This window comes from Microtus pennsylvanicus, chromosome 20 (genome assembly GCF_037038515.1).
Source record: "Microtus pennsylvanicus isolate mMicPen1 chromosome 20, mMicPen1.hap1, whole genome shotgun sequence".
NCBI classification, from domain to species: Eukaryota; Metazoa; Chordata; class Mammalia; order Rodentia; family Cricetidae; genus Microtus; species Microtus pennsylvanicus.
Genome location: NC_134598.1, coordinates 13,763,829 through 13,820,903, shown reverse-complemented (window position 1 = coordinate 13,820,903; position 57,075 = coordinate 13,763,829). Strand labels below are relative to the sequence as shown.

Genomic DNA, 57,075 nt, shown 5'->3' with positions numbered 1-57,075 from the left:
GATATCGTATTACATAGGAAAAAGTCCGAACACCCACTGTCCAGGAAGAACAAGGAGGACATCAAGATGTTCTGAGCAATTTCCTGAACAGCAGGAAATGAAAGGCTGGGATGCTGGTCTGTGAGCAGTTTCCTTTTTCTAGACAGGCTCACTCATTATTAACTGATGGGAGATAACATGATATTAAAAACTTATATCTAATGGTTCTAGTGCCATGACTGTCAGTAAATACTCAACTGGGGGAAAGTTCCTTTGGTACCCTTACTTTCTAGGGAAGGAAAAAACCAGTCTACCTACATGACCATTGCAGAGCAGCTGCTTCACTGACTCATGACTGTGTCCTTCAAGACACACGGTGACGTGTTTACACTGATGACAAAGGCTTTCAAGAGTGTCAAGTATAAAAGGAGTCGTTTATCACCTCTACAACTCACTGAACGATGATGAAAATAATGAAAATCTGCGGTATGTGGAGGGCCACCTTGTCATTCTGATGAAGAACCAGTATTGTCTAAGTATAATTTAACTGAAAACACTACTTCAGCTTTAAATTTATTTTAATGGTATGTACAAGAGTTTAACAAATTACAATTAAAACAGAATCAGTTATGTTAATTCCACATAACTTAAAATCATGCAATACTGCATGGTAAAAACAGCTTCATTCATATACAAAAAATATGACTTTGAGACTCATGACAGTGCCTGGAAATCTTTGACATAAGCTTTATGAAAAGAATATTTTATAAAAATTTAAAGATCTGATTAATTAATGCATTATTAGGAAAGATAATAAACATTATTAGTAAAGTGAGGTTACAGTGATTAATTTTAAAATTATACCAGGTATAGATAGGGTTGAATGTAGTCTCATTAAATAAATGTTCAGTTAAGAAAATAGCTTTGAAAAAGATCTTATATTGAAGCCATGTATTAATTTTGTTGAATCAGCTTATATAAACCAATAGTCAAGTTTATTCAGTTAAAGAAAATAGGACTATGCTTTCTTATACTCAATAAATAGTACTTATGTATAGTTTATGTACAAGTGAAGAAAAGTTCTTTGTAAAAAACAGACTGCCAATCCACTTGCTAAGGTTGATGTTCTTTATCCAGACAGTAACTACATCGGTGAAAATGTCTAATTTAAATCACATTCAACCAGCATAAATATTTAAGCTGAATATTGTTGTAAACAATAGAAAAACCGAATTTGTTTGCATTTTTAAATCTCATCACTGTGCAACATCTCATCTTAGAATGCTTTATAAAGGCTCAGCAATTAATTTTATCAAATCCAAAGCCCACTAAGAGTAAACGCAGTGAATGCTTTTCAGAGTGCGTAATTCCCAAGGCATCCACTTGTAGTATTCATCCCATCCCAGTTCATCAGCAACAAAATACAATGCACTTAGCTATAAAAATACTAAGGAATGTTATTGAGAAGGAAAGGCTATTTGGTAGAAGTAACTACAAAAATAATTAGTTTAAAACTTTGTAAAGCTTTAATGCAAGAACATCAGTACACTGTCTTTCCAGAAACCTTAAAGCATGATCAACACCAAGACTGTAAATGTCTACCTTTCACGTACTTAAAGAGAAATTGCAACAAAGTATCTCTAAAAATGTAAGACAGATGATCATGCAGGTGTTAATCTGCAGGCATTTGGGGATGCTAGTGTCTGTGCTGAGCTGTCGTCTTTGGCTTCACTGGCGGCAAGGACGGGGAAGGTGTTACTTGGAAACGCAGATGTGGGACAAGTAGTGCCAACATTGTCGTCTTCTCCGGTGTCTGAATCTGGTGTCGTAACTTCACTGTCCTGGAGCCCCAGGATCTCACAAACTGCTTGTGGCAATTCCTGAGTATGAACAAAAATCAAATATAATAACATTTATTCACTACGGAGGAAAAATTACACAAAGTAATTCTTTAACACTACTTGACTTTGGATTCTGAACATCTAACAGTGTTAAGTGCCACACAATCTTCTCACATATTTCTGTATTATAAGTGAAATTCTAGTCATCTATTTTGTCTCAGAAAAGTTTCCTAGTTAGCTTTAAATGCCAACATGACACAGCCTTGAGTCGTCTGGGAAGAGATTCTCAACTGAGGGACTGCCCAGATCAGAGAGGCCTGTAGGGGATTGTCCTGATTGCTAATTGATGTAGGAGGACCCAGTCCACTGTGGGCATCACCATTCCCTGAACAAGTACTCCTGGGATGGGCTGCAAAAGAAACCTGGGGAGGAGCTGGAGAGGACGTTCAGTTAACTCATAACTGCCTATAACCCAACTCTTAACATCTCTGACCTTCAAGGTCACCTGCACTCATATGCTCACAGAGAGACAGTCAGTCAGCCAGTCAGACAGACAGTCAGTCAGTCAGTCAGTCAGACAGACACACACACACACACACACCACAGAAATAAATCTGTTAAAAGTGTTAATAAGCCTGTGAGTGAGCCATGAAGCAGCACTCTTCCATGGTTTCTGCTTAAGTTCCTGCACTCTGACTTCCTCAATAAAGGAATGTGACCTGTAGGTGGGAAAAAACCCAGGCCTCTTCATTTTTGCTTTTAGTTGGTGTTTTGTCACACAACAGCATGAAACCAAAACAGGAGCAGTTCCTGGACCTCATCCAAGTTAATCCAAATTACTCTGTCCTAGGAATCTCCTGGAGCCGCTTGTTGTTGCTGCCTGCTTGCTTGCTATGGTCTTTACATTTCATTGAATTTTATAGGAGCTCGTGTAGTCCAGGCCTAGACTCAAACTCATTATATAGCTGAGACTGGCCTTAAACTCATGACCCTCATAGCTCTACCTCTCCAATGGTGGAACTGCAAGGATGCACCACCAAACCCCATCTAGTTTTCTAACATTCAGGATTAACCGCTTCTCTCCTCTTTATAGTTATTCTATCTCACTGGCAGGTTTTGAAACAGACTAGCTATCAAACACCCCTAGAGCTAAACTACACAACTGAAGGACCCATGTGGGGGATGATAAAACTGAAACAAAAAGTCTTTTAAAGGGGAAAATGCCATCAGTTCCTATGAATTGCAAGGTTTGGCTCGGTCTGCCTGTGTTTCTGAGCTTGAGAGAGAAAAGTGCAACTATTCCTCCCTACCCCCATCCTCTTCCTCTCTTTCCTGATGCAGGCCAGGACCCAAGTCTGTTTTTCTGATTCTCTGGGATTCCTTCTTTCCTTCTTCTCCAACCCTCCACACACCACCACCACCACCACCACCACCACCACCACCACCACCACCACCACCACCACCACCACCACCACGTGGCTGCTGGCTACCACACCGGCCTAAACAGAATGGCTTCTTCCTTTCCTCTTCCATCCTCTTTTCTGAACAGCTACTGAGCTTTGCAACTTTCTATTATCTTTAATATAATTTTAAAATAAAATTGTCTGAGTTTTAAAATAACAGGAAAGAAGAGGGAGGAAAGAGAGACAGAGAAGCCAAACTATAATGGTTTAAATTCAGATAAAACACTAAATTTGTCTTTGTTTTTTGAAACAAGAGCCTGATAACAATGCAGTAAGATACACTGCATCCACATGCTGCTGGTGAGAACCTCCCTTTGGTGCTGGATGCTGCATAATTAATAAGAGATCCTGTTCTGCATTCATTAAGTTGGATAATGTATTGCCACTTAAAGTCTACAGCCTCCAGTTGTAGAAATATTTTCATTACTTTTGCCATTTTGCCAATTAAGTGTTTCCAATCTGGCATAATTAGTCAACTGTTTTCAATTAAGTGAGGTAAACTTACAATGGTAAATAAGAAAAAAGCTTTGTGTCTGCCCTCAAATGCTGACTGTCATTTACTTGCTTTATATGAAAATCTTTCCTTGCTGATAAAAAGAGGGAGAAAAATATTGCAATTATTTGCAGCACTGTATACCTTGCACTGTGTCATCTGCAGGGAAATTGCTTCTGCTTTACATAGAATATCTTCCACATCAATTTTCATGGACAATTCATTGATGTGCTAAAAAAAATAAACAGAAGAAAATAATAATCAAAACAGAAAGCTCTATTATGCTCTAAAACATTAACAATTTATTACCAATTATATTACACTACAGATATTATGCTTTATATAAAAATATTTACAAATTACAAGTCCACAGAAAATCTAATACATCTTTCATTAGACTCTTTCAGGTTTTCAAGCCAATGAATAGCTAATAAGCTTACAGAACATTAAACCTGCAACCATCTCAAGTCTTCTATCTTAAAGTTACAAGCAAAAGGCAATTTGTTTTTTTCAAAAACTAATCTACATAAAAGAACATTTGTTGAATTTACTTTCCTTCCTAAATAGGGACCTGATAACAACTGAGCAATATGTCTTTGCTAAAGTATAAACTCTCAGAAAGCCAGGCCAGCTCCAGGTATTAAGGACAATGTGAGTTACTCATGAAATTCAACAATACTCTGGAGAAAGGACCACCAGAGAGAAGCTCCAGAACACCACCATCTACTGAGAGAACAGCCACCTTAAGTATTTCATTGAAGCCATAATGCTTTTCCATTATCTGCTGCTTTTCTGATTCCAGGATAGCACAACACAGAAGAAGATGAAAGTTCTTACAGGGTAGTTCCGTCCACATAACCTACAAAACATAAGTTACTTAGTAAACAAAATCAACTCTACATTATTTCCTCAAAGATACATGCCAATGCTGAAGCAATAAAACATGCCTAGTTGGGATAGCCCAATTTTTCTACCTAACAGATGAGACATGAAGGGGTTACAAAGAAATTAAAATCAAGTGTAATATTTGATATACTTCCAGTGACTCTTCAAATAACTTCAAATAATATCTACTTTAAATAATTAATAATAAAAAAGCACTACTGACTAATGGCACACTCATAAAGGTCAGCCTTAAAATATAAAGGTTAGATCTACTTTCATTATTTTTCCTGCACTTTGGCTTTCTCACAAATCTTCAGTACTTAGAAAAATTAAGGTGGACTAAATCCACCTTAATTTTTAAAACAGGCCTAATTATAGTACAGAAGAACAGAAAGAGCCAAAGATACTTCTACACCATGTGCAGGAAAAACTCTCAAGATCAAGAGTATCCTTGATTCCAACAAAAACTGGAGAGACTATATTGAGTAATAGCTAATTTTATCCTAAATATGGGTTGATGTCAACCAAGTCAAGACCTTTGTTTCCCCCTAGTAATGTATTTAATGACATCTTTTCTTGGCAGAAAAAAGAAACAAGCAAACAATCTAATGGAGCATAGCAGAAATTCTTTACTTTCATAAGGAATAAATCAACTTAATCTAGTTTCAGAAATTTAATTACAAGGCAATTAACCTCAAAGTTTCAAGCTATTTGGTAAACACAGATTGAGGAGTTAGTCCAGCAAGTGGTAACAATATTCATCTTTAAAGAGCTCAGGTTCTCATTCCAGGGCAGGCACCGTGCCCAGGAGTCACAGTACCATAAACAACTCCACAGTTCTTTTGTTTTGGTTTTCTGTGGGCTTTTTTGTTTGTTTGTTTGTTTCCTTCTGTTTTGTTTTTGGTGTGTGTGGGCGTTATTTTCTGTTTGTTTTTATTTGTGTGTGTGCTCTTGTGTGTTTTAAGAGAGAGAAAGAAAGAAGATTGGGTGGGTGGGGGGGTAGGAGCTGAGAGAAGTTGTGGGAGGGGAAACATGATTAAAGTATATTGTATAAAAACAAATTGTAATAAAAATGTTCAGGTTGTGATGACACATATCTGGCACACATTTAAGTATGAATCCATGCAGAACACACAGTGCACACAGCCTTCTCTAATGGTAGCACAGGACCAATCCCCAGTTGTAAAAGGTTTTCTGCTACAGATTATTCTTAACATATGTAGTACATTTCCTTCCTTGGCAGAAATTCTATCATTCCTTGGTTTTTATATAGATATGACAATAATAAGACACTATACCCATATTGCACTTTTTAAAAGCTGTTATTAACAGATACTCAAGAATAGCAATAAAGTAATTTCTATTTTTCAATGACAGTTATCCTAAGTAGAAAATGGAATAAAGGAATACACACCCCCCATACGGAATAATGAATCTCCTTTATAGAAAAAGAAAGAGAAATGGAACAGGGATAGGAATTAAAGAGAACTATACCTTTTCTGAAAATAAAGAGAAACTAGGGAGGGAGGGAGGGAGGGAGGGAGGGAGGGAGGGAGGGAGGGAGGGAGGGAGAATATACTTGCTACAAGCCATATCCTTTGTAATACCTCAGCCTATAAACCAAAACTTTCTGGCATGTTAAAAAAAAAATTATACCAAAATGTAACGGTCTCCCATAAAACCAAGTCTTATATTCAATCAGAAAGCAGTTGATTGTCCCATGATGTCTGAGCCCCTAGTGCACCAGAGGACATGTCTTACAAGACAGCATTCATGAGTTTGGCTGAAACACCCTTCACTCTCACTAGTTCATAGTCTGCTGCTAGGGCATTCTTTTATTGCTATCAGAATATACTTCTTCAGGATTCCAACAGAAAAATAACAGACTTCCAGCCTTATGAACTGAGTAACTACTGGATTCTTGGACTTTCCATTGTGGAACTGGTTGGACTACTGTAAACCACTCTAATAAATCCTTTTATATAAACAAATAACACCCACCCTTTTTTTCATTCTATCAGTTCTATTTGTATACAGAACCCTGACTAATACAACCCAAGAAAGGCATAGGAGGATCATATGGTAGTTCTGTTTGGCTTTTTGAGGAACCTCCACAAGATGAAACCCATACCTAGCACATTATTAGGCCAAGAAACTGCAGATAGATTGACCATAGGCCCTAAGAGAACCTACTACTATTATTCTACTAAAAGGACAAAGTATAAAACCAACTCCTAACAACTTACTGCTATACCTATAGATCAATATGTCTCTAAACCCTCATCAGACTAGATTGAAGTAAATGGTGCTTAACATAAAGACACACACAACTGACCAAGCTGTAGAGAATGAACCAGCAGAGTGCTCAGCCCTAAAGGGGCATATATTCTGTACCCCACCCATGGAGTGGATCACTATGGAAGAAAAGAGGACATATATACTGTACCCCACCCATGGAGTGGATCACTATGGAAGAAAAGAGGACATATATACTGTACCCCACCCATGGAGTGGATCACTATGGAAGAAAAGAGGACATATATACTGTACCCCACCCATGGAGCGGATCACTATGGAAGAGAAGGGGACATATATACCGTACCCCATCCACAGGGTGGATCAGTGTGGAAGAGAAGGGGACATATATATCATACCCCATCCACGGAGTGATCAGTATGGGAGAGAAGGGGGCATATATACTGTACCCTGTACATAGAGTAGATCAATGTGGAAGAGAAGGAGACATATATATACTACACCCCTTCCATGGGATGAATCAGTGTGGAAGAGAAGGGGGCACATATACTACACCCCTTCCACAGGGTGAATCAGTGTGGAAGAAAAGGGGGCACATATACTGCGCCTCTTCCACGGGGAGGATCAGAGTGGGAGAGAAGGGGGCATATATACTGTTCCCCTTCCACGGGGTAGATCAGTGTGGAAGAGAAGGGGGCACACATACTGCACCTCTTCCATGGGGTGAATCAGTATGGAAGGGGGGCGTTGGAAAGGGTGTAGAAGCCAGAGATGGCGGCTGACCACAAAGAAGCACTCTTATGGATACAGCAGGGAAAAAGCACATCTAAAGTCACAGTGGTTGTGATAGCACACATAAAAACCTGTGCAAGTGCAGGCCAGACCAAATCCCAGATCAAAAGGAGAGGGGAGCTGAGCACACAATCCTATCCCTAGCAATGTCAGCTGCTACAAAAGGGAAAGACAGTTTTCTCTAAGAGTGTAGTCCCTGGTGAGCTGACCACCCTCCAGTGAAAGCCCACATATCCAAGGATATTTAGGCAACACAAATTGATCTTGTAGTATTTTTTTAAATTTATTTATTATGTATACAATATTTTGTCTGTGTGTATGTCTGCAGGCCAGAAGAGGGCACCAGACCTCATTGTAGATGGTTGAACTCAGGACCTTTGGAAGAGCAGGCAATGCTCTTAACCTCTGAGCCATCTCTCCAGCCCGATCTTGTAGTATTTTAAAAGGGGGACAGGGAGGGCACAAAAGTGGGTGGGTTGGAAAGAGGGAGTGGACTTGGGAAAAATTGGGGAAGGGGTGATTACAATTAAAACATATTGTAGAAAAGAATAAAAATTTTAAAATAAAAAATAATGTCAACTCTACCAAATAAAGGATACAGGTAGCAAATGATCTAGAAAACTCTTTCTGGGACACTCAGCCTCAAATCTCAGTGCTATGCTTTCAAGAGACAGTCCAAGAACCAAAGTCAACTTGTTAGGGAAGGACTACAAATGCATTTTCAAACTCACCTGCCCTAGAAATTTCAGGGACTCGCTGAAAATGTACTTACAACTCCGCACAGAAACCAACAGTTTTTCCATTAAAAAAATGTAAGAACTTACCTCCCATAATCGAAGAATATCTAGAAAACTAAATTCCCTTTTAAATCTGATTAAAAGCCATCTGAAGCAAAAATAGAGATATCCAGAGTCCTGGGATTCTATGCAGAAGAAGAAAAAGAAAAAAAGAAAACAGGGTTTATTCTTATGCTAATATGTCAGAACCAAGGATCTTTCCTCAAACTCAGATTTATCTAAGCATTCTATGTAACAAGAGTCTTTTATGTCTGACTATATTCTGTCAATTCAAAAAAGCAATTGAAATGTACAGGGTAACTTACTTTTTAAAAACCACTACACAAACAAGTATGTGTGTGAAGACAAGATTATACCAAGTGTTTCTTTCTACTCTTTAAAAGAACCCAGGTGACAGCAGTGGGGCATTGTTGTCTATAATAGTTCCTTTATGCCGGGCTGTGGTGGCGCATGCCTTTAATCCCAGCACTCTGGGAGGCAGAGACAGGCGGATCTCTGGGTTCAAGGACAGCCTGGTTCACAGAGTGAACCAAGACAGCCAAAGATACACAGAGAAACCGTCTCAAAAAAGCAAAGAACAAAAAAAGTTCCTTTACAAGCCCTAGAGAGATGGCTCAGCAGTTAGAAGTTTTTGTTGCTCTTGCAGAGGACGTGGGTTCAGTTTCCGGCACCCACATGGTGGCTCATAACCATCCAAAACAAAACCCCAGTTCCAGGGAATCAGACAGGCACACACATGATATACATACATCCATGCAGGTAAAACATTCCTACACAAACATATTTTTTTTAAGTTGAAAAAGAAAGTTCCTTTACATTTTCACAGGCATTGCCCTACAACCTGCTGCATACATCTGCAGGCACTCAACTCACCCAAATAGCTACAAAACCCGCTGTCCAACAGTCGCAGCAAGGTGCTCAGCTGGACTAACTGGGTCTTCATGCCTTGCATTTGTTCTTCAAAGTTTTGATGCTTTAAAAGAAAATAATTATTACCACATACTATTTAGTATTTCTGAATACATTATCACTGATAATTACACATATAATTCCTAGTGATAAATGCTGGATTTCTACTGTACTGATTATAACAAACAACTAATTGAAAAGCTAAAACATTACTAAGAAGGGGAGGGGAAAAAAGAAAAAATACCCTTTCTCTCAAACAAGGTTTACTTTTTTTTTTTTTTTTCTTTTTGGTTTTTCAAGACAGAGTCTCTCTGTGGTTTTGGTTCCTGTCCTGGAACTAGCTCTTGCAGACCAGGCTGGTCTCGAACTCACAGAGATCGCCTGCCTCTGCCTCCCGAGTGCTGGGATTAAAGGCGTGTGCCACCACTGCCCGGCTAAGGTTTACTTTCTACCTCTATTGATTTGATTCAGATCAAGAAGAGCAGAGGGACGACATCAGCAGACATAGTGACATTCCTTTCTTATGCTGCAGAAATGTTTGGGAAAGGGAACACATGTTTGGGGACATACACAGTTATCAAACGGTTCCCATTATTAACCGTTCCTTCACATAAGCATATGAAACATAATTTCAGCTTTAACACAAACCTCATTCTAAAGAACTAACTACTTGCTTTTTAGATTTGCTGAGAGTAGGCATCCAGGAAGTCAAAGCCGTGATCATGACCATAGTAAAACAATACCTATCTTGCACGTGGTATTTTTTTTCCACAGGCACAAAGCTATATAACATGATAGACTGAACACAGTAGAAGATACTGTACTGTATTAAAAAGATATTTTGAAATGTCACTGGAAAAGGTGACTTCATGAAAATATATATACAAGGTGTACGTGAAGTTGTACGAGGCATATAGCTATTTAAGCATGTATAAATGTTGCAGTATTAACTGTTCATATGATAAATACGAACAGATGCAGTCCACAAAGAAACAATTCTTGAAGTGAAAGGCTTAAGAACTACTGTGGTTTACATGCTCAAACAGCTTCAGGGTTGACTAGGCTCCTTTCAACACGGAGACAAACAACCTCAAAGCCCTTCAGATACTCTGACCCTTTAACTCAGAAGCTTCTACTTCTCTATGCTGCACTACCTCCCTAGCCCTTGTGAAAAGTCTTAGACTAACTTTTTCACACCATCCCCTCACACTTTTTCAATAATACTATAATGTACTTTAGCAAAACTATCAGCTTAGAAGCCATTCTTGATTGTAAAACTCTCTCTTCAATAAATTAACGAATCAGCTTAATACACTCAAGCCTCCAGAACATAGTTCCGCAGTTACCAGAAGAACTATTGGGAAAGACAAAATAATTCACCAATCCACAGGATTTCTGCTTTAACAGTCAAAAGTTTCAGCTGGTTTGGAGTACCAACATGACTAAGCCATGCTATAAAAGGCGTCTAGAAATGACAGAAATCTACTCTGAAAGAATATTCATTTCAGAAGTCCTCTGAGAGAATGATAGGGAATAAAGGACTTTTGGCTGTATCTTGGGAACACAGGAATGAAAAAGCGAGAGTAAATCTATACAGTAAAACAGATGATGAACACAGCAAATCTCATTATGTTATTTGTAGTTTGCAAACATTTCCGAAATAAGACAAAGTCTCAGCCTTGAACTACATATAAAATAAAATGATCTACAGGCATTAGGTTCAGCAATCACAAAAACAGTAAACACTAACACAGAGTAAAGCCAAACAAAACAAGTTGAGAAGCAACATCAAGTTAAAGCATAGGAAGCAGTAGTAAGACAACAAAAGAGCAAGCAGGTCCTGACTGCCACACACTGCCTTCCAAAGGAAAGACACACTGTAAAAATACAGGAGATCATTTTAGAATATAGACTAGAACAATCATCAGACCTTCTATGGAAAAGAAAAGATAGAATACTTACTGTAAAAAAAAAAAAAGACAAAATGAAGAAACTGAAACTTCTTGGTACACAAGATGAGAAAGACTGTAAATTATAAATGAACAGAGTCGTCTTTATATACAAGACCTACATTCATGCACGTGCGCATACATGCTGGCATCTGAAATTTGTCAATTATGCCGATCAGTTGTTTTGTTGAAAAATTATAACAAGAAAATAAACACAGTATGTTCACAATTAATTGGAGATACATACTATAAATAGAAGTTTAAACTAAATACTGGGAAAGATTCATGTATTCACTCTTTTAAAAATCTGTTGAACCACCTCCCTGCTATCTACAAATATATAATCCTGTTACAAAGAATACAATAGTCCTAGTGGAAAAAGATAAAAACAAGGAGGACAGACAATTTTTATGAAATTATCATCAGTTGTACAGACCTTTATAACAAATGCCTCAGGTTTCTAGATCACTTGGGAGTAATTGGAACTAAGAAGGCAGGCAAATCAATCAATCAAAAAGACAAGACAAGGATATGGCTAGGTTCCTCCAAAACTACCTTTCCAAATGATCCAAAGGCAACTCACAGCAAAGGACTAAGTTAAGTAAGCACTGATTCAATAAAACATTTAAAAACTATAAATCTTATTGAACACATTTGGAAAAGAACTAAGAGAAATGAGAATAAATTCAAAATATAGGCAATGGATTTAAGGAAACAGACAAAAAATTGATGAAGAAAAAAATAGGTAAATGAGAAGAGTAGAGAATAAAAGACATATACTTTGCAATTTCACATCTGAAGCCTTAAATTAAACTATATTACAGTATGTACAATAAAGACTTAGCATCAAGTTTATCTGTTGTGTGGTCAGGGCTTTAAATTTCATATACGCCTCTATCTAGTCATATTCCCTCCACCCACTCACCTACTCCAAATCATTTGCTAACTGATTGCTTGAGAAGACTTTTCTCCTTATCTGTTAGTAGTGGCTCTACATGACTACCCTAGAACTCTGCCTCCAGGATATATCACCAAAGACAGATAGAATGTTGTTGTGCAATATGTACACTTAGACACTCTAGTGATCACAGCCTTCTTGGAAAATAACAAGGAATGAATTCTAAGAGAGTGTCTGAGACACTCACAATTAAGAGCACATGTGGAGATAAGTCAGGTTTTATAATGACAAACTCCAAGACACTCAGTAAAGGTCAGAAGACTACTTAGCCCGACACTAAGTTTTATTATATAAAACTAACATGAAGTTCACAAAACTCAGTCATCTATTCATCAATAGTCTATGATGACACATGGTTCTCCTACAGAACATTAAGCATTTACTGATATCAAACCCAATAATTACTGTACTACCAGCAGATATTATCAACCTTTTCATATGAAAAATAATTCTAATAGTTTGCCAGGCTCTTGAAAACCTGTTACAAAGAAGTAAAACAAAATATGCAGTAATGATTTCAAGCTCCATCATAGTAGCTAGATATTATAATCAATCTTATACTAATAAACTGAACTTTTAGATTCAGTCTGAACAGAGGAAGGAATCGCTCTGCTTACCATTTGGTCCATATAAGAGGCAAAGCACCAAAAGGCATCCACTTCATTCTCCATCACATATAAAAGAGGGGAAAGTAAGTCACTCATTCCTTGTATATATCCTGAAAAAAGGAGAAAAGGGGAAAGTCTCTGAAAACCTAAATTCTGTGAATCCCTTGTGCATATCACCAGCATACAGCTGAAAATACTTTCCTCTGAGTAAAAACTAACAAACGCTCACATTCAAAGAAAGGAAAACAAAAAGGTGGAAAGATCAGTTGTTTCTGACTGACATTTTTAATCAAGAACAGCTATCACGATCAAGAATGTGAAGCATCCTCACTCCCCAGACAGGTGCAGCTCTCAGCCCTCCCCATCAAAGAAGCCTCTCTCCGGAGCAGCTCGGGCAGAATGCAGAGGACCACTGCTGACTGACACATCCACGCACAATCCCTATACCTCTGAGGAGAGGACTGCAAGGTGCACAGAGTCAGAGGACCAGAAAGTCCTCTGCATGGATATGAAAGGAAAGTGCTACTCATGAAATCTCAACAACGTGGCTTCTTAAGCTCTCAACACCACCAGCTGCCATGCTGCCACTCAAGGACGAAGTATCAAGGGCTCCGTCCCCAGACGAGAACTACAGACAACAAATGCTGCTGTGAGAAGACATGTGAGGCTTGTGAGGGCTACCTCCCTTCACTGGTTATCCATGTCGTGTAGTCAGCCAAAACACATGTTCATTCATACAGCATTAAATAGACTCAACAAGTTGTATTTATACATCATTCACGTGACCACCAGCTCTGCGTGTACCGCACTGGCTAACTCAAAAACAGAACCACTTAACTGTCCCCACCTTTAATCAACACTGGGCTTTTCTCTTCCCTTGATAATCTTTGGCTGACCACAGCTAGCAACTGTGTTTCATCCTAAAGTATCCTTGCATCTAAAGCTGTAACTTTAACTACCTTTTCCTTGATTCTACAGTAATTTCTCAGTAATGACTTTGACTATGTGAAAAAATTGCAAGTTAAGAAATCACACCCACTGAACAATGGTGGCACACACCTTTAATCCCAGCACTTGGGAAGCACAGGCAGGAGAATCTCTGTGAGTTCAAGGCCAGCCTGGTCTACAGAGGGAGTTCCAGGACAGGTTCCAAAGCTACAGAGAAACCTGTCTTGAAACCTCCCCTCAAAAAAGGAGGGGAGGGGGAGGAGGGAGAAATCATATCTTTCACTTAAACTGTTCATTTTGCTTTTCACCTGGATGTCAAATTTCTTTATTTCTACTCTATAAAAACCTCAGTTTTCTTGTTTTACAAGTGGTTTTCAGACACCAGACTCTTTTGCATACTAATTTATGCTTTGGGTATTTTGCCTGTATGTACGTCTGTATACCACTGGTGGGCCTGGTATTCAGAGGCAGGGATTTGATCCCCTAGAACTGGAGTTATAGAAGGTTGTGAGCAGGTGCTGGAAACAGAATCCACGTCATCTGTGGGAGCAGGAAATGAAGTCTGGATCCCCTGGAAGAGCCAGCAGTGGTTTTTAGCTGCTAAACCCCTCTCTGTCAACAAAGGAACTGTTGTGTGAAAGTTCCTGTTCACTTGTACTTTGCGGTACCTTTTGTACAAGTGTTAAAAGTAGCAACATTTTTCTTTGCTTTATGCTATTTTAGTGACGGTGTTGAGGGGAAGACATGACAGGAAGCATTCTGCCACTGCATTACATCTTCATCTTTTTTCCATTTCTATTTTGAGACAAAAGTCTCACTTAGTGATCCAGGCTGACTTAGAACTTGCTTTGTAGGGCCAGCAGGCTTTGAACTTGCAATTGTGCTTTCTGCCTCTATCCCAAGAAGAGCTACAACTTTATAGCTCATGCCATTTAGGCTCAACACAAAAGCTTCCTGTGTTTTTCATTTGCAAATCCAGAACTTGCATTTTTACTCAGCAAAATCTTTCTTAGGGAGGCCATATGTCTTTAAAAGGAGAACCGAACAGTACTACTATAAGTTACAAACAAGTGTCCATCACTCATTCTTGTTTTATCTTTTTTTTTAACCAGGAATAAAGGTAAGCCAAAGTCTCTTCAGAAAATTCTGATCAAACACATAATACAAAAAGGCACTCATATCACCTCATATTTCCTTATAGTAAAAGTGAAGCTTTACTTGCCTTGAGTCTATTCTCTATCATCCAGTATAATTCCTTTCCACATTTACTACATTACCATCAGTCTGTGTTCTATCGCCCACTTCAATGCCCTTCCACACAATCTTATTACATCTCCATGAATGAGTCTGTGCTCTATTATCAACCTCAATGCCCCTCCACATAATCTTATTACATTACCACGAGCCTGAGCTGTCGTTCACTACGATACCCTTTCACACAATCTTATTACATCACCACGAGCCTGTGCTCTATCATAGGCTACAATGCCTTCCCATATAATCTTATTGTTGTTATGTCTAATCTCTACCTGTGGGAAAATAAGACACTACTCATATTAGCATAAGAGAACACCTAGTTCCCTACAAAAGACAACCAATTTTTAATAGTTTCAAGCAAGAAATTTAGAGAAGAGAATATCATATTTAAATGTAAATATGTCTCCAGGTTTATAGAGATGTTTGGAAAATAACACAGGGTTTCAGAAAAGATAAGAAGATTAAACTGTTATCATGAGGATTTTTCCAATCTGGCACTGACAATGAAATAAAGGAGAATATAAAACTAAGCCAATTAAAGTCTGAAGGAAATCTAATCTGACCTGAACAAAGTGCAAAGGAGTATGATCCTACTGTTCTAGGCAGTGCACAGTCTATGATAGAGAAATTCAAAGTGTGCTATTCAAAAGATTTATAACGTATCTTCCTCTGGTGGGAAGTGCTCTGTTATTAAGGTACGAATAATAAAGTTTTCTAAAAAGCTAATTTAATCCTTTAAGTCTTCAGCTCTCCTGTGAGAGCACTACTCACTCTATTTCTTCTCTAAGTCTCAGCTGAGGCAAGCTGTCAATTTTTCTTTATCTTCAGGTAGTCTTTAAACTATTTCGTTCTTTTAGATGATGTTCTTCAAGGTATGGGTTGTGGGGCAGAATTATTGTTTGAGGAAGGGTAATGGGGGGGTTACATTGTATTCGCCTGCCCTTGGATTCTGCACTACTGCTGACTACATCTTAATCAGCAGCACCTCAGTTTCTACTGTATGTCCCTAAAATTATAGCTGGAAGCATGGAGAAACAACATTCCTTATAACCCTGCTATACATTTTCTTATCCTGGAAAGAAAAGTTCAGTCTACTCGCTGGTCAACTGTTCAAGTAAGTAAGCTTATCTACTAGAGTATAAAATTTTAAAAATCTCAAAAGTTAAATTTTGTTTTTGTTTTTGTTTTTGAAGACAGGGTTTCTGTGTGTAACAGCTCTGGATGTCCTGGAACTCACTTTGTAGACCAGGCTAACCTTGAACTCACAGAGATCTGCCTGTCTCTGGCTCCTGAGTGCTGGGATTAAATAAAGGTATGCAGCACCGCTACCCAAAAAAATTATTCTTAAAAACACTAGATACTGTAGCTCCTTCTTGCACACAGTATTTTGAACAGAATTTAACTTGTTATTGAATATTCAGAGTCATCTTTGTGACATCCACAGTAACAAAACGTCACAAAACAAAAGGCCCACAGACACTTCCTGAAAAATAATACCTGTGTTCTCCAAGTAAAATTTACTCTTAAGTTTCTGTATGTTTTTCTCAATAACAACACTGAGTTCAGGAAGATGTATTTTACTCATCATTCATCTGTGAGTTAAGAAAACAAGTCAATATGAGGGAGCCATCAGAAGACTAGATTTACTACCTTGGTTATGGTACAAGTAAAGGATAAGAGATGTGGTCCACTATTTGCAAAGTCGGCCATCTCCGCTTCTAATAAGCCCAGTCATTCATGGGAACCTTAACTATGTTTCAGACACCTGAAGCGTCTGATTAGAAGGTCTGGTTAGTATGGACAGAGATGGCAAATGGATACAATTCTCAAACTATTTCTGGCAGAATGCACAGTCATATGTGAATTCTTATCTCAAAATTATCGCTGGAGAGAATGCATGGGTGCCACCCATTGTCAAAACAATGTTCCTATTCTCTACAATAGTAAAATGTGAAAATGGCAAGGGACTGGAGTGCTGAAGGGAGAGAGCAGTGGTTCGCAACCTTCGTGATGCTGTGACCCTAATGTCATGGTGACCCAAGCCATAAAATTATTTTCACTGTTTCTCCATAATTTAATTTGCTCCTGGTATAAATTATAGCTTAAACATCTGATATGCAGAATATCTGATATGCAACCCCAAAGGAGTCATGACCCATAGATTGAGAACCATAGAGATAAGAATGCTAGCCAGTAACGAAGATTAGAGTCTCCAAACCTGGATCAATTATCTTTTTAATGAACCTTGAGTCACTTTCTGAACCAATACACTGTATTGATAAAGTGAAACTAGTAGCCTCACTTCTTTAAATAGCTATTATAATTTAAAATTAAAATCAAATCAAGTATGACAGCATTGTATAACCTGAAAGTCATTTCATATGCTTTCAATGACTTAATATGAAGCTCACAATGGTATGGCAGACAGAACTGGCTACATTTTTTTACTTTAATAAGAGCTCTATAATTTTCAATATATTGTCATTAAAAAGGCTAATACCTTTAAAACCATAACTAAGAGAAAAAAACATAAGCAATGGAGAAAATGTTATTTATAATTTAAGGTTCACTTGAGTTTAAATGTGATGAATATCCAATCAGCTACTCCAAAAGATGCCCGAAGTTCAACCGAAATAATCTAGAAAACACTATTTCTGACAGTCTCTAGCTGGGAGCCATTCGAATGGTAGTTCAGAAACGTGCATTATTTATTATTTATAATGGGCTGATGCTTTGGGAAGGAAACAGCTCAAGGTCTCTTGCTACTTAAAAATGCTGGTTCCCTTGAGCCCCGTTCTCAGGAGGCAATAGCAGGTGGATGCTGTGAGTTCAAGGCTAAAGCTATTCTGATCTACTTATCAAGTTATAAGCCAGGCAGGGCTACAAAGTAAGACCAACCAAAACAGTACTATTTTGTTAAGTTTTCTCCCCTGTGGTGTCCCTTCCCTATATGATTTCCCATTTCCCATGCCAGTCCTAATAACTCATTTTGGTAGGACTCACAAACCAATCTACTCCACTCCACAACCCGAGAGATCCAATTAGGATTTTTCTGCCGAAAGAAGGAAGTGTAAAACAATGGTTCTCAGACTTTCCCACAGCATTTTTAATGTCTTCCTAATCTTCCTTCAAGAAACAACTAACAGCTCCGTTTACTACACACTTATCCCAAATAGTTCATCAAGGGGTGAGAGCTTTGGGTTTTGATGCATTTCGGATGTCCAGATTAGGAATGCCCAAAATGAACTCTATGTGCACACTCCAGTTCCAAAGTCTGATGTGAGGGAGACCTGGCTACTACATTTGTGACTCCATTGGTCTCCAGAGTTGATTCAGCTGCTCTGGCTGTTGCAAGAATGTCTGCTTCCTCATTACCACTCCGCAAAAGTCATTCCTGAAGTTTTACACTCAAAGGATGACCTCTTCCAAATAGAGGGAAATGGTATCCAGTCCAGGGGATCTGAGCGGCTTCCCTCCCCAGATAGAACCTCCAAATAAGCTCTCAAAATCCAAAAAGCTATAAAATCTGAAACATCTGGTTCAAACCATTCAGGTAAAAGATATTGTGACATTTTGTTTGTAATCTAACAAATAAAGCTTGCCTGAAGATCAGAGGGCTAAGCTAAGCCACTAGTTAGTCATAGAGGCCAGGCAGTGGTGGCACACAACTTTAATCCCAGCACTCAGAGGGATCTCTGTGAGTTCAAGGCCATCGTGGGCTACACGAGATTGAAGCTATATAAAAGAGAAATGGAGCTCACACAATGGTGATCCCAGCTCTTGGGATTCTACGCCTTTATTCCCAGCACTGGGGAGGTGGAGACTGGAGTGATCTGGCTGGGTGGAGAGAGGAATATAAGGAGGGAGAGAGAGGGCAGCAGCTCAGAAGCAGTCTGGAGATTCAGAGACAGGATTGCCCCTTTGGTCTGAGCATTGGTAGAGGTAGTGGTGGCTGCTCTGTTCCTCTCACCTTTCAGCATTCCTGACTTCAGGTATTTATTATTAAGAACAATTATAATTCAAGCTACAAAAAGATGTTCAGTCTGTGTTTCTGTCCACTGAACTAACGAGCACCTGTCCAACATTACACCAGTCCTCAAAGCTTCTCCGAGCTTGAAATCAATAGAGAGCTCACCCTTTCACCCTTATTCCTCGTTTGTTTTTACACAGCAAGGCCAAACATCCAGCCTTAGTTTCAACAAAAGAAACAGAGCAAGCTACTGCTAAATCCCTAAAGCTATTTCAGCTAACACAGTAACGTCCTGAAGGTATCACTAGAATTCTCTCAAAAAATTAAAATAATTCCACAGTGCCTCTCTGGCTTGCTGTGGCAACCTAGGGCTCTCCTGTGGAGTCATAGCTTTAGAGCTTTCACAGGCTTCTAAAGCAATTACCATTTCCAAACCAGCTAATAAATTTAAATTCTAAACTAAATACACAGAAGTTTTTATTTAAATCAAAACTTTATAGAACTCACCTAAATCAAAATCATACATACAGTAGGTCATCAAAATGTCATGAAGCAAAATCAGTCCTGGGTTATCTTGACCTTCATAAAACTTGTTTGTTCGATCCGTTCTGTTGACATCTTTTTCTAAAGAAGAAAAATCACATATTTCAAAAAACAAATTCTTATATAAAGTTTTTACTCAACAAGCATAGAATTTTTTAATTTCAATTCTTGACAAGCTTTAATTAATGAAAGGAGAATGCCCAGAGAACTGACTCCCATGAAGCTGTCCTCTGACAACATATGTGCACCAGCACGCACACGTATGCACACGGGCGCACACACGAATTAAAATTAAAAAAAAGATCACCAGCCTGCATGGGAATTCAGTCTCATCTCCCCTCTCTCCCATCACGATGAATGAGCTTCTCTGACAATGACTAAGGCCGTCTTCCTATGCATGAGCTCCATCACCAGCAGCCAACACAGAACTAGGGGGACTCTGTAGCTGCTCTATTAACTCCTGTCCTCCTCCTCAGTCTGGTCAACTTTTCTTTACTGAACTACACAGAGCTCCTTATCAGCACACTCCATCTGTTTAAGAAAAGCTTGCAAAAGCTACAAGTGCCACGTCCAAGTTCTTTCCTTTTCCTCCCTCTTGAACTCAGACTAACCATCTTGTCACACCCAACCACAGAGTATTCCCTGAAGCTATCAGCCTCTGCTGCTCTCAGCACTGCCCACATTGTCAACTCCTCGTCTCGACAGCGCGGCCTCTCTCCTGGCCATGTTCGTTAGGCTTTTAGGAAACTGTGGTCTTCTGTTGTCCTTTCCCCTCTCACCTGTTTCTTTTCCTGGTTTCTTCACGACACCCTCAGTTGTAAATGAAAGTGCCTTAAGTACTTTCACTTCTGGGGCCTCTTCCAATCATACCGCTTATCTGTCAAATCTTTACCTAGTTTCCTAAACCACTCTTCACACAATCTCTTAACCAGTATGTTAGTAACCCTAAGTTTCTCTCCAGCTACTAACTCACCCTAGAACCTGAGGCACCTCATCCTGACATATTAACTGGTGAAAACCCAAAATTATCATCCAAAACTGAATTCCAAATAGCCCTTTACAAACTTGTCTCTTCTGGCTTGTCCCATCTTAGTCAACAAAGCCCAGCAGCTTCATTTCTCCAATTGTTCACTCTAATTGTGACACTCATCCTTCCTTCCCGTGACTGCCATTGGGACACTAATTAAATCTTTAAAATACGTACAGAACCCAAAATTCTCACCTCCCACCAAACTCACTGCACTTCCCACCCAACTACCTCCATTCTAGCCACAGTGTTAACTTGGCTCTCCAAATAAACAAGTCTAGATGTTGCTGTCACCTCTGCTCCAATCCCCCTCCACCAGGGAGTTGCAGAGCGCACACTGCAGCTTCAAGTCTCCATACAAGCCTGTCTGTCTGCTGTTAGTCTCTGGGACATTCAGCAGCCATGGCCTCTCATGAGGACTTTAGCGATGACCTCAAATGGTCTCCCTCCCACTACTTCTGCTCCTCTAGAGCATTCCGCAGGCACCAGCTGGTGTACTGCTAAACCAGAACTCGGATCGTGTTCCTCTTCTGCTCAAAGTCTTATCTGAGTAACTGGCAATACTGAGCACCTGGCTCCTCAAATCAAGAAAATAAGTCTATTCCACTCAGTATTCAATACACTAAAATTCTTGTAAGTTTTATCAACAATGTGAGTCTTCTAGCCCTGTACTTCCACCATCTCTTGCTTAGACTTCTACCTCCTAACAAGTATTATTAAGACAGCTTTCTTATTCCTACTTACAACTTGATAGGACCCATTTTCACATAGCAGAAAAAACAAAATGTAAGTAACATACTTTTACAATGCTCCAATAGCTCTCCGTCATACTTAAATCCATCTTATTCATATGATCCACAAGACCTACAGTCTCCTGTGCGAGGTGAGCATGAATACATTTTGCATGTGTACACGGGGGTATGAGTATGCATGATCCCAAAAGTCAGTCTTAAGTGTCTTTTACCACTGCTCCACCCCACTCTTTTGGAAGCAGTATTTCTCACTGAATGGTGAGACTAGCTGGCCAATAACCCCAGTCATCCACCTATCTTACCCACATCGTGTGTATAAGTGTGTGTGTTTGTGTGCGTGTATGCACACACACACACACACATATAGACACACACAGCCACTGGAAAGCTCTAGACAAATTAAACAATTGAGATTATTTTTGAGTCCCAGTATCATAGCATGTATTTTGTTCTTTAATCTTATCAAGACCTCTTGTGTTTCCAAAGTTACTATGGAAACGTACCGATCAGACTTCTATAATCTCTCAGCCTTGAGTTTCTCTTCTCTTGCTCCTCACTGATAGACTTCCACTGCAGCTTCATCCTGAAGTATTCATCGCTGTAGAGACAATACACACCGAGAACGCACTGAGACTTGTGTTTGTGACACTATTTCCTGGGGTTCTCTATACACAGTGTACCAGAGTATTATGACATTCGTGGTATCTAAGTTTACAAACATGACAGTGAAATGTTTAGACATACATGAAAACAAGAAACGGATGGAATTAACTGCTAGAATTTCAGGTATACTTAAAAAGAAACAATTCTTGAAATGATTTCTAAACTTATACAATATTTTATTCACTAAAGCTTTCTAATAATTATAAGAATTCAAGTAACTTTTTAAACCCAACTTTAAAATTTTGTTTTCCTATCATTTTTACTGGAAAACTTGCTAGTAGATATAAGAAAGGCTAAGATTTACAAAAACTTTGGATGCATAGAATGGTTGAGAATGGTTTCAAATCCAAGGCTGTACTGAAAACTAGACATAAAAAACACCTGGGAAGTCAACTATCTTTCTCTCCAAGAAGGAAGAAATGTCTTTCTCTATAAGAAATAAAAGACTCAGGGATGGAGAGATGGTTCACAGGTTAAGAGCACTGACTGCTCTTCAGAAGGTCCTGAGTTCAGTCAATTCCCAGCAACCACAAGGTGGCTCACAACCATCTATAATGAGATCTGATGCCCTCTTCTGGCCTGCGGGCATACATGCAGGCAAAATACTGCATACATAATAAATAAATCCTTTAAAAAAAAAGAAGAAATAAGACTCTTTCATCTATGTGACCAGTATATGAGTAAATATATGTATAATTTATATATTTATATATAAATATAATATATATAATTTATAAAGCTGGATTAATAGAAATGGGTTAAATTAAGATGTAAGAGTTAGCCAATAAAAAGCTAGAGCTAATGGGCCAAGCAGTGATTTAATTAATAGTTTCTGTGTGGTTATTTCAGGGCTAAGCTAGCCAGGCGGCCAGGACGAACAAGCAGCCCTCTCCTTGCAACACATATATTTACTACTCATACATGAACATCTACATAGCTGTCTTTAAGTATTAACCGAAGACTGATATAAAGTCAGCACAGGAAGCTAGAACATTCTACCACATTTTCACATATTCATAAGAATGGCTATAATAAGATCCTTCCAAACAAGTGTTTCTGGTATGAAATAATTACACTGCTTCTAATTTTTTAATTGAAACGATGAAATCTACCATTTGTTCTACCATTTCCTGGCCTATTCCAATTCCTCACATAAACTTAATTTGAATAGGTGGGTTACTTCAATTTCTCTGATAAACACATAAAAGCATCTTTTACTTACGTTTTTTGTTTTTGTAATTGAGCTCTTTCCTCTTTGGTACTATCCCAAGGAAAATAACCCAGAAGAAATTTCCACGCTTGCTTTCTTAATGAATGACTAAGACCCTGAAGAAAGTATTTATATTAATTATATTAATTTAGAAAGAAAAAAAGAATACCCTAAGTTCATAAAACTTGAATATAAATAAATGGGAAACTTAATACTTAAATTTTATACCCCAAAATAATTCAATTCAATGAATACTATCTTGTTTCTTATGTCCAGATCCTAAAGATGAAAGCAGTTGCCAAACTGCCAAATACAAGTAGATAGCAGACTGGACAGTGGACAGCGGGGCTCAGGAGCAAGTTCAACCTTCCTGGGTAAGAAGAAGGCCAGCCACTGTTATAAGCCTCTTCATGTAACCCAGAGAACAAAGAAAAAGTGTCTTCTCCTAGACATATGGACATGCCGGTGTCAGCACACAGGCACTGTGAGCACCCCCACTCTTCCATTCAGTACAGAAACTCTAATATAGCTTTCATTAAAGAAATGAGTCAATTCTTCCTGCAAAAGAAATCAAAACCCAAACCAACAAAAGCTGATACAATCAGTATCAGAGCTGCAGTACCCCTCTGAATATCTTCTGCTTCATGCTCTCCACGTTTAAGAGTCTTCCCTCAGAGTCAACGCTCTTGGTCCACTCCTCCAGTGACACGGGCTCCCTTCTGTGCACGACAGGTCGCTCTCCCAAATCAATCTAAAACAGGAAAAAACACAGCACTTCTCACACAGCTGTAACGTGAAATAAGGCACATACAAAAACTCCTAAGATGCTGCTTCTCAGGCATGAGCTCTACTGCTCCTAGTATCCTTGATTTTTTAGTATTAAGTTAATGAGCTTTATTAGCCAGTATTACAGACATTTCCCCTCCTAAGAAACATAAACAACTGGAATAGAAATTCAGAGATTTCATAGACTAAAAGCATTTGTTGTTAAAAAGGTCCTGCCATTAGATTTTCAATTACATGAGTAAAAGCATTCAACATCAATTCTATGAAACCCTCAAATCAAATGGTATTATTAGGGAGAGATAGACTATATAATTATTCCACTAATCACACTCTAAAATAGCTTTTCTTCCAAACTGAAGTTTGCAATTCTCAAAATTGATTCATGATTCACTGATTCCACTTCGCACTTTCTACTGTTTTTATTCAATTAATAGATACTGGTAATTTAAAAATACCATTTAAAGATAAAGCCTTTAATTAAGTTCCACAATTTAGAAATTTTACAATTTTATAATTATGAGCAAGCCTAGAACTGCAGCAAACTCAAAAGCTTTGTTGAACATTATATAAAGGTTTGCCTTAATGCAGTGCCCAAACCCATCAATGTCAGTAAAGACTTGTAAGGACAGCAAGTTCTGTATCATTTCAAGATGCTTCCGGTACCTACACAGAAGTGGGCAAATTGCAAACAAAACTTAACAGGCAAATTCAGCACTGCTTTAACTTCTCTGCACTCCATAAAACAACTTCCTCATTATTACCAAAAAACAACCACAGCAACATTAATGGAGAGACAAGCTAGCACCATCAAATATACTTATTAGCAAAAAACTATTATGAATGGGTTACAGGGAAGTAGATATGAAGAATGAGTTCCTTTTCCTGCAGTATTCAGAATGCATTCTCCTATTACAATGTTAAGAGTTAGATTACTTCAAATCTCCACTTACTCTTGTGATGACTTCAAATCCCAGTTCTTCTTGCTGATTTATCTTTAAGCCTGGAATGGCATCACTAAGGAAGTCCGCCATTTCTGAAGGTGGTCGTTGATGTGTAGAGGGATCACTTCCTCTCAAACTATCAAAAATGTAGTTTGTAACTTTGGAAAATCCTACCATAGTTGCTGTATAAGGATCCTTTTTAATTTTCTATGTAGTAAAAAGAAAAATATTAGCATTATTAATTAAAATAATGACCAAATCTACTCCAAAAGTAGAAAAAAGGCAAAGCTTTAAAAGGAGGGAAATCAGAGCTAAAACAGAGTATTCTATGATTATTTTAGTTTTTTTCTAGAAAGAAAAATTTAAACCTAATCCATTTGGTTAAAATTGCATAATAAATGGCAATTTAATGTGCTACTGATTGAATTGCAGAACAAATGCTTTGCAGGCTTCATTCAATCTGCATACAGAAATGTACACAGCGCTTACTTTCCACTGGTGAATGGCCCACAACAGCTTTCTTCTGTCTAGCAGGCCTGCCTTCACAAAAAAAATATACACATTGTTTTTCTTGAAGTGTGCACTACCACACTAACACAAAATAGATGACAAAACTTAAAAGTTAAATTTATTTGGATAAGAGTTGATACTTTAATTGTATTAGCAGCAAAACTCTTGTCAAGAATTATTTCTTCAAGGGCAGAGTTGTCTGGGAAATTGCAAAGTCTTTTCTGTGTCTAACCCTAGGATTATTTTCTAAAGCCAAAAGTGCCTGGTAATTTACATTTACTAAACAGTTACTTATTACTGATAACTCTCAGAAGAACTTCGTATTTTAAAGAACAAATCCTCTTGTCCTGCTCCTTTCTAAAATCTCCATTTTATGTTGTTCATCTCCACAGTCCCAAGGTCAAGAAAAAGTGCCAGCAACACAGCAAGCACTCAAGCACGTGTGCTAAGTGAATAAAGGATGAAAACAATCAAGAGTCTGCACATGCTCAGTGCACAGTTGTGGCCAAATGCAAGAGCATGCCTAACACATTTAGAGCAATAAGATACACGGAAGTACCCAAAACAATCTGCAGAGGTGGGAAATAAAAGTTAAGATTACTAAAAATTAATGTGAAATGGCTCACTCTGTGGTCCTTCAGATAAATGAAAAGCATGATTAAAATATGCTGCCCTATTATGATAAACAAAAACCTGGTTTAAGAGTAAATAAGGATCAAGGGAGTATCTGGGGCTTCCAAGTTATGTGTGTGTGTGTGTGTGTGTGTGTGTGTGTGTGTGTGTGTGTGTGTGTGTGTGTGTGTGTGTATATATACTACTCTAAGATTACACAGTAGTGTCATAAAGATCACACACACTCGCCTGCTCATTGTGAGCTCTGAGAATGCCAGGGGATGAGGAACACAAATGACAGAATCCAAATGATAATATATAAATAAAAGATATATTTAAGGACTAGAAAATCATACTTGTATTAAGCCATATGCTGGTTCATCAAGAAGATTTTCAAAAGACTGTGAAAGACTCTTATTTTGACAATTGACAAGAAGTATTCTATTATCTTGTGGTGACCTGTAATTAAAAAGGGGGATTTTTAGAAAATACTACAATACTTCAAATATCTTCTGAATAATTACTACTGCATACTTAACCTAACCCCCCGCCAAAAAAAGTCTAGCTCTAAAAGTTCAATCCATTAGCAAATACAGAGTTATTATAACAAAGCTTGGAAACCTCATGAAACATGAGATGTTAAATTTTAAAATGCAATATAACAAATACATATTTTTCTATTTTTTTACTAGGGAATGCCAAAAGGTGCTTATGTTTCAATGAAACTGAATTCTTGGATATAATTTACAATGGAGTAGTCTACAATATAAATGTCATTTTCACCAAACTGTAGGATTCAAGTATATATATACAAAATAGGAAATTATTTGGAGAGTTTCCAAATTTATTCCACAGCTTATTAGCATTACAATACAAAATGTTTAAAAATATGAGATATGAAGATTCCTCGGTGATGATGCTAACCACAATAAAAGCATACATACAAAAGTATTTTAAATGATTATATACATTCATTTTCAGGGACCATGTGTTTTTAGTCTTCTTACTAAAGCTCTAGGGACAGGTATCTTTCCACACTTCTTAGTAACCACAGAATAAGCAGTGTGCTTTCCAAACACACATCTAATTCCACAGAATCAGACAAACTAACCATTCTTTTTTCTACTTTTGAAGACTTATAGATTACAACTGACTTACTAAATGTTCTATGGTTAAAATAAAAACTAAATGTGTTTTCCTACTACAATACACCTCTAGTTCATTATAAATGTTTTGAGATAAGATCTTTAATAACAGCTATCTCGTCTCGATTCTAACACAACAGAATAAAGCAGCAATGGTAGAGGGGATATGAAATCCAAAACAGGATCTTTTCCTTACATGGTCACAAACAACACTGGGTCTGTGAAGACAATAGAAGCTAAAAAACTTCTTGGCTTTTTTTTTAATCACTGTGGTCCAATCATTTGACATGGGACAATCAAACCCTTACATTTTCAATGTTTTTCTAAAATTAGGATGGATGTTTAAAATGCAGGTTTGGATTCTCTTCTCACAGGTCATGCTTACAGTAGGCCAATTTTAAATGTGCACTGAAAAGCAGGTAAGGTAGGAATTGGGTTTTCTGGTGCTGGGGTGATTTTGTTTCTAACTATAAATAACATCAAGCTACTTAAAATCTAAATTAATAACGAAAATAAAAGCCCTGCCCATTCTATAAAAAGGGAACAAAATGTACACAATACATACATGCAGGCAAAATATCTATACATGTTTTTAAATCCATGTTATAGAGTACTCACAACACCAAAACTTTATATACAGAAACTAATCCTGCAAAAGGTTAGTGTAATATGATGATACAACCAAGTTGGCTTTTTTAGAAAAATGTTTTACTGCTTGGATACTCGTGTATTAATGGGGGAAACCCCACAGCCTGGGACAGAAAGTCACTCAGTCGCGTAGAATGCTTCACTCACATGCTAGCATACACTTTAGTTTCTAGGGAAAGCTTTTGTGGTTACATGCTGCAATGTGGTGGTTTCTTCTTAACTGCAGTTGAACTCCCATTCTTATCTCCAAATGAATATAGTGCATTAATTGATGATCATAAATAAAAAAAACTTATTACACCAATTAATGTTAACACTGGTTATCTAGAATAAGAAAACCATTTAAGAAATAAGTAAGAAGAAGCTGTTAATTAAAACTGAAATGGCAAATTATACACCACTGGCCTAGCATCCTTGGTTTTCATAAGACTCACTGGCATTCTCTGCTCATCCATATGAGACCAGCTCAGTGGGGAGAAAACAATACTGAAGGGGTTAATATTAATACTGTAGGAAGATGAGATAATAAATCTTGTTTGTATCTCAGAATCATCCAGGAGACAAGCCTCTAGGCATGGCAGAGGGAGGAGATAGGTTAGCTGAACTGAGGTGGGAAGAGCCATCTTACTGTGGGCAGAACCACTGCACAGGCTGGGGTGCTGGACTCAATAAAAAGGACCCACTCCCATCTTTCTGACTTCAGATGCAACGGTACCAGCGGCTCAAGCTTCAGCTTCCATGAATCCTCCAACATGACTGACTACACCCAACTACAAGCCACAGTGAACGCTTCCTTCTTCCTCAAGTTGCTTCTGTCTAGGATTCTGTCACAGCAATGAAGACGTGAACAAGGCAGGAGCCATACTTCTGCACTGCTACCTTTCCTGCAAGCAGCAGTGCTGCATCTAGGACACCACCCCATGGCTTCCCGTTTTTAAACAGCAGTGAGTTCTAAAGAAACTCTCTTTCCTGGAGACCTGTGTGCTGAGATGAGGGAGTAGAGAGCGTGGTTGGTAGAGCCCTTTCCAGGCCTCTCCTTTTCATGGATCTTCTTACGGCAGAAGGCGGTTTTCAGTTGCACGGCAAGTGATCCGGCCTTAATCAGGATGTAAAAAGTGAGCTCAAACTATGCTGACAACCATAAGGCCATGCTCTCACATCTCACTAACAATAGCATTTTAACATCACCTCTGCCCCTATGCCTACTTATTATGTTTGTAAATTCAGAAAACAAATATTATATCCTGCCTACATACCACGGCCACCAATACACATTCAATTACCTAAGTTATTACTATTTTTAAATTCACCCAGTATTAAAAGAAAAAAAATGTTGGGTGGTGGAGGTGACACCTTTCATCCCAGCACTCGAGATGAATGCTGAGTTTGAAACCAGCCTGGTCTACATTAGTGAATTCCAGGACAGTCAAGGTCTTGAGACAAAAACACTGTCTCAGGAAAACCACAAAAATTTTAAAAAATTATATTTCCTGAGACTGTACCAGTCTTTCAGTTCCTTTGAAATCATATAAAACTAATTTAAAATTTACTTCTCATAGCTACTTTTTCAAAAGTATATATCAAACTGGCAATCATCATATCATTTATTCATTCAACTTTAATTGAGTATCTATAATGTACTAGCCTTTGTGGGTAGGAACTAGGAAAAACAAAAACCAAATACTACCTCTATCCTTATGAAGTTGACGTTAGAAGACCAGAACATGGAAGAAGTAAATAAATAGAAGTCTTGGGGTTTCTCTTTTGTGTCATATAATACCATGGATACAAGCAACTTGGGGAGGAAAGAATAGGAGGCCATGGAGGGTGCTGCTTACTGGCCTGCTTCCCCTGGCATGCTCAGCCTGCTTTCTTGTAACACCCAAGATCACCAGCCCAGGGGTGACACTGCCCACACTGAGCTGGACCCTCTCACATCAATCATCAACCGAGAAAATGTACCACAGGCCAATCTGGTGGGGCTATTTCCTCAATTGAAGGCTCCTATGCGAAAATGACCCTAGCTGTGTCAAGGTGACATAAAACTAGCCAGCACAATAGACAAAATTATATGATGTGGGATTCCCCTGTGTCCTGTGAATATGTTTTATTGTCATTGGTTAATAAAGAAGTTTGGGGGTTTTTTTTGGTTTTTTTTTTTGTTTTTTGTTTTTTTTTTGGCCAATGGTTTAACAGAGTAAAGCCAGGCAGAAAATCTGAACAGAAAGTAGAGAGAGAAAGTAGGCGGAGCCAGGGAGACACCATGGAGCTATAGAAGGAGAAAGACATCCCGGAACCTTATAAAATAACAGAAATGAGTTAATTTAAGATGTAAGAGTTAGTTAATAAGAAGCCTGAGCTAATAAACCAAGCAGTGTTGGGTTTTGTTTTTTTTTTTTTTTTTGGTTTTTCGAGACAGGGTTTCTCTGTGGTTTTGGAGCCTGTCCTGGAACTAGCTCTTGTAGACCAGGCTGGTCTCGAACTCACAGAGATCCACCTGCCTCTGCCTCCTGAGTGCTGGGATTAAAGGCGTGCGCCACCACCGCCCGGCCCAAGCAGTGTTTTAATTAATAGAAGTTTCTGTGTGATTATTTGGGGCCTGGGCAGCTGGGAAATGAAGAAGCAGCCTCCGCCTATAATTATACTCTTAAGTGACATGAAAAAAAGCAATCAAGGAAATAAATAGGGAGGAGTAGAGACAGAAATAAACATTAGATGGAGAGGAGGTATCCAGGAAAATCCCTCTGGAGAAGTAAGTATCAAATTGAGACCTCAGAAACTCCAAAAAGAGACTGATCCAAATAGAAGCAATAGTATATATAAATGAGCTGCAGACAAAGAAGAGTTTAGTGGTTCCAGGAACACAAAAACCATGTGACTCAAAGAAAGGTATGTCATGTGATGAAACTTAAGATAAAAGAAACACACATGTATGTAATCCAAGCACTTAGGAGGCAAGGGCAGGAAGATTAGAAGGTTAAGACTAGCATCTGGTATATATCAAGTTCAAGATCAGCCTGGGTTACATTAAGACCCTAAAACAAAACAAAATACACACACCACACCCATACACCCAACAGACACACAGGGCTATGACAAGGCCAAGTCTCACCCAGAACAGGAAGAAGTGTTGCACTAAGGATCCTTTCTACACACACACACACACACACACACACACACACACACAGAGCTATGATAAGGCAGAGTTTTGCCCACCACAGGAAGAGTGTGGTACTAAGGATCCTTCTTCAAATTCCTACATCTTTCAACTACTTTTCCTAATACCACTTTGACCCCTCTCTGCACACCTCTTTTCAGTTCAAGAGAGGCTAACACATCTAAAATAAAGTGCTTTAGACTAAGCCTACTTCTGAGCCAGAGAGTGGTGCATACCTGTAATCCCAGCATTCTAGAAGCTAAGGAAGAAGGATTCCAAGTTCAAGACCTACCCAGACTACAGAGCAAGAACCTGTCTCAAAAAGCAAAAGCAAACTAAGCCTACATCTCCAAAGTATGCCGTGACCAGTACAGAAAGGGGATTACTACACTTCCCTCATATTAAATACAATGCTTTCATCAAAATCGTACACAGAACAGCCTCTTCTGTGAATGATGTCACAACACTGGCTAATACTCAAACTAACTATGGTGCTAAAATGCCTGAATCTTAATGTCTGATATTCAACAGCCAGGAACTTTTTCTCTAATAATGCTATTATCTCTTAGGAAATCTAACTAGCGCTCCCCAGTCTATCCAGCCCACCAAACAGGCCTGCCTTTTTCTCTTACTAACATAAAACAGTGTGGCTAGTGCCAGCCAGACAGCTGACCAATGCAGTACAGGTTCACCTTCGTGCCAAAAAGCACATGGGCAAAAATCTTTCAATTTTGCGGTTACTCTGGGCTTTTCATAGTATCTAAACTTGGAAAAGTACAAACTCTGCTACTAAGTGAGGAGTTGGTTAATGAAGGTAACAGCCATCTCCTGCAGTTCTCTTAACACCTCTCCCTCCTCACCTCCACACACCCAACCAATTACAACACCCAATAGCTCTAGCTTACCCACCACTCTCCTAGTGCAGGCCACCTTGACTCCTGTGGGTGACTGAGCAACTTGCTAATGTGGCTATAAGAGCCTTCACACTGAAGCATTCATTCTCTACGGCCATGTAATAACTAACTTTTGGTCCTCTCCCTGTTCCAAACATCACAGGCCTACAACAACTCTGAGACTGTAGCACATTTCTGCTCTTCTCTCCAGCCAAAATATCCTCTCTTGCCAACTCTCTCCTTCCTTCCATGCTAATGGTTCAAGTCTTAACTTCGGAGCTGCTGTTTCTAAGAATCTTTCCTTGTTCACCTCAGTACACATTAGATGAAGCTCCCCCAGCTCCTGGGAGCTCCCACTGCATCTCAGCCTCATGTGCCCCTCAGCTTAGTTTTGTCCTTTACTTGTCACCATTCTCCATGACATCACACCTCAGAGGTCAGAAGCAAGCCTGTCTTATCATCAAGAGATCAGTGTAGTCGTTTCTAAATGACATCTAAAGAGTATCTGTTGGAAATAAGAAGAAGAAAGGAACTGTGTGCCCAGAGGTGAATAAATGAGTCTGGACTTTTGCAAAGCAAAAGGGCCCTGTTTCCAACTTATATATTTAAATCCAGATACATAATAGGTAATTTAAGAAACTATATTTCACAATTACTGAGCCATCATCATTAAATCATAAGAATATTGGACTAATTTTCCCTTTAAAAAAAAAAAAACTAACACATTGGGATAGCAAGAATGGATCACTGTAAAGGTCCCTGCTGCCAACCCAGATGACCTGAGTCCAATCCCAGGGATGCACATGGTAGAAGGAGAGAGCCAATAATATTCATATGTATGCCATGGCATGCATCCACACGTATGCACAAATGCACAACAATAAATAGATGTAACATATAAATGTAAAAAGCTAATAAGTTGATAGAAAGTTTAAGGTTTAAAATACTCAAACGTTATTCAATCACTAATCCAAATAACCAGCAAAATGTTAAGATGCTGATGCCCTTGTACGCACAAGTCACCGATGCTCAGTGACAAGTACATATAGCTTGACCTGGATTAATACCATGATCCTGTTTCAGTAAGCAGAAAGTAATTTGGTACTTACTCACACAATACCACATATTTTTCAAGAGACTCAATCAGTAGTTTGCTATCTCCTTGATGAAAATGCAGAGCAGGGAGGACGACGTCATCCTTCAGACAGAATACCAAATACGACCAGCCCATACCCTCTTTGCTTTGCTTGATTGATTTCAGGTCTGTCAAACTGAACAGGAATGACCACTTGCTTTTCCCATTTCTATGGCTTGGAGCATCTTAAAAACAAGAAAGTGGGGCAAAATATTTTCGTTCATCTTTGTTTAAAGTATCAACAATGTTCTTCCCATTTACCTAACAGCTCTTTGTTTAGCCCAGGGATACACTACACCACTACAGTTTCCCCCTGTGTTTAATGAGGATACCTTCAACGTCTGATCCATCTGCCTCTATTTCTGGGAAGCTAAAATTAGAAACATGTGCCACATGCCCAGCTGATTAGTGTTGAGGACTAAACTCAGGACACTGTGTGCTGTGCATGCTAGGTAAGCACTCTGAACCACATATGCAGCCCCACCGTTCTGGATGCGTGGAACATTTGCAGAAAATAAAACCATGAATATTATCACAACTGTTAACAAGCAACTTAAAGATTGCTTTTTAAAAAGTCATAAAACTATTTTAAAAATCATTTTCTTACAGGAAGTATTTCCTACTACTTATAATTCCCAATATAAAATATTACTTTGTTTTCATAATTGAACTCAGAAACATCTCTGAAATCTAAAAGAAAAACAGTATGCTTCTAAGAATGTTATTTCATAAGATAAATTTTACTCTTATTATTCAAGACTTTTATGAATTCCATCTCACCATACACATAATTATGCTTACAAAACTTGTTCAAAAGAGATTAATTGGTGCTGACCGGCATGTCACCTTCCTATGTAATTAGAGACATTCAATTCCATCGTCTCCACTAGATGTCCTAATAGGTGCCACTGTCATAAAAGGCTACGTAATGAAGTGTACGCACTGACCCACATGGGCTCCACACTGGTTTGAATGGTGAACTCCTGACTCAAGCTGATACTAGATTAAGTGCCACATCCATAGGCTGCACTTTACAATAGCACAAGCTCCTAGAAGGGTGAGGACATTTCTAAACATTTCAACTTACCCCATCTATCATCTGTGTGTATACACCTGAACGGCCTAGAAAAAGTGCATGCTACTAAATTATTTGCAAAAACTAAAAATATTTTCATAGAAAACAGTAATAACAAATTAGAAACAAAAAAAAGTAAAATCATAATTGCATTCAATTGGACTGAACTGAATCTTCAGCAAAACCTCATGAAGAATATTACATAATACATGCAATTTATGCATTTTAAAAGCAAACATTTTATACCGATTTCCCTTAATGATATGACATGTTACATAAAAAGGAAATCACATCTCCCCATTTAAAGCTCTGACAAAAATGAGAACTATTACAATGTTCAATTCTACAAGTTTTTCCATTAAAATACAAGCTTAAAGATAATATAAACTTACATAAATATTAAAAATGTTACATAAAAATATGTAAGAAATTCAACTTTTAGAAATTATTTCCTTAGGCCAGACATGGTCTCTACAGCAAATTCCAGGAAAGCCAGTGTGAGGAGTAGAGGTTGGGAAGGGGGTGGGGAGAGAGAAAGAGAGGAGGAAGAGAGAGAGAAATCCTGTCTCAAAAAATAAAAATAAAGGGAGGGGGCAGGAACTGTTTTGTTTCCAGGTACATCTCCAGCACTAGAGAAGTGGCTAGAATGTAATCAACAGCATGCTCAGTAAAGGCAAGAAAAGCTAGAGAGCACATCAGCTAGAGAGCACATCAGCTAGAGAGCACATCAGCTAGAGAGCACATCAGCTAGAGAGCACATCAGCTAGAGAGCACATCAGCTAGAGCAGTCGGCAAGATGTGCAGTCAGCAGCCAAGTGGACAGCAATGACAGCAAAATAAAACCTAGGAGTAGACGAGACTTCATTTGGAATGTCCTTCTCTTTAAAGCAAGAACAAACAGCAACCAAACATTAGTTCTAATGAACATGCAAAGTACCTCCAACACACTGAGATGGGGAAAGTGAACAGCCACAAAGTACAATGCACAAAAGAATGGTCCACTAACTCTGTACGCCTTAAATAGAATCAACAGCAAGAGCATGACATTGCTGGGGTGGAACGCTAGCCGGAACTGTTTCTGGAAGTAAACAGTTTCAAAACACTAATTTGCTATAAAAGCAAAGTATTTGAATTATAACCTTACATGTTCCTAAGAAATACCAAATTAAATGAGCTTGATAACCCATTTTTAAAGGTGATTCCTAATTTCCCTTTATAAGTCATGGGGAGGGGGATACAAAATAAAAAATATAAAAGCTAAGTTTGAAACAAGTAAAATAAAATTTTCAAAAACACAAAATATTAAAATGTTTCAAGAAATTCAATTTCTTAGAAATAATTTCCTCAGACAGGCATGGTAGCACAGACTTTAATCTCAGCACTGGAGAGGCAGAGGCAGGCAGATCTCCTCAGGGACACATGAGCCCTAGGATCAAGCTGAGAAAAAAAAAAGAAAGAGAAAAGGGGGGGAGGCATTTCCTTAGGACTATTAGAAAAAAGGAAGAAGATCAGGAGAAAGGAGGTAAAACCACATAATGGATGAAAGTGTCACAAGAAAACTTGGTTTGCGTAATTAAATGCATTGATACAAGTTATTTCCCTAACATTTCACGATTGCAAAACAAAGCTGCCTCACCTGCTAAGCACTGTGAACAAATTAGAAGAACTAATCCTCAACTCAGACCACACATTAATGTGAAGCTTTTCTGGGAAATACTGACGCCCAAGCTCCACCTGCCCCAGAGTCTGGCTCTCTGTTTCGTTTCATATCTAATCTTCCCAGGCGATTTCAACAGTTACGACTGAAGTTTATAAATCTTAAAAGAGATCTTTATTACCAGATTGGGTTTCTTGTCTACATAATACTTACAAAATTCTGAAAATTCTGAATTTTTGCTCATTCTTGTGGCCTCCCATCATTTATTTCAAGAAGTTTACAGTATTATAAACAGCAGCAAAATTATTTCTCATGCACCAATCACAACAATATAAAGAAGTCACTCATATCTTACATGCCAAATTCAAAAATTCTGACTCTCATCTCTCTGACAATTTACTCTGATCCTAGTAGGAACCTCTCCTTGCATTAAAACTGAACACCTAAATGTCTTCCCTTGCCTCCCCCACCCCAAAAGTCCATGCCTGTATGATCTAGTAGCAAAGCTATGAGATTCTATTTACTGCTCCACTGCAACTATTTCCTAGAATTAAGTATGAAGTGTAACTTCTGTATATGAGAGTGATTCCACAGGTTACACATTAAAATCAACTTTAATTAAAAATGGTGTATAAATGTAAACAAAACATGCTCCAAAAATATTGCTATCCTCTTGAGTGAAGAAAGATGGATTTTTAAATTGAGGCCAAAATCATTAAAAAAGAAAATATTCTTTTCATTACAAACCACAAAGAAATCAATAACACAAAACCAAAAATACCTAACATTTTAACTATATACTCAACTTCTTAACAAGCAATCACAAACAAATTGGCCATAACACATATGAGCTAGTTAGATCATATTCAGTATAAATACGTGAATTTATGGAATATATGCTATTTTTATGATGTGGACTAGCATGTATAATATCAAACTGTTATCTTGACTCTTTCTATAGTTACTATGTATAATATCAAACTGTTATCTTGACTCTTTCTATAGTTACCATATAGTAGATATAGATTTAAATATACAAAGGTGATGTGGGATTCCTCTCTGTATGCTGTGAATACCATTGGTTAATAAACTGTCTTGAGCCCATGACAGTAGAATAGAGCTAGGCAGGGAAAACTAAACTGAATGCTGGGAGAAAGGAGGCAGAGTCAGAGAGAAGCCATGGAAACACCACCAGAGACAGACATGTTGAAACTTTGCAAGTAAGCACAGCCACGTGGCGATACACAAATTAATGGAGATAGGTTAAATTAATATGTAAGACTTAGCCAATAAGAAGCTAGAGATAATAGGCCAAGCAGTGATTTAATTAATACAGTTTCTGTGTGGTTATTTCAGGAGTCTGGGCAGCCGAGATATGAACAAGCAACCTCTTACAACACAAAGGGAAATAGTAACTAAACATATACAAGAGACTGAAATCAGCTATGAAAATCAGAATAAGCACTGAAGTCAGCATAGTAAAGTTTAGCAAGATACTCCATCTCCCCCTGGTGTTTCAAGATAAAATACTAGATCAAGAAAAGCATGTGTGGAGTTCTTGTTTTTGAGACAGGGTCTTGCTATACTGGCCAGGCTGGCCTGGAACTAATGATGGAGACAGGCTGCCCTTGAACTCAGGATCCTCCGGTTTCACCCTCCCAGGGCTGAGCTCAGGTATGCACTTACCACACAGAGTTTAACAGAGTTAGTTTTTTTTAAGTGTTTATTTTGCTATTAGTAACTAAAAAAACAGGACAAGTATTATTAAATCCTCTTTTGAACTCACAGCAATAACAAAAAAATAAAAACAGGACAAAATTAGTTATTCATACATAGTGAAGTGTAAAATCATTCTTCCTTACTGAGGAACATTGAAGCATTTCTTTGCACTTTGTTCAATTTAAGACTGCAAAGATTTCATTCATACCTCCATTGGTATGTGGCTTCTTTTTAAATGACACTGTATTAACCATGTCCCACTCTGCTTCATAACTGCTCTGGAGTTCTGATCCTCGATGAGTTCTTTCTTTGGGGGCCTGGGTCCACTCTACAACTGAACTGGAGTCCTGAAACAATAACATAAATATTTAAGTCTAAAGCTAGTGCATGCCAGTGCATAACATCTGAGACCCCGTGAATGACGTCGAAACCCGTGGCAAACAGCATGAGTACCAGTTCCCCCTTGCTCATCTGTATCACCCTCTGCAGTTAGGGTTGCCAGTCAGCTATGTACAGAAGCCAACTCAGGGCTTCCACAAGATTTGCTTTCCATTGTAAGTTTCATCTCAATTCCTCATTGTGCCATTTTGCATAGAGTTGTGGTATCTAAAAATATGGCAGTCATCTTACAAAAAGAGAAAAGAAAGCAAAATGCATCCAATTTCCAGACTACAAAACAACTACCAACTCCACGTAAACAAAGAGAAAAGCAAACAAAGGAAGCTGGTGAGATGCAAGAGTTGTAAAGGCTTTTGCTGCCAAGGCTGGCAATTTGAGTTCAATTCCTGGAATGCGTATGGTAAAAGAACAGAACTCCCTCCCTCCCACAGGCTGTCCTCTGACCTCCACATGCACATGCACATAGAGAGACACACACAGACACAGACTCACAAACACACACATACACACACACAGAGACACACACACAGACACACACATACACACACAAAGACAGACACACATACACACAGACACACATACAGACACACACACACACACACACACACAGACACACCAAAAAAAAAAAACGAAATGAAAAAAACTAAGAAATGCATGGCATGAATAAGGAAGTCAAAGACTAGAGAGAAACCCCATTGGTTAAGAGCACTTGTTCTTTCACGGGGCCAGGGTTCAATTTCCAGAATCTTCATGTTAGTTCACCCATCCGTTACCTCCAGTTCCCAAGTGAACCAATCCTCTCCTAAACTGCCTGGGCGTCAGGTATACGTGTGGTACACAAACATATGTCAGCAAAACACCCATACAAATAAAAGAGCAAAAAATTCACTAAGATAAAACAATTTCCAATAGAAATAAGGAAAAGTTAAAAAAAATAAGATTTTATTTTGCCTTATTTTTAAGAGTATTAAATATTTAAAAAGTTTGAGAAAATAGACAGTCTTACACTGTTGGCAATAGTATTTCCTAGTTCTGACTGCAGGAGGGCAATTTAGTTGAATTTTTAAAAATTAAAGTATACATCAAAGGGAGAGTAAGTAATTAAAGGGTAGACAAATACTAGGCTAGATCTTAAAGGTTGATACATACTCAAATTTACTTATAATTTATAGTCAAGCATCGCATAATGACTTGAGTAAACAACCTCCATATATATGACAATGACTCTACATGATCAGAATGGAACTGAACAATGACTTAAGCAGCAGCTTAGCAGCACTCTAGTGCTGTGGCAGAGGCACTGCTCTGACGCACGTGATAATGCCAGTGTAAACAAACTTAGCACATGCAGCAGTCACAGAAAGCACAGCACAACAAACTACTGGCAGTATATCTGTGATAATGAAAACAGCTATTATGTACATTGCTTACGCATTTATATCTTTGTCATTAGAGGATACTTTATTATACTATACAGCACTACATTGTGTCACTAGCCTCGATATTATACCCTTAACTACTGAGCTATCTTGCCAGTCCTATAGATAAAGCTCTATTCATTAGAAGATGTAAAACAGAACGTCTATGAGCTGGGAGAAAGCAAGTGCACGGATGAAACCAAGGGCTTAGCGGAAGTCCATGTAGATAATGAAGATTCCAGCACTCCCAGGTCTCTTCTTCAGTTGAGTTGTCCCAACACTAATATCCCAGCCTGACCTTTCTGGGCAGGGATCTATAACTTCCATTCTGAAAAAACGAACTAGAAAAATAATGAGAACTTGATAGCAGGGATTCCCACCTGAGAACAGATTAGGCATACACAGAGAAGAATCCCACTAGTAGCAGGCCTAGCCATAATGAAAGAAAACATCTGCTATTAAATATGAGCCTTACAGTACAAAACCCACCAAATAGCAAAATAAGTGTCTAAAAAAAAGATGGCATCCAAGTGAAACAGAGCTAACAAGAGAAGCCATTCAGAGCAAACAGATTATACACAAATAAAAATAAAGATTATTTTTATGTTGGGTGTGGTGGCAAGAAGCCTGTGATGCCAGCACTTGAGAGGCAGAAACAGAAAGACTATGCAAGTTCAAGTCCAGTTTGGTCTACATAGTCAATTATGTGTGTGACTAAAGAAGAGATGAGGGCAGGGGACCTTAAGGGATGGAGAAGAGGGGAAAAATACATGTGACTGATACACAGAAAAGACATATGACTGGCACACAGGGACTACTGCAGAGAAGGAAAAGGAAAGCCACAAAGGGGAGAGAGGGATGGAGAAGGGCATTAGAGCAGAGTAGCAAACAAGACATGCATGCCTATATTCCTATATATACACACACAAAGAAAACATACAGCAATCTCTCAGTCATATTTTTTAAATACCTTTCCAGCATACAGAATACTAGAAGAATCTAATGCATCATCCAATGGTCTCCAGTCCACTATTACTTCAGCATCCTACATAAAAAAAAAAAAAAAAAAGAATTCATCAATATAACTTGAGCATCCTGAAGAAAGACACCATGAATTATATTTAGAATTTATCAGCATATTATGTTCTTAATCTACCTGAGAGCCTTTATCATTTATTACAGAAGTAGCAATTAATATTGTAGGTGTCAACCCACCAGAATTAACTTCTGATGGAGGAAACTTGCCTTCCAAGGTCTGTAAGAAATACAGACTCCAGAGTATCTGTTGCTTCTACCTGTAATTTTAAACGTGCTAACTGCATTCTTTCCCTAGCCTCTGTGTGTGTGTGTGTGTGTCTCATAAATACTTTCCTGATGTACTGGGGACATATAATGTGAGAAATAAGGAGGATGTCTTTTTGGCTGTATAATCTTAATATATAGAATGTATGCTAGGAGCCTTGTATCCTCGAAAAGGCCCCAGAGAAAGAAAATTCTTCCCACTTAGGGGTCAGCGGGAACAAAGTCACCACTTGGCCCAGAGGCTGGAACTGCCCGACTCCAGATCTTACCACATATCTGTAGTTCTTGCCTTTGAATGGGGAGAGCTGAGAGGTTCCCTTTACTCAGCTAACATTTGACAAAAATACTAATGCAGATCAAATGCCACCCGTTTTCCTTCCACAGCTTATGCAGGCTGCCATGGCTATCATGACGCTGCGTTCCCAGTCACGTAGGAAACGGAAGAAAGTGCTCAGAGTGCACAGTGCTGCTGCGTTTTCTTCCTCTTTTTTCTACGTTATTACAAGCTTCAAGCTTAACTAACCACACAGACGTAGTTAACACACAAACTCCCTTCTCCCCCTCTTAGAAATCACAGCCCCTTCCTCTCTTTACCCTTTTCAGATATGCCCCCCCCAGACATAAGATAATAGGCATCCACTTTGTCAGCCTCATCTGTCTTGTTGGCCCTGAAAACTACAAGTCTGGTATCCTTGCTATTGCCAGAGAATTGCTAATTGTGCCTGTGTGGGTATATAAGCTGGAAACCTTGTGGGATGGAGAGAAGCTGGAAGACTAAATGGAACATGACAAGAAGATATGTGTGAGCCGATTCATTCCTTTTACCCTCAGATCCCGTTAGCAAGTTCCTGTGCTTGGTATAGTGTTCCTTCTGGATCCTGAGAGGTTTAGGGGGCTGCTACCCCAATAAACCTTGATATTGATCCATTTTTTATTTCTAAATGCAAAATAAAATTTTAAATTACACAAAAACATTAGTATTTTACACAATACTAATTAAACATTAGTATTTTACACATTCTGACATTACCGTTATTTAACAATTGTTACGAAAATTTAAATCTAGTTATTTTCAATATGAAAAAATTTGTATTATTATAATGTCTACATATTCCCCCCTTTTTGGTCAGATAGAATCTCTCTGGTGTCCTGGCTGTCTTGGAACATGCTATATAGACAAGCTGGTCCTCAAACCATTAAGATCCACCTGCTCTGCCTCCCAAGTGCTGGGTTGGGATTAAAGGCATGCACCAACATGTATACCTTTACATACATATTTAAAATATTTCATGACTTTCATTGGTATACCTAAGGTATTTTGTTTCTAATGTTATTTCTATGTTAAATTTACAACCATTGTTCAAACACAGTGTCTTACATATGAGATTCAGACTCTGCTTCAAAGCACCAATGAGAACCACTATCATCAACTATTACTAAACAAGTCATTAACGAGAAACTTACCTTTTCTAAAACACGTAATATTCCTGAAATTAAGCTGTCTTGGTCATTGGCCTTTCCACAAGATGAGTGAATATATACCCCTTCTTGTTCATATATAATCTGGAACAGCAAAAACAAGATTATAATTACACTTTTTCCTCTTTCATTTGTGTGTGTGTGTGTGTGTGTGTGTGTGTGTGTGTGTGTGTGTGTGTGAGCGCGCACACACACGTCTCCCTCCTCAGAACTGAGGCGCTGCTCTCCAACACAGGTTCGTCTCACTCGGGTGCTAGAGATCTGAACTCACGCTCACATGACGAGTACTTCACTAAATGAGCCCCAGCTCTAGTCACACTTCTTATCTCAACATTTCTTAAAAATAACTGAGATATTTTCTTTTCTTTTTTGCTTTTTAAATTTTTTATATTTATGAGTGTTTTGCTTACATGTGTATCTGTGTACCATTTGCACAGTGGTGCCTGTGAAGGACACAAGATAACATCAGACCGCCTAGAACTTGGGTTATAGACAACTGTAAGCCATATGCATGCTGGGAATTGAACCCAAGTCCTCCAGAAGAGTAGCCATGCTCTTAACTACTGAGTCACCTCTCTAGTCCCCACACTGTTTTCTTACAGTATCTGTTCAAAATCCGTTTACCTCATACACAAAATATCACAGGTTGACTGGGACAAGAAGTATTTCAGATGCATGAATACTCGTGTATTCATTTGTGTTTTATATACATATGCCTTAAACACAGTCTGAAGGTGACTTTATAGGTTTGGAGTGCCTGTACCTTGACTGCGGCCAAACAGTGAAGTCAAGGTGTATAACTTTCTACTTAAAGCATCACCTCAGCACTGAAAACATTTTAGATTTGTAGACACTTCAGATTCTGGATTTTCACATTAGGAATGCTCAACCTGCATTTAAAACGCACAATACAGACTTTGATAAATTAGAAGGGAATTTGCTTCAACAACATGAGTATTTGTTTTTCAAACTGGTAAAAATCACACTCTTATTTGTCTCATAACAGTGATGCTGAACTAACTGCTATGTGGCTAACGGTACAAATTCTGTAGTCTGGAGCTGGGGTAACCAACCATCACTGATACAATGCTTGCCAAGCAGGTACAAAGCCCTGGGTTCAATTTCCAGCCACACAAGACTAATAACACCAATATTTTAAGGTAAACATTGAGTTCAAACTGAAAATCCATATGAAAATATTCAAAAGAATGAGCAATGAAATACAAGGAACAGGTACTTTCTATGTATTCCTACAGTACCATATTCTTATAAAAGATCATGTTGGTACGTTTATAAAACACTTAGAATTGCAGGGAACAGTATGGGAATTTGAAAGAGTACTTCCAGATTTAACCCTTGCCCCCATCTCCAGTGGATCACACAGATCTTCTCCAACCCACCCCAGACACGCACAGCTTTGTACCAGCCCCCAACTTCAGCAGGCACCCCCTGGACTCCCTGAAAACCCACAGGCCATTCTGAGCAGGGAAGCAAGTAGGCTAACTGCAAACCTCACCTTTCCCTCCACTCCTCCAAATCCAATCTTCCAGCCTCATCCTAGCTCTGCAGCAGATCTGCTGTGGGCTCTCCTCTCGGCCCCATTCCCAGGGAACTAAGCAGATCCTGGTGGAACACCCTGCTTTCCTCCCTCCCGTGGACCCCCTCAGCATCACCCCTAGTCTATCCCCTTCCTAAGTGTCAGCTTCCAATACCCAGAAACACATTTTACCTGGAACCCCCAGTGGTCACACATATCAGGACCCCAGAAGAATTCCCCACCAGGCCAACACAGTCACCACACTCTTAAGAACCAACAAGGAAACAGAAACCAGGAACAAAATACCACCCAACAAACACAAGACCGATATCAGCACCTAGAACAATAGTCTTCCCAACCCCAGATACGTATACACCAGTTTAAAAAAAAAAGAAAGAAAAGAAAGATCAATGACAGCCAGGACTCTCTGTCTCTAACAGAGACCAGCAATCCTACCATAGCAGGTCCTGAGTGTTTCAACATGGCAGAAGCACAAGAAAAAGACCTTTAAGACAGACTTTATAGATGTGATAGAGGTCTTTAAAGAGGAAATAAAACCCTTTTAAAAAAAGCTATGAAAACAAACAGTGGAAAGAAATGAATAAAACAGTTCAAGACCTGAGTGTGGGAAACAGAACTAATAAAGAAAACCTAACTGAGGGAAATTTGGAAATGAAAAATTTAGGAACTTGAACAGGAACCACAAAGGCAAGCCTCACCAACCGAATACAAGAAATGAAAGACAGAGTCTTAGGCACTGAAAACACAGTAGAAAAACAGGTCACTCAAAGAAAATGTTAAATTTACAAAAACTTCAGGCAAAAAACATGCAGGAAATCTAGACACTATGAAAAGACCAAATCTAAAAATAATAGAAATGGGGGGAGACCTAGGTCAAAAGCACAGAAAACATTTCATAAAAGAAATTTCCCTAACTTAAAGAAAGATGCCTATCAAGGTACAAGAAGCATACAGAACACCAAATAGACCGAATCAGAAAACAAAGCCCCCTCAGTCCATAATAATCAGAATACTAAATGGACAGAACAAAGAAAGAATATTAAAGGCAGACCTATTAGAATTAGGCTTCACTTCTCAAGAGACTCTAAAAGCCAGAAGAGCCCGCGCAGATGGGCTACAGACTTTAAGAGATCACAGACGCCTTTAAATCACTACTTTAAATCACTGCAGGTGGAGAAAATAAAGACATTCCATGATAAGCTGCCTCCACCTCCCAAGTGCTGTGACCACGCGTACACACCAGGATGCCCAGTTCCTCTGCGGTGCTTTTTTGAGAGAAAAACTACATGCCTCAAAACTCAAAATTCTAAACTATATTTATACTATCTGGAGAAGACAGTCATGTTTAGTTTTCTAATTTCAAAAGTATAACTTTAACTTCTAGAAATTAGTTAAGTCTGACCTAAAGGGCAAATAAAATGAAGTGACTGATTTCCATCAGCTATAAATTTTATGAAGCCCCCATCTCTGGATTCTACATTCTCTAAACTCAACCAGTCTAAACTCAGTAAGATTAAAAAATATTTAAAACAAGGAAGATGCATCTGTATTATTAGACATTTTCCTTACTAGCCCATAAACAACATAGCATAGCCGCAATTCTATTGTAGAGACATTGTAATAATGAATAGAAGATATGCACAGATTACATGCAAATTCTACCCAGTGGGGTTTGTTTTTTGTTTTTTTCGAGACAGGGTTTCTCTGTAGCTTTGGAGCCTGTCCTGGAACTAGCTCTTGTAGAGCAAGTTGGCCTCAAACTCAGAGATGCGCCTGTTGCTTCTGCTTCCTGAGTGCTGGGATTAAAGGCATGTGCCACCACCACACCACGCGGCTCCCTTTAAACCTGGACATCTCCAGGGTATCCATTTCCCATGATTATAAAGAGCATCCATATTTGATAAAACAGCACAGGAAAAAAATTATTTGTTTTCAGTACACATTCATTTTACATTAAAAACAAGGTGATCGCAGTTTTAATTAAAAAGTACTTTGTTTTCTAAGTATTCTGATCTCACATTCCCACAGTCAACCCCAAGCAGTCATAAAAGATACTACTATCTCCAACTTCATTCTATACACAAACTGAAGGCACAAACTATTTGGCAACTGTCCTTGAAATCACATGCACACTACACCAAAAGAACATCAAGTGCTCTTAACTGCTGAACCATCACCCCAGCTCCTACCCCAGAAAGTCTATAGCCAAACTCCTAGAATTCCCTTTTGTTTATATTAAGCTTTGAATAGATCAAATGATGTATGTTTTAGGACATTTCAGATACTGTTAGAAATTCTGTCCTAATCCCAAGACAAAATTCACTCAACAATTGTTTATGAAACTTGTCCTCAACTCAAATATCAATTATCTAACACAATACCATTCGAGATACACTAATTTGATATACACTAAAGAATGATAGGAAAATGCTGTCTTCATTTACCTCATTAAGCTATTTTGCTTCTGTAAAAAGCAGGAAACTGGAGCGACAGTAAAGCAGTGCAATTCTAACGTGCAAGTGCTTCTGGCAGAGTTCCCTGGCACAGCTTGGCGTGACTGCATGTGCAGTGCAAAGTGCACGCACTGTTCAGAATCACATAAAGCAACATCCACAAGCACTGCAGGAATATATTGGACTCGTTACACATTTGATTTTTTAAATTATATATAAGCAAATAGCCTGAGGAGTCCAGCAAAGAACCTGTGATAACCTGGAGCTGGGGTTACAGCCAGCTGTGAGCTGCCCTTAGGTGCAGAACTGAACTCGGGTCCTCTTGAAGAGCAATATGCACTCATTAACCACTGAGCCATCCCTACAGATCCTCATATCTGACTCTGGGTTTTTAGTCATTCCATGTTCTGTAATGGTATATTACTTGTATTTTGAAAAATAAATCTTGCCTGAAGACCAAAGGCAAAACTAAAGCTACTAGATACTAGAGGTCAAGCAATGGTGATTCCAGGATTTGGGAGACAGAGTCAGATGGATCTCTGTGAGTTCAAAGCCACTCTGGGCTATACAAGATCAACACAGAAATAAATCTAAGTGGTGATGGCCTACACCTGTAATCCCAGTACTAGGAAGTCATGCGCCCTTAATCCAAGCACTAGAGGGAATATAAAATGAGAGGAGAGAGACTGTCTGCTTAGTTTACCGGCACACAGCCTTAATAGAAGTTAACACTTCTCCAGTGGCTTAGCTGCTTTGCTTTTCTGGTTTTCAGGTTTAACCCCACTTTCTGTCTCTGGGTTTTTATTATTCATGCTACAATGTTCAAAAATCTTCCTGCCACCTCTAAATTGAATTCCACAATCCCACACACTGTGGCGACCAAGCACTTATAAATAAAGTTCTGTGCTGCCCATAAGCCAGATCCCCAGCCCTTTCCACCTTCCTCTCGGAGTCAGAGGCTCACTACATGACCAGGCTTTCAATTCTTGTCTACAGCCCAGGTGACCCACAGGGCTGACTCCTGCCTCAGCTTCCTGGCTTGTGCCACGGGCAGGGCTTCTGACAACACTAAAAAGAAACAGTCTACTCAATAGTCTGACTGCTCCAAAGGTAGAAACAATGTATAAAGAAACTTAAAAAAATAGTTTTCCACATCAGAATAAGATTATCTCAGTTCTTCTAGACTCTCATTAATTCTTAAAATTTTGCTAAAATAAGGCTAAAGATTTCTCAGTTATGATCAAGAGCACCTGCTGCTCCTGTAGAGAATCAGAGTTCAGTCCCCAACACCCACACTGGGCAGCTCATAACTGAGCATGAGGGGATCCAACACCCTCCTCCAGCCTCCATGGGCACCCACATACAATTGCACATATGCACATATATACAAAAGTAAACAAAAATAAACAGTTTTTAAAATAGGAGGGCAAGATGGTCAGCAGTGTGTCTACTGGAAAAGATGCAAGCCATGGCACTTGTGTGGAGGTCAAAGGACAGGGAGTTCTTCCCTTACTGCACTCAAGAACCCAGGTTTCACTCCCAGTACCCACATTAAGGACTCACAACCAACTGTTAATTCCAGTTTTAGGGGATCTGATACTCTCTGGCCTCAAGCACCTGATGAATGTGGTACATAAAAACTCATTTAGGCATATGCATACACATAAAAACTAAAACAGATATTTAAAAAATAAATAATAACCAGGCATAGTAATACATCTCTTTAATCCCAGGACTCAGAATACAGAGATAGGCAGATCTTTTGAGTTCCAGGCCAGAAGGACTAAATGGTGAGAATGTGTCTAAAAAAATAAATATTTGCTAAAGTAGGGCTAGTAAGACACCTCAGCAGATAAAAGCACTTAGCTTTGGCTGTGCAGTGGTGGTGCACAACTTTAATTCTAGCATTCAGGAGGCAAAGGCAGGCAGATCACTGAGTTCAAGTACAGCCTGGTCTACATATCCAGTTCCAAGACAGCCAGGGCTTCACAGAGAAACCCAGTCTTGAAAAAACAAAAGAAAAGCTCCAACAACCTGAGTTGGAGCCCCAGATACCATGATGGAGAGAGCTGACTGCCCAGAGTTGTCCTCTGGCCTCCATCCATACACGTGCTATGGCATGTGCACATTTAGAGTATTCGTTTAGATGCCCAAGCAGATGAGTGCATATATAAAACTTCTAATGATTATTTACTAACAGTAATAGCAAAGGAACTAAAACAAATAATTAAAATAACTCTGAAGCCAGGCATTGTATCACGTGCCTATAATTCCTGCACTTGGGAGGCTGAAGCAGAGAAGGGTAGCATTCAAGGTCATCCTTAGTCAACAAATTCAAGGCCAAGTCTAGTTTTCAAGCTGCTGTTGCTTCAATAAGTTGAGGAAGATAATGACATGATAAATAAACAAATAAAAGGGGCTATAGCAATGTTTTATAACAAATTTGCTGACCTTAATCTAACAACAAAAGTTAAAATTAAAGAGCAAAACCGAGACAACACAGATAAATTCAACTTGGCAGACAAAAATAGATGCACTTTTGCATTACTGAATTTAAACCCATGCTCCAACAAAGCTGAAGAGAACATGCACAGCACAGTAGCGGGTGGGCTTTTATAGTTTCTATACTGATGTGAAACTGAGCTATTTATATTGCCATCAACCACTTTCAAAAACTAAAGATAAATGAAAAGCATTCAACTAAAATACTCATTAGTAAGATTAAGGTAAAATTCTTGCCCTAATCTCTCCAAATCTGGAAACTCGATAGCTACTGCATAACAGCCACTTTAACAATTATGTGAATTTTATAAAGTAATCTATAATCAAAAGGACTTCAAGGGGCTGGAGAGAAGGCTCAGTGGTTAAGAGCACTGACTGCTCTTCCAGAGGACCCGGGTCCAATTCCCAGCACCCACATGGCAACTCACAACTAACTATCTGAGGATCCAGTTGCAGGGGATCTGACACCTTTACATCAATGCACATAAAATAAAGTTAAGTAAATCATAAAAAATACTTTTTAAAAAAAGGACTTCAGGGGCTGGAGAGATGGCTCAGTGGTTAAGAGCATTGTCTGCTCTTCCAAAGGTCCTGAGGTCAATTCCCAGCAACCACATAGTGGCTCACAACCATCTGTAATGAGTTCTGGTGCCCTCTTCTGGCCTGCAGGCATACATGCAGACAGAATATTGTATACATAATAAGTGAATAAATAAATATTTTTTAAAAAGGACTTCAAAAATTTAGTTTATTTAAAAGGTATTTGGCTTACAGAAAACAATTTAAGCTTTCAGTTACAGAAAGTATCCCCAGGGAAAGCCACCACGACGAGCTGCGCTCAACAACTAAACATCTAAGCACCTAATTGCTATGTGCACGTCCATAGTCACATGCATCTTAAATTGTTATGCTCCACATAAAGCTGCTCTCCATGTACCGTCAGCCATCCGACCCATCATCATCCGGAAAGCCTTCTACCAGTCTGACTCCATATACTATCATGTGCCAGCCTTTCTGTGACACTGGCCCCTCATCTTATCTGGAGGCCTTTGCTCACGCCCACTCTTCCCTCTAGTCATCCTCTATCCGTGTAAGGTGTGTAATAGACAGCTCCGCAATTCATCTGACACATCTGATTACATCACAACAGTCTAAATTCCTTGGGACTCCACCCGTCACCTCTAAGGTGACATTACCCCTCCTGACACAACCTTTCCGCCTGCCCCTATCCTGAGTCTACCTGTTCCCTGAAAGCTAGTGTTTCTCTATGTGACTATTCCTCCTCAAGCACTATCAGCCCTCCTCTCCACAGTGTCTGCCAATCCTCCAGAGAGCACAGGCCCGTCAGCCTCTTCTACCACTGCCCATTCCACCTCGTCTCATTCACAAGTGCCCGAACTTCAGTTTCTGGAATGAGGAGACATTTTCAGTTGTTTCTCCAGTTCCAGTGAGGAACTTAGGAGTCTGAAGTTTATCCTGAAGCAACAAGCCCTGGGGAGAGATGTGAAACAGCATCAACTAAGTCAATCATGGCAGAAATGAGGAAAGGTAGGCAGCTGGACAGTCAAAATGATAGGACTTTGTGATTTAATTTTGGAGTGACAGGCAGTCAGGGATACAGCTGGGACACTGAGAGGTTATTTACCGAGGAACAGCTGGAAATTGAGTGAACCAATGAGGTCAACTGTGGAACAAATGTGCAGCAATTCTCAATGAAAGGCAGGTCTGTGGCTTCCTAAGGACATTAGTGTAGAAAAGTCAGCCATAAGAGAAACAAAAGTAAGTTATTGACCTGAGGAGTTACCAAATGACTCAATGAATGGCTCCTATTAAATTAGCAATTACATATACATTACAGTACAGAAAGGAAAAGCACAAAAAGCAGAGCAACCAGTTCAATCCCAGGGACTCCCATGTGGAAGAGCGCCACTCCTTTAAGTTGTGACTCCGGACAATTGTTATCTGACACACACACACACACACACACACACACACACACGCTGTATCATGCCCCATATACACAATAAGAAAATGTGACTAAAAACTTTTAAACAATACAGTCTAAAGCCCAGTGTGAGAAACAATAGTAATTCCAGTACTGAGAGGTGAAAGTAGGCTAGCCTTGGGCTCCATAGTAAGTTCAAGACATCTGTACTATGAGATCATGGGTCAATAAACCAAGGAGATAAAGCAAAGCAAAATCTATGTTTAATCACCCTTATACAAAGAACCGAACATAACAAATAACTGATATTCAAATGTTTGCTAAAACAAAGAATATCATAAAAAAAGTAAAGGGCATATTTCTATAAGGCCCTAGTTAACTATCACAGTATACGATTTCATCTAAGGAAAATAAAAGTCTCCAGGAAAATCTCCTAGATCCTAAGAATATTCTTGTTGCAGTGCTGTTAGAGTGCCCAGTACACACAAAGCAAAGGATTCTGTCCCCAGAACCAAGTAAACATGGTCTGTTGGGGTGTGCCTATAATTCCAGAATTTGGGATGTGAAGATAGGGAAATCAAATCTTCAAAGACACCCTCAGCTACCTAAGCAAGTTCAAGCCCACCTAAACTAAAACAGATCACACCTCAAAAAAAAAATTATTCAGCAAAAGGGAAACCATGCCTGGTACTGGAAACCTAGCCAACTACCCAGGACTAGTAAGGTCATTTTATTAAATGGACATATCCCTACCAACAATCTACATCTGTCTTTATATCTGCTGTTAAGTGCAGTCTTCACCTCTCATCAAGGAAACTTTTCTTTGTAACAGACAAGAGACCATTATAGAAACTACAACCAACCAAAACGCAGAATGTGGAACTCAGTCCCCATGGATACATCTACAAAACACTCCCACACCTATGTCTCGGGAATCATTTTTGAAGAGGGTACAGGAAGACTGTGTGAGATTGTATTTCCTAGGAGGGTCAGAAAGTACACACTCATCAAGTCTCTCCAGCGTGACTGCCCAAACATGAGCTGAACAAGGACAACAACAGACATGTTAAAGTGGATGGAGGGAAGCTCGCAGGTCTCCACTCTACCCAAAACTACAAGTAACTAATGAATGCTGAGAGCAGGTGGAGTCTTTCCCCAGGACCATCACATCATCTGCTCATTTAACACCACATACAAGATCCCAAAACTTTCAAGTTACTTTCTTTTCATTTCTTTCATTCCACTACTTCAGCTGTGTGTGTCTGTTGAAACAGAAGCAGAATGGTTGCTACAGTGTTTCTCTTATCTCAGTATCCACAGGAACATGTCACCGCCCTATTTGGTCCCCTTTTTAAAAGGTGGCTCTATAAATACACAGCAAGGCAGATAAGCTAACTTCTAAGAACTATATCAAGGCTGTCGATCAAACTCAATCCCACCTTCAAAAATTGCAAGAAAAATGCAATATAATCAAGAATTAACCCATCCACATGGTGTTGTTTTTTTCTACAAGTTGATAAAAGCAAAGTCATTCAAAAAGAGAAAACCCTGTTCTATAAACAAGCCTATGAGGTATTTTCTTGATTAATTACTGATGCAGAAGGGCCCAGCCCATTGTGCGTGGTGCTACACAGGTGGACCCGGGACATATAGGAAAAGCAAGCTGAGCAAGCCAGAGGAGCAAGCAATGTTCTACCATCTCTGCTTCAGTTCCTGCCCTGACTTCCTGTAGTGCTGGACTGTGACCTGGGAGCTGTAAGATAAACTAAGCTCTGTCCTCCTAGGTTGTTTTTGGCCATGGTGTCTCATCACAGCAATAGAAAACTAACTGAGACACACAAACTGACCAATCATTTGAGAACTCAATGCCCAATACTGGCACTCCACATTTACTGAATTCCGCACTGGCATGCATCACAGGATGTCTGCGGTTTGTCCTGCTTTGATTTCCTGTATCCAAAAGGATACAGGCACACTATGTAAGCACATTTATGTTACACAGTAAGAGTCACAGGAGACCAATGTGGTCTGGTCTCCAGAAACCAGTTTGTTTGGTGGGGGTTGAGGGACCTTTTATCCTAACACAGGTCCCAAATTCTTACAGTTGAACAGATTTCTCTCCACTTTGGCTGAAAGAAAACAGGGCCAAACAGTAGTTCACTAAAGCTTAACCAAATAACAGCATTTAGTTCCCAACATTATATACTTTTCCCTTTATTTCATAAGGATATTATTTTCATATTTGTGTACTGACTTATATTTCTTTGCAGAAAATTGTCAGCACGAATAAATAACTATTCAAAACCAAATCTAACTTTACAATCTTGTAAAAAATCTGAAAGATGTTTCTTAACAATATTTAAACAACAGCTAATGTTTATTGAGCACATGCTAGATGCCAAGAACTACTGTGGTCTTTCTGCAATACTAACTCATTGAATCCACCAACAACTCAAAGATCAAAGTATATTTATGCCACTTTATGAAACTGGGTAATGGGCACAAGAAAGTGATGGGGAAGCTTTGTTAACCAATTATCTTCAAGTGGTGGCACCAAGTTAGGGTGTGGCTTTCTGGGACCCAGAGAAAAAAATGGGCATAGGCCCAGGTGCTCTCTCTCTGTGGTTCCCAGGCAGCACAGCTGAGTGTGGACTTCTCGTTCCTGTTTCATGAGTTTTTCCTTTATAATAACTAAATATATAATTGCTTTATCTTTTAGTTAGCCTGGTTATTTCCCGAATCGAGCTAACGTCTACAGGAAAGCTAAGTAATTTTCCCTAAGTCACACAACTACAAGCAGTTGAGCCAGGCTTGATCCTAAGCAATTGGGGCTATCTCAACCACAGCCACGGCATAATCACCATTAGTCATCATTAAATGTCTATGACCTTTTGGCCTGCACAAATGGCTCTTGTCTTAAAGGTGAGGCTCACAACCAAAATGACAACACTGTCATTTTTCTTTGTGTGTATGTGGTTTTTCGAGACAGAGTTTCTCTGTAGCTTTGGAGCCTGTCTTGGGACTAACTGTTGTAGACCAGGCTGGCCTCGAACTCCAGAGATCCACCTGCCTCTGCCTCCCAAGTGCTGGGATTAAAGGCGTGCGCCACCACTGCCCAGCGTTAACATTGTGACTTCTAAAACATGGTATTTTTCAATTTCTAAAACAATAAAGGATGAAAAAGAGATAACTGAAAATAAAGCTCACCCCATACCAAAAATATAAGTTCTGCCCTATCCAACCAAGCAATTTCACGGAAACTGAGACAAAGAGTTAACACTTGCTCAGGATCTACTGCGAGTCAGGCCACATTCCAATATACTTAGTCATTAATCCCCAAAACCCTAACATAAAGTAGGTACTGTTTTACAGACAAGAGAGATTAATTTGGCTGTAGTAAGTGGTTAATTTCTGAAACAAATTTGGCTCCACTCTAAGCTTTTTTTTTAATATTTTTATGGTTTATTTAGCTTTATTTTATGTGCATTGGTGTGAAGGTGTCAGATCCCCTGGAACTGGATTTTCAGACAGTTGTGAGCTGCCATGTGGGCACTCGGATGTGAACCCGGGTCCTCGGGAAGAGCAGTCAGTATTCTTAACCGCTGCGCCATCTCTCCAGCCCTCCACTCTAAGCTTTTAACCATTACCTTTCACTCCTACTCTGAATAAAAACAGTTAATTCCCTCATCATTTCCAGGACCTCAAAGCAAAGGAAACCAGGGTTATACAGTTACTCTACATGATAGATGTCACCACTGAGACACGCGATTAGAGCTGGCAGCCTAGCATTTGCTCTTTGATACAGGGCTTGTCCTTTATCACAACTGAATCTTTTATGACTATTTACATCCACAACTATAATTCTGAACTAAAGTCAAGGCTAAACTCTGGAAGAGATAGGAAAGAGATTCATAACTGACCTACTCACTTCTACCATATCCTCTCTGCTGGAACAAAAAGATGGCTAAGAGAAAGCAGAAGGCATGTGTCTTTTTATGGCAAGGTAATCCGTTTGGATTCGCTAACAAAGTAAAGGAGTCTCACCTGTTTTGATAAAGTAAAAGACAATTTTGCACCCCTACTCCACAAAAATAAAAATCCAGTGCAGAATGCCTTGAAGTCTGCTTTATATGCATCTAGAAGAATGAAGACTCCAGAATGATTAAGACACAACAGAACTTACTAAGGGAAGGCTCCATGCGTTTTGCATATGAGAGAAGAGCGGGCTTCAGTGTGGGAGGGCAGTTCCAGTGAAGTGATGGGAATGGACATTCAAATGAGGTCAGGAAGCAAAATTACAAAATAGGAGCCATTCTTAAATTTTAAGAAGTCTATGAATGGTAACAAGGCTGCAGCTGGTGGCGAGCACCATATGTTTCCAACTGCTTATCAAGGGTTCTTTCAGAATCAATGAAAACTGGAAAAGAGGTGTAATTTCAACTGTAAAGATGTCTTGGAAAGTGCCAGGTGGGGCGCACCTCTAATCCCAGCAGCACTCAGGAGGCAGAGGCAAGTGGATCTTTGTGAGTTCGAAACCAATCTGGTCTACAAAGTGATTTCCGGAACAGCAGGTGCTACAGAGAAAGCCTCTCTCAAAACAAACAAACAAGGAAAGTGCCATATTAGATCTGTCCAAATGAAAACACCAACAGGAGAATCAATTTGTAATGAGTTGAGACGATTAGCATTCACCTCAGATACAAAAAGCCTAAACCTGACAAGGATATAAGTAATCCTAAAAGGATGTCCAATTTATTGTTTGAAAGAGCAAAAACGTGTACATATATACATTCCTGTTTGTTCAGCTGCATATACTCCTAAGCACTCGACTACCAGACCCCTGGCAGCACTTCCATTCTGCAGATAAAAAGAACAGAGACGGCTTAGTTATCCAGTTTTCCAAGGTCACAAATTCAGATCAACAGCGAAGGTAAGGCCGTCATTTGTTATTCCTCGGCCTAATCTGCTGTTCTCCAAACGTGGGTTAAATAATTCAAAACCGCGCTGAGCTGCAAGCAAGGACCGCTGAAAGTGAAGGAACAGAGGAAGCTGTCTGCGACAAGTGAACAGTCCTTAGTGTTCTCTGAGTCATTACCAGTCGGTTAGAGACGTTTGCGAAATACCACGGCACCGGGAAACGCTGCCAGGTGCGTGTCATGAAGCAGATCACTCTAGATGTATATGAAAGAGCTCGCTCGCTCTCTCTGAATGTAAAACGGGCAATATATATTGAAAATAAAAATCTCCTCCGCGCCTAATGCTAGCTCCCAACCCACCAGGAGGGTGTCACTGCCAAGCCTCCCCAAAACACCACGACAGACGCCCCCACAGCAACGCCCCGAAGACGTCTAGGAGATCAATGCTTTAACAAATGCTTTCCAAGCCAAGCCTGGGACGGTGTCAACCGTCAGTGTCCCCTCCGCGGAAACGCATCTCGCAGCTCAAGCCATCAACCAGCTGGGTCATGGGCGAGCAGGACCCCGAGCTCTAAGAACACAGCTGCAGAGCTGCGGGTCAGCCAAGCCACGGTGGCGCCTGACGCTTTTACAAAAAGGCTGGCGTCGGAAGAACTGGAGTCACCGAGGGGGACACACGGATTCAGCTGTCCCCCGAGGGGGTGATTGGAAGAAATGTCTCGGTGCTGCGCTCCGGGGCAGAGCGGGACAGCGGCTCCGAGGCCTGCACGGCCTGGAAGCAGGAACTGTCTAACGCGGGGCTCGCCCAGCACCCGGGCGGAACAGCTGACACCACGCCCAGCCCTGTCGCAGTCACACACCCGCCGGCCCTGACGCCGACGCGGCCCGCTTTCCCCCTCGGCGGCCGCCCAGCAGCCGCAGGCCGCCGGGCCAGGAGCCGCCGCGCCAGCCGGGGCCGTTACTCACCTTCCCGCTCACAACGCCCGCCGCCGCCATGATTCCCCGCGCGTGCCTGCTGATGACGTAGCAGAACCTCACGTGTCTCCCGGACTCACAACAACATCCGCCCGATCTAAAAGGACATCCGGGCGGGAAGGGGCGGGGACTGGCGGGAACCGCGATTGGTGGCGGGAGAGGGCGGGGCGGGAGAGGCCTCCGGGCGCATGCGTGGTGAGGATGCTGAGAGGGTGGCTGGTGGTGCTGCACTGCGCAAGTCTATATTTTGCCCCTTTTCTTTTTCTTTTCTTTTTTTTTTTTTTTAAAGCTGAAAGGTTGTTTAATAGAAGCTGACTGATGTTGAAGTTTGCTTGAGCGTGGCCCGTGTAACTTGAGGAACGCAGCATCTTTTTGGTGTGATGGAAGGAACGTCTTGTTCAGACCCAGGACACGCTGCCCCGGCTTTCTTGCCTTAAACAAGTCACGGTAAAATTGAGATTGCGTTGAACTCCGCCTCTCCAGCTGAGGCACACTTTCCCCTTGATTTTAGCGGTTTCCAAACATGAGTCTTGTTGCTGCCAAGTCACGC

The 57,075-nt window shown here is 39.4% G+C and overlaps 1 protein-coding gene across 2 annotated transcripts; it reads right to left on the bottom strand.

Moving 5' to 3' along the window:
• Window positions 1–539: 539 nt before the first annotated feature.
• Window positions 540–56,627, bottom strand: Tbc1d15 (TBC1 domain family member 15). Of its 2 annotated transcripts, XM_075954776.1 has the most exons (18): window positions 56,517–56,627; window positions 42,162–42,260; window positions 40,366–40,440; window positions 37,787–37,925; window positions 33,102–33,312; window positions 26,506–26,608; window positions 25,517–25,567; window positions 25,037–25,234; window positions 23,923–24,051; window positions 23,313–23,416; window positions 21,931–22,025; window positions 19,613–19,729; window positions 12,940–13,040; window positions 9,380–9,479; window positions 8,534–8,631; window positions 4,519–4,635; window positions 3,921–4,007; window positions 540–1,859 (listed from the first exon to the last, which is right to left on the bottom strand). In XM_075954776.1, the coding sequence occupies exons 1-18, from the start codon at window positions 56,544–56,546 to the stop codon at window positions 1,641–1,643; spliced, it is 2,073 nt and encodes a 690-aa protein (XP_075810891.1). In that variant the 5' UTR covers window positions 56,547–56,627; the 3' UTR covers window positions 540–1,640. The 2 variants fall into 2 exon arrangements, with proteins under 2 accessions (XP_075810891.1, XP_075810892.1); XM_075954777.1 differs by lacking the exon at window positions 25,517–25,567.
• Between the last annotated feature and the right edge of the window lie 448 nt (window positions 56,628–57,075).

What these genes read in the sequence shown, in the direction of transcription:
- Tbc1d15 (XM_075954776.1), bottom strand. Translation starts at nt 56,546, where the DNA reads ATGGCGGCGGCGGGCGTTGTGAGCGGGAAG. An exon ending in CGGGCGTTGTGAGCGGGAAG is followed by an intron (nt 42,261 to 56,516) that starts GTGAGTAACGGC and finishes TTGCTGTTCCAG; the next exon opens with ATTATATATGAACAAGAAGG. An exon ending in AGCAGAAGATATTCAGAGGG is followed by an intron (nt 23,417 to 23,922) that starts GTACTGCAGCTC and finishes TACTTTCTTCAG; the next exon opens with GGTCTTAGTCATTCATTAAG.